Source organism: Cavia porcellus, unplaced genomic scaffold (genome assembly GCF_034190915.1).
Source record: "Cavia porcellus strain 051 isolate PalLab524CR breed Dunkin Hartley unplaced genomic scaffold, mCavPor4.1 scaffold_17, whole genome shotgun sequence".
In the NCBI taxonomy this organism is placed as follows: domain Eukaryota; kingdom Metazoa; phylum Chordata; class Mammalia; order Rodentia; family Caviidae; genus Cavia; species Cavia porcellus.
This window is the reverse complement of record NW_026947500.1, coordinates 8,413,830-8,485,918: the sequence shown is the minus strand read 5'-3', so window position 1 is coordinate 8,485,918 and position 72,089 is coordinate 8,413,830. Positions and strand designations below refer to the sequence as shown.

Below are 72,089 nucleotides of genomic sequence, written 5' to 3'. Positions count from 1 at the left end.
GTAACTGTGCTGCTCGGAACCTCTGGGAATGGTATTTCTTTCTTTCTCTCTCTCTTGTCTCTCTCATCATTCTAATTGCTCTAGCTGTAGAGCCTAGCTATAGGGTCACAATCTGCCTCCATCAAGATTTCCCATTACTTTTTAATAACATTTATCTTTTTCTTGCCTGTAACCCTTGTCCTTTCAGCATAATCATAAGCAGTAAGGTATATGCCTCTATGTTTTATATAGTAACACTATCAAGTTGTGAAGAAAATTACAGTGTAACAATAAAAGGGAGTGACATACTTGGGAAAGATTTGCATAGAAGAGCTTTGGGTAAGAAATAACAAGTAAACCTGTGCAGAGAATGAGAAGCCTGGCACCAAGGGAAAGTGGGAAGTTTTAAGAAAAGGACAACAAATTCAAAGTCATAGAGCCTTTAATTCAAGTTTCTACTAAATTGGATGATAAGCTTTGTGCCTTGCACAGTGTTGTCCTTGGAAACGCGCATAAACTTTATACACTAACTGACAAAGAATCAAAAGTGTTCTTCAAAGTAAGGAAGGATATAATAGGAAGATGGCCCAAAGTAAGTGACAGATGAGTTTATCACAATGACTACACCTGAGGTAAGAAGGAAAACCCTAGGGATATGTGGTCAGGTGTATGAGAGTTTGTATATAATGACTGGTGTTTTCTGAACAAAACCAAACCAACTAATCACAGTCTCCGAAGAGGTTCACTCAAGTCTCTCCAGGGCTTTTCTGCAGTTGCCTACACATCTCATCAGTGCGCAGCAGTGAGGGTTGGTAGCCTTTCTGAAAAGTTTTCTCTATACTGGATGACTGACATCCCAAAGATTTGAACAAACTGAAATACTATTGTTAATTATTTCATAATTATTAGCAGTTGCATAAGAACTGTGTTATTAAAACTACAATTTTTGAAAAATGACAAGTATCATGCCCTCAGAATATCCTACAGAAAACTATTGAACAACAAATTTAAAGGAAAATAAATAAGCAGTAGGCCATGCACTTTCAAAATGTTTCCTCTTATTCAAGCACTCTTGTTTAGAATGTGAGAGAAGGCAATCACCACAGTACATAGAAGGCACAATCTCCTCTTAAAGTTTGGTCTACAATTTAGTGGTGTAAGCAGCTTTAGTGGAAAAAACAGCTTTAGCACTGGCTATGTCCTTCTCAGCAATGATTTTCCTGGTGAAATTTCTGCATATCAACTTATAACAAATAAAATTTAGCAAATGGCTACTTTAACATTCATTTTTCTTCATGATTTTTGTACTCCTATTGTTTATAGCACTTATGTTCTTAATTATGTATCCATGTTGACCTTGAACAGAAATATGAAACTTCAAAAAAATGACAATTACTTTTACCTCTAACTCTTGCAGCTACTTTTCCTATGATGTAAAAGGAAAACTAACACTAAAAAGAAAGAAAGAAAAAGAAAGCAAGAACAAGTAAAAGAAAAAGAAAAAAGAAAACTGCCAGAAAACCTAATGCTTAAATATTCATATAGGAAATATTTGTTTCTTTAACCTTACACTTTTGCAATTTACTGTCAGGAAAAGTGACTGCCTCGTTTACTATCACTCAAAAACCAGTAGTTTGGATTGAAAAGCAATTCTACACAAAACTTTGGAGCAGAGTCTCTAAAACTATGAAAGAGTTAGAAGAAAAAACTGTTATGGTGAGACACAGGATGCCTAATCACTACTTTGTAAAGTTGGGACTCTCACAATGAGATTTTCAGTCTTAAATTATTCAGACAAATGAAAAATTAAAACTGTGCAAAAAGCCCAAAACAGTGAAGAAGCCCAAACCATGAAAAAGCTAAAATAAGGTAAAAGAAAGGGCAGATATAGATATGGGAAGGAAGAACACAAGAATGATAAAACTATGGTAAAGAAAACGTAACAAGAAAAGAAACTGACTTATTAAATCCCTACCATGCATCCAACTTAAAATATTTATAGCTAAAAATTACTATTATCTCTCTGTTTCTCTGTCTTTGTCTCTGTCTCTCTATCCCTGTCTCTCTGTCTGTGTCTCTGTCTCTCTCTCTGACTCTTTCTCCTGTTGACACAGGGGGAAAAGGGAAAATGCCCATTTTCAGCAAAGGAAAGCCAGATGGCCGGTCTAAATCTCAGAGGACAGTAGTATTGAAGCTTCACCAAACTAGCAAGACTAGACACACAATCATTATTAAACAAACAAGTAGTTAATATTAACAGTTTCACTTTCAATATATAGACAGTATGATTAATTTTGGTGGAACAATAGACAGCATGGTTAATTTTGGTGGAACAAAAATAAACATTATAAAGCAGAAAAAATCTTAAATTATCATAGACTATGTCAGTGAAATATGAACAGTTTTATACAAGGGTAATACCTAAATTATTATATTATCTAATATAAAATATATTTACTTGATGGTTGAATGATAAAACATAAAATTTACTGTATAAAATCTATAAGATATCATGTATGATAATCATTGTATAAATAATTCTTTGACAATTCAAATATGGAACTTTAATGTAATTTCAGGCAATTACATGAAATTTAAGAAAAACATCCTAATAATAAAAGCAAATGGATAGACAAAACTGCAAAACTATAAGGAAATATTAACATGATAGGTTAAGCAATCTTTACCTCTTCAGAGAATTTGGTAAGAATAAGTCTATTTAAAGAATAAATTTACTGCAAATCTTGCCCTACAGTTTCTGTGGTCATAAAGAAACTGTTTTAAATGAATATTTGATAAATGCATAAATGTATGAAGATGAAATGAATAAATGAATGGAAAAGAGACATAAATGCTAAATGATAGAAATTAAATGAATAATTCTCTTGAATAAATCAGTTTCACAGGAGCTTGCCAGCATTCTATACAGAATAATACCATCTCAAATAGTAATTTTGAATGGAACATGGTAAAGAATTTATCTACACAGAAGGATATAAATTTATGACTGTAATCAATATAACCTAAATACATTTCCTTCAGTATTCTGTCTTTTAAGTGCCTTAACCTATTATATTTAGATTTCTTTCACTGAAGTAGACTATTTAACATGTTTCTCAGCAATTCTTTACACTGAGACTGCTGTGTTCCTGGGAATAGGAGAAGTCTTTCTCCATGTGTTTCTTTTTCAGAACATTAAACATATTAGCCTAATTACCCTCCTCTTGCTGTCATTCTTATTCATCTGGAAAATCTCCAATTGTCCTTTCTCTGGTTATTTTTGGATTAGGTCATAAAAATCTATACTAAATTCCAATTAGGCTGGGTTGTAAAACCTTAGAATAAGCAATGTTCGGTATTTACTTTTCAAGTCCAATACTTTTTAAATCTTGATCTTTGGAAGGAAGAATTGTTTTAAAATCTCCAATATTTTAATCCAAGAAAGGAGATGACTGGAATGTATTCACAAGGCTTCTGATACTTTATACATGATTGCATTTCTATACATGTAAGTTTCTGGAGAAAAATCATTTCTTGATGAATAAACTTGTTAGATCTTGTTAGGATAAATAAGTAGACCTTATGTGTGTCTAGAAGGGTGATTATTAGAAGTATGTCAGACATTTTTATATCTCTGAAAATTTTGAATAACTAAAGTGATAAATACTCATATAAAAATTTTGAATCTTAACACAATGAGTTTGCCTTATGTAGCCCTTCACTTTGAATCATGCAAAGGTAAATATTAACTTAGTTCACTCTAAATTATTGCCAATTCTAAATTAGAGGGCATTAAACTCTTTAAGTTCTTAATTTTAGTTTAAAAAATAAATCTTACACAATTCTAATCATTAATCTAACAAACTAGAATTATGTGCTGTTTGAAACTATATCAAATCACCTTGTGGGAAACTTGGTCCCTGTGCCAGACATGTGATTGTTCACTACACAATTACAAAGGCATCTTACAACTTCATACGTTTTCTATAAGTGTTCCAAAGGAAAAGTATTCAGGGTTTTCTTGATTTGCTTTTTTAATTTTTATTTCTTTTGTTATTTTAATATTAAAATGAATACATTCAAAGTGTAGTTAGCATGTAGCAATTAAAGTGCTGAACAAGAATATTAATTCCCTTGAACAAACCTCCTTCAACCTAATAACTGGAGCATTTATAACACTTCTGCATTCATAAATGAATTTCTCATTTTTGTTTATCTCTACCTGCCTATTTTATATCATCCTTTTGAAGTTCTAAAAAGTAGTTTCATCATCTGTGTTTACCTTCCTGAAGGTTAATTTTTCCTTCTTGTTTTTGAGTTCAATGAAAGTAAGACAATACACATAATTTTCTAGGACTTTTTTAAACTCAAAATGATTTTTGAGTAGTATCACTTGGTTGCAGTTTATTTTCATTTTGGTATGTATTACATTTTCTAAGCATACCTTATTTATTTTTCTATGAAAAGAAATTTTTGTGGTCTTTTCTATTCTCACATTTGCCAGACATTTATTAAATTTCTTTTTACTTTTATTAGCATATGTTTGCAGTACATAATGATTATATTCATTGCATGGCGTTAGTACATGTACATAACATATTTCAATTCTTTCTTCCTCTTCCCTCCACCCCTTTTTATTTTTCTAGCATCATATTTATTTGTTTACTATATGAGACCTTAAAAAATAAATTATCATATGTACAGACAAAAAACCAGACTAAAAGGTCTAAGAACATATAACACATGAAAGATAATTGTACTAAGTCAAAGTACACTTGTATATATATTGTCCACAGTGAATTACAATATCTTTTTTCTGTTTTTATTTTGAAATATGGATATATATATATATATATATAGTTTTTCATATTAGAGAAACCATTTGGTATTTAAGATTATGTATATGACTTAATTTAACATTATGGATACACCCAAGGTACACCCATTTTCCTAAAAATGACTCAAATTTATTTTTCCTTGTAGCAGACTAGTATTAAATTGTGTATAAATACCATATTTTGTTTATCCATTTATATATTGATGGACATATAGGCTGTTTCCAACATATAGCTATTATGAATTGCACTGCTATAAACTTGCACTGTATGCATGCATCACTGTGATGTGGACTTTATTCACTATTTCACAGAAAACAAAAAAAGAGACAAAAAAATTTCTCTGTCTTCATGCAGCTTATTTTCTAAAGAATGTGAACAGCATATATGGCACACAAAAATAACTCTCATATACTATGCAGATGTTTTTAATTTGTGAGTTTAAATGAAATATTTTACTAATATTGATTAATTTGAATACAGGCAGACCAATTTTAACTCCAGTCAATTGGATATGAGCTGTTCAACATCCTCTCCAAGATGGGAAGATGGTGGCTTGATAGTTAGCAGGGTAAAGAGCCTCTCTGAGAAAAACAACTCAGATACTAGAATTTAACACCATGGAGAAGACCAGATGAAAGGAGAGGGATTCTCATGACCCAAGAAGAAACTGAGGAAAAAGAAAAAGAGAAAGAAAGAAAGAAAGAAAGAAAGAAAGGAAAAATGTGAACAAAAGGCTGGAACCAGACGTTCTCACTGGGGCTGGTCTTGTACTGAGCTGGACACCGTTGGAGTCGCATGATTCATGGTCACACTGAAGTCACAGCTGGCCACCGAAATCGGGAGTTGGTGGGTCCAGGGCTCTTGGTGGGAGGATGAGGCACAATGGAGAGCAGAACCAATGTGGAGAGTGGCATTAATCCATGATGAGTACTAGGAATTGGGTCCTGCAGAGGGGGTGACTGGTTGGATGACATATTGGAGTTGGGCAGGAAGGGTCTGAACCAGGAACCACAGTGGCATCAGTTAGCTGCCTCTGGCCCAAGAGGACTGGTGGGATTTGCTTAGGCTGAGTCACCCTCATGGTCAGGATCCAACAGCCAGGGATGAAACTGTCCCGAACCTGTGACATCTGCATGGCAGACTAACATGCTGAAGACACTCATTGGTTGACTGGCTCAGAGGAGAGTGGCTAGCCTGCATCATCCCTATGTGCACCTCAGATCAATAGTATACTGGAGAAGGCAGCAATGCCCTGGCCAGCATGCTTCAGAAAATCCATAAGCAATATGGAAAGGGCCTGAGACCTCCAACATATACGTGTCTGAAACAAACCAGAAACGTGACAAGAGAAAGAAATAAGAAAAAGCCTCTAGCCACTGACCCAGGGAAAATAAGGACAGGTAAATACTGAAGAGATTGAGAGCAGCAATCATGCAATATTAGCCATAGCACCAGTGGAAATAAAGAAATACCATCACGACCTCATAGAAAAACTGAAAACTGAAATTTTAATTCAAGTAAGGCAAGATATAAAAAGGTTAATAAAAGAAATGTTTAACACCACTCAAAAAGACATGGAGGGAAGAATGGAGGAACCCATAAAAAGAAGACGAAAGGTTTGATGAAGAATATAAACAAAATCTAGAATACATGAAACAGATCCAAAGAGATTACCAGGAAATTAAAAACTCCATTGAAAATTGGCAAAGTTCCTTGACAGAAACTGAAGTTAGACTTTCAAAACCTGAAGATAGATTTGCAGTGTGTGATCCTGAAAGAAAAGATCCCTTAAAAATAACAAGGAACCAGGAAGTAACAATTCAAAGGCTAGAAGACGACAAGAGGATTTATAACTTAAGAATAAAAAAACATGAGCAAAGAAGCAGGAGCAAACACAAATTAATTACAAAGGTTATTCACAGAAATAAATAAGGAAAACTTCCCAAGCATAGGAAAAGGAAATGATACCCAGTTAAATGAGGCATACAGAACTTCCAGCCAGCTACAACCAAAACAGATCTACACCCAGACATATAGTAATCAAGATACCAGAAATTCATCACAAGAACAGAATATTAAAAGCAGTCAGAGAAAAGAAAGAGATCACCCATAAAGGAAAACCCATCAAAATCATGACAGACTTCTTGATACAAACTATCAAATCAAGAAGAGCTTGGAGCAAAGTATTTCAAGCCCTAAAAGAAAATAACCTCCAACCCAGATTGATGTACCTGAAAAACTCTCTCTCAAAATTAATGGAGAAACAAGATGTTTCCATGAAAAAGAGGAATTGTGGCAGTTCATGACTACCAATCCACCCTACAAAAAAGACTGAAGGACATTCTAGAGAGAGAGAAAAAAAATACCAGGATTCCAGCAACAGTGGCAGAGAGGCCTCAATGAATGGGTCAAACAGTGGAATGAAGGAGAAAAGTGGACGATAGATAGCAGAAAAATAACATAGAAGAAATGAAGCAGAGAAGGTTGACTACAATCTCTAATATAGATGGCTTTGATACACTAACAAAAAGAAACATAGGCAGAGTAGATCAGGAGATAGGGTCCACTGAAATGCTCTGAATAGGAAATATACTCAACCTGAAAGAGGATTAATAAACAAAAGTCAAAGATGAGAAAATGATGTTTTATGTGACAAGGAACCAGAGAGAAATAGGGACAGCTCATCCAGCAGCTGCAGAAACATCTTGTTTCTCCATTAATTTTGAGAGAGAGTTTTTCAGGGTACATCAATCTGGGTTGGAGGTTATTTTCTTTCAGGGCTTGGAATACTTTGCCCCAAGCTCTTCTTGATTTGATAGTTTGTATCAAGACACTTGACACTTTTGTGCAGTGGAGAACTACTCAGCTATAAGGAAGGAAAACCTTGAGGCTTTAGTAGGTAGAGGAATATAGCTCAAGATCAAGCTCAGGGGGAAAAAGGTTCAGCACCACTTAGATAACGGGTTGCCTCCCTATTCTATAACCTAAGGAGTTAGTGGGACGCAAAATGTACAAAGCACCCTGAGAAAGGGAAAAGGGAGAAATTGTCTAAAAAAAGAAGGCAGAGGACATTGTTAATAGTGTATCAGGATTTAAAAGCCACAGTAGTTTTATTGCCCTGTTTAGTTTGATTTTATTCTGTTCCAGTCTGTCTACTCATACAAGATTTGAGGGCACAGACAGCTATCCCAAAAATAGCAGGCTATACTACGGTAACTATCTTTAATATCCTATTAACTTAAACCGAAGTCCTGTATTACTTACATTGTATTACTATGACTGATCTTATTTGAGTCTGGTTTGTCAGATTGCTGTTTTGTCTTGACTGATTTTATTCAAATTTGGTATGCTTTATAGTATCAAGTCTAAGAGTAGAGGCAACTACTCTGAAGATGACATGATGCAATAAGATACCCATTCCAGTTTGATTATTAACTGCTTTTGAAGTCCTACAATGTCTCCAATGTTGTGTTTTTATTAATATCGCTATGTAGTGCTACGTTCAATTATATTATGCCTGATGATATAGACAATTCTATTGAAAATAACAATAGACAGCATAATAACTACTGTAGATCACCTAGTATTGTGGTTTTGTATGTCTTTTCATTACATGTTTTTCTAAGAATTTGTTTTGTTGTCTTGTTTTGATCTGTTTCTTCCTGTAACACAGAAAGGATAGGTATACATGTAGAGATTCATGCATGTGTAGAACTTCTAAACAGTTTACCAGAATAGATTATATAATGTACTAAGCAAAGAACAGGTACTTTGAAGAAGAGGAGACACTAAGATACCCAGTGCTAATTCCGCAGTGTTATGATATAAAATCTAGCGATACTATTATTCTCTGTTCATTTCTATTTTCTTTTGTTTAATTTCAACATACATAAAGACATGGACAACTATTTTGAAGAGAATGAGAGACATTATGGCAGCCATTGTTGTCTCCCCTATTGTCTGGTCTTGAAGACCTAAAATGCCTTCATCATTCTGTTCTGATCAGTTAAGTACTATATTCTTCAGTATGTATTCACTGTTTGTGAAGATACAGATAACTATTTGGAAGAACACAAGAGACCATTGATAGACAGTGAAAATGTCCAGTGGTCTTGCTTTGAAATCTGTTTCTTAAATTGTTTTCTTATGATATGTTTTATTCTGTTTTGTTATGTTTAATTTTACCCTCTTTAAAATAAAAAAAAATGTTTCAAAAAATTCTATCCAAGAGTTATTATTGCTAGACTGTTCTTTATGTACTAGAAGAAAAATAAAATCTGCATGTAAGTTTTGAGTATCTCAAGGCAAATGACATGTTTCATTTTTATTTTTTGATTACAAGTTGGATTGACCTGCTTTTTATGCTTATTCATAATTCATAGGGGAGTTTTGACATGACATATACTGATGTCTTAAACTCCTTTTTCTATTGATTATGGTTTTTGCCAAGTTCATTTAGAACAGTGTTTTCTACATCTTATGGGTATTTATTGAAAATATATTCTTTATAGAGATTTTGAAAGCAATTTTTTACTTGTAAGTAGGCAAATTTTCCCATAGTTTAATAAGTTCTTTTTTTATATTAAAGCATCATTTCCAGTTTCAATGTTATGAAAATATTTTTAATCTGTCTTTATATGTTTCAAGCACCTTGATACTCTTATTCTATCTTGAGTATATTTTTTATATGGAGCAAAATAACCACTCAGTTTTATTTCTTTTCTTCATGTGGACAATGAATTATTACTGTTATCAACAGGAAAGTCTAATACCAGGCTTGTCAAAAATTTGGATTCTATTTTATCCTTCTTTATCATTTTTTTCATTTTTCCCTTCCTCCTCCTTAACCCCTTTTTCTTTTTGAACATTTTTTCCTATTGCAGAATATCTACTGGACATTTTAATCCTTATTTACATTTTCAGTTTCTAACCCCACGGAAGCAATATGATAATTACATATACCTGTGTCTGATTTATTTCACTTAAGAGCACGGTCTGAAGGTGGATCCATTTATCTAGAAATATTTCAACTTTATCTTTCTTTATGGCTGAATTTAAAGTCACATTGGTCAAAATATTTTTTAACATTATCGTATTCTAGATACAGTAAATTGTGACGTCTACTAGGGCATATATATCACTTCATTTAGCTCTTTTTTCAAGAGTGTCTTTGCTGTTCTTGGCCATGTGCTGTCTTCCCATTTGTGTTTTATGTATTTTAAGATATACATTATTAAATATATTTGAGTGTGCAGCCTAATGTTATAAGGTACACATATTATGCATACAATATATAGAGGAATAATTCACTATAATGTAAGCTAATTAACATGTCTTTCAGCTATCATGCATATTTTTGTGACAAGAATAGCTAAGGCTATTCTTTCAACCAAATTCCTTAATAAAATAGTTTTAAATATAGTTATCATAGTTGTACATTAGATCATTAGACTTTTTCACCTATTTGCTTTTTTGTACTATTTAACATATATTTAATATTTTCTTTTTTCTACTACATCTTCTGTGGTAAAAACTCTTTCAGACCCTATCTCTATACATCTTATTTTTATTACTTATAATTCTATGTATAAGTGGGATCATAAAGTACTTGTCTTTGTGGCTATCTTAGTTACTTTTCTCATGGCTGAGGCAAAAGCCTGACACCCAAAGTTAAAGAAAGAAAAGCTTATATGCCTTTTTACATAGAGGTTTCAGTCCACAGTGAGCTAGCTCCAAAGTAGTGTGGCATATGGAAAAGGGGCATCATAGAGGAAAAACAGTTCATTTGATGCAGAAGACAGTAAGGAAATTAAGGGACCTTATTAGCTTTTTCTGAGCTTTTTATACCCTACCTAGGCTAGTGGAACTTTGGCAGTGCTGAGCCAAGCAGTGGACTGATTTAGTAATCATACTCCCTCAAACCCATTATCACACACTCCTGATTCAGCCACCTCTGAAAAATCTCCACCTATGATTGCCTGGGGCTTTGGGAGGACATCTAGACACAAGCCTTAACATTCTATTCCTGGCTTTCAAAACACTTCTTACATTCCTTTACCCATAATGTATTTAGCCCATTTCCAAGAGTTGTCAGAGGCCTAACAGTTTTAGTAGTGTTAAAAAATCCAAGTTCCAACACTCTGAGATTTAAGGCAAACTCTTACCTGAAAGCTCCTATACAAATGAAAAGAAAGTTAAACACTTCCCACATTCAATGATATAAGATGGTCATTTATATTCCAAAAACTACAAACAGGGAAATATGAAGGAATGGGACTAAAGCAAGTCCAAAATCCACTAGGGAAAACATTAAGTCCTGTAGTTTCATCTGTAGCATCTGAAGCAATCTGTGGCAAATTCTGAACACCATAGGGCAGTACATGGTCAGGTACAGTCACAGAAAATTTCCACTTCTTGAATCAAATTCTGTCTTAGCCAATTTTTAACTTGTTTCTTTGCTGAGACAAAATAACAAATATACCTACCGTGCTTCCAGTGATTGTATATCCCATAGCTTCTGTTTTGGGCAGGCTCTGATCCATCCTTGTAGTTTTACTCAGATGATCTATATTTCTGGATTTTTTTTAAACTTGTAGGGTCCCCACTGCACCTTCAGTTTCACACTCAACACTTCACACACTGCTCTCTCAGAGACACATTGCCTTGCATCCCAGGCCTTCTTTTGAACTCCAGATAGTAGGTTTCCTGACCCCACAATTCTGGCATTCTGCATGCACCTAAAACCATACCAAATAAAGGATGCAAAGATCTGCTGCCAGCTTAAGCAGTAGTCAGGCTTCTTCCTTTCTTCACTGCCAGGAGTGGACCACTCAACATGAACCAAATTCCTAATCTATGCCATTCTGGAACATGGTGTTCTTGAGCTTTCTTCTGAAAACAAAGACTTTCACTTTGGCAATTTTGAGGTTGGAAGGGTGGAGTGCTAGTGCTTTTGTGATGCTCTCAGGCCACTTTTCCATTCTCCTTTTCCTTCTCAGAAGCAAGAACACTTTTGCTTCTTCTTTACTGGAGCTTCCTTTGTACCCAAACTCAAAATGTTTTAAATCATTTTGCCTGAATTTTTAATATAAATCTGACTAAAAGCTCTCAACAGTAATCATGCCACCACCTCAACATTAAACTGTATTTAGAATTTCTTCATCAATATTAATTAGTCTTCTACTCTCAATCTCAGTCTCAGGAAAAGGCTAGAGAAAAAAAGAAAAATGGAGACAAATTTTCTGCCAGAGCATAATATACATTGTCTGAAGTCCAGCAATCAATGCAGTCCTTCTTCCCAGGAGAAATCTCCTGATCTAGGCTTCACCAGCAGCATTCTGGTCTTCTGATCTCTGACCAGGACTCCCATAAAGTACAGCCTAAGGCTATCCAGGGCTACTTCTTCAGCTGATATTTCCAAGCTTTTCCAAAATCTTTCCATAAACCAATTCCAAAGGCTCCTGAACCACATGGCCAGCTACAGTCACTGCAGTACCTGTACTTCCTGTTCCAGATTTTTAGTGACTTTTTTCTTGTTTACCTGCTGAGGGAAAATAACAAACACTCAAGTTAAAGAAACCTTAAAGCTTCATAGAGGTTTCAGTCATAGTTGGCAAGTCCATAGTTGTCTAGGTCCAACACAAGGTGGCATATGGCAGAGGGGCATCACACAGTGTTGTACACACTTTAGATTCTACCACCTCTGAAAAAGCCCCATCGCTGATCACATAAGGCTTTGGGAGAACATCCACACACAAACCGTAAAACTGGGTTTCTCTTATTTCATGGGTTTTTTCTTTTGTTTTGTTTTTCACTTAGTGTAATAAGCTCCAAATTTTTCTATGCTCTGCTAAGTGGCACTGTGCTCTTCATTTAAACAGCTGAATAATATTCACACACATGTGTGCACATGCACATCCATGCACACATATAACATATCGGTTGATTCATTTTTCCATCAGTAGACACTTAGGTTGATTCTATCCCTTGGCTGTTGTAAACATTACTACATTGGACATGGGAATAATGGGAATATGGATATTCTTATGAGGTGGAAATTTCACCTGTGGTTGATATATTGGGAAGAGAAATGTTTGAGGCACATGTTAGCCCTATTCTAAAATTTTAAGGAATCTTAGTAATTAGCTCGGTAATAGCCACAGCAATCTACTTTCCCAACAACTGCGTTCAAGGGTTCCTTTTTCTCTATATGCTTAACAACAATTATTATCTCTTGTCTTTTTAATAGTAGCCATCCTAATAGATGTGATATCTCATGGTGGTTTAGATTTTGACTTATCTGATGATGGGTGATGTTGATCACTTGTTATATAACTATTAGTCATTTTTATTAATGTCTTGTTTGAATAAATATTGGTTCAGTTCCTTCAACAATTAATTCTTTACAATGTGGAATTATTAATATTTCTTAAAACATATACTACATTATGAATACTAAAATGCACTTACATTTTTTTGTGTGTCTCAGTGTAAGATGATCTCTTGATATGGTTGACTTCCACAAGGCTCAGTTAACAATTGAGGAAATAAATGCCTCTAGAATTAATAGTGTAAGTCTACATTTCTCCCTGTGTGTTAAATTTTATTTATTTTGATTGGCATTATTGAATTATAATTGATTACATTTGATAATACTTAAAATAAAGCATTTTGTTTATATATAAAATTGTTTTACTCATTTTCAATAATGTTCAATGTATTTTTAAAGTTAGACTAAAGGAAACTATTTAGTAAATTCTCAAAAATCTATATAATTTCACTCAAATTACAATGCACAAAAATTACAAATACTGATCTATTTCTTCATAGAACAGCATGATTTCAAAGTAAATATATTCTAGTTTTGTAATTTTGATTAGGCAAATGAAAAAATTGTAGCATCTTTGATAAAAAGAGTGAAAACAGATCTTAAGAGGATATGCCCTAAGACTTATTGACTTCTTAGCCATGAATCAACTTTGAACAGGAGCATTTTAGCTGTGGTTGAAATATATAAAGTGTTCCCCACATGATATATGTTAATTGAGTTAGAGTCTCACCTCCCATAACTTCATTATAGAATGATACGGTCATTAAATTTCAGGGTGACTATATGGATATTAGAATGATAGACAAGGCAACAGAAAAATGTGAAGCAGTGATAATCTTGGAAAATAAATGAGTTATTCTTGGAGGTGTGCCAATGACTTAGACAATAATCAAGGGATCCCCACTGCAAATATATCCTTCATTCCACTCTTGAATTATTCTTCAGATTTTTTGTATTCTGATAATCATCAACCCACACTTTCTGCACAGAACAAATCAACTTTACCCACATGGAAATTGTCTTGAACAGTAAAACTGGAAGAAAAAACAGGAACTCATTCTGGGCTACTGAACATCTGGATTTAGTTTACATCGTTAGAAAATGAATATTTTAAAGACAAGCACAATTTAGAATAAAACAACTTAGAATTACTGATATTTTCTCATAGTTTTATTTCATTTGTTTCTCCATCGTTTGGATTGATATGAACAGAAACATATGCGTAAATAGTAAAATATTTGACTGACATCATTTGTAAGTGTTAAAGACTTAGCTCTTACTCTAGGTTACGAGAATTCAGCATTTTTATGTGCATTTCATAAATCTTAATAATTGTTAGGAGATCTAAACAGAGCTCAAATACAATACCATGTCAATATTTCTGTCTCTCTGGGCACATTTGTAATAAGATATTTCACAAAAGAAGAAATCAGGGTAGAAAAGAGTAAAATCCTAATCTTTTCACATGAAAATTAACTAAAAGGTAAATAATACTACTACAGTCACTGATTTCTGTTAATGCTTTGAAAGTATTGACATAAGGTAAGCAGATCACTTGACCCAGCAGTTTAAGGCCAGTGTAGACAGCATACCAAAGCTTTCTCAAAAATAAAAAAACACAAAAGTCATGATAAATCCATAAAAAAATATACATTATGACCTATTCAACCTTTTGGTATTGATTTTTTAAAATTATAATTGATTTGAGGAACTTTCACAATACATTGTTGGTCACATATGAGCAGAGAACATGTTTTTCATGTTCAGCTCTATGGACTAGAGCTGAAAACAAAATCCGTTTCCATGGGAAATAAAGGTTTATTTGTAAATATGAGAAGGATAGTAAAAATCCTAAATGACGGTATAAATGCAACAAAAATAAAAATGGTTCAGAGCCACTTCATTTGTTTAAACTGAGAAACTGATGAATGTTGATGTGTCTGTTTGATATTTATGAAAACTAATCTAATAAGAAAAAGAGCATTGGTTCTTTTGACATCTTCAAATTTTATTGCTGCTATTTAATTTGACAGAGTCTTTGCTTATATATAATCAGTTCTACTTTCACATATGATTGAATATTCTGGTTATTATTTATATAATTTGATTTTTTACTCTGTCAACATTACCTGAATTACTTTTAAAATAACTATATTTTTAATATACTTACATTTTTCTCTAAGCAGATGCATTGAGAAAATTTTTAAATAAAATTAATTTCACATAACTAATGTAGCATGTAAAAGTCATCAATTGATATTGATTTCTTAGATGGAAAGTAACATGAAGATATCTCTTACACGGAAATTCAGCAGAGTTACCTCTCAACTGTCATCTGGTCAGCTTTTTAGAGAACAGTGTAGATGTTTAAAACTTAATAGATCCTATTTAAATATTTTTCTGTAATACTATTTCCAGAGAATGACATTGTTATTTCCTTTCTCTTAAGAGTGAGTTTGATTTACAAAATTAGCTTCAGTTAAGGCTAAAAACTTTTGTTCAACATTTGTTTATACTAGCAGATACCTGGCAGCACATTTGTGCAATATTTTTTGAGATTATCATTTTCTCTTCAAAAAATTCTATTTAAACAGTTTCTCTTAAAAGGTGCTTCGTATTTGAAAAGAGGAAAATATTTTAATGATGTTTTTGTTGAAGGGTAAGAAGCTTAAAATTTTATTAGTCTGATTCTTTACACATTCTGAAAGGCCCATAACTTTATGGGAAGAACTAGATTTCTCATGAATTAGACTTATATTAATATAATTATATAAATAAACAACCCTTTTTAATGATTACAATAGGGTTTCAACATTTCTGTAAAATCTCATAAACATCGTTCCATAAAGAAAATATAATTTGCTTAATGGAAGTTCACAAGATTTCAACTAAATATCTATGAATTTTTCAGCCGCTGCTCCAATATTTCTCATCTAGGTATAAGTCATAGTCAAACGCTTCTTCTTGGATGTTGAGTATCTTCTTCGTCAGCTGTAATTTTACAAGATTTTCAGTCTTGATTTCTCTTTTCAGAGCACTTAGTATAACATCATGTTTCAGTGGTCTGATCTGAGATGTGTTTGGTAGTTACCTGATAGCTTATAACTTATTCCACCTACAATCTTGGGAAGGATTATTAAGCTCTCTATACCTCAATTTATTTATTGTTAAATAACACATTTTACTGTGATCATTTGTAAGCCAGGTGCATAAAGCACCTAATATTCAACCCGGAGGAAGCCTGAAGAGCTCATTACCCTTACTATAGAATTTCAATGTTATTCTTTCCATATATCCTACATTGCTTTGCAGTGCTTTCCACTCCATTTGTATAGCACACAGCATTTCTCTGTTGGTGCATAACAGCTGTTATTTAATACCAAGTTAATTTTCCTCTTTCAAGTGTTTCTTCATTGTATCAATTACAATCCCCTTGTAGACAACTTGTCTCATTTGGATTAAGGTTTTTACTCTGTAACATTAGCTAAAACTCTTTGATAACCTATAATAATATTTTCACTACTAATAATAGCAATATATTTACTATAACAAAAGAAGCTAGCATTTAGTAAGATTTATTATTATCAGGGACTTTAGTGTAATGTTTTATAGCAATACTCTGTGATGGATATTGTTTTCACACGCAATTTTACCAGTGAGATTTGGTAACAGATTTGCCACATAACCATTGACAGGTGGCATAGTTATAGTGCTTGTGTAGATTTACCAGCCCAAGAGGACAAGTCACCATACTTCTGATTTTATTTTTATCTTCCTGGCAGTCTCAGAGCTACTCATTCTTAAATTATTGCTTAAACTCTTCACTCGTTTCCATCTTCCTTCCAGTTAGTGCCTCAAAGTATCTCAAGGGTGATTATTAGTAATCTGAAACCATTTCACTGAAGGGTCTCTAGAATTTTTTTCTTTTCAGTTAAAGGAACACAAATGCACTTGAGTATATCAATACCACATAGTATGTGTTATAGTCTATTTTGATTCAGAGTTGTTATTGTCTTATATTTTGCATAGTTGCTGTATTGGTGCTATATGTTTTCTCCAAAAAATTTTCAAAATAAAAGCACTGTGTCTGGCACTGCTGTTCTACACTTTAAGGACAGTTGATTTTCTAGAGATTCAGTGTCAGTGATTTATTTTATGTAATACAGATACACAAAAGAAATATGTTTAAATTATTAAGCATATGCCATATTACTTTGGAGATTAATAACATAATAAAAATGTTTAAGAGGTTCTATCTGGACTATCTAAAACTCTAGATTTCAAGTTAGAAAAGGAGACACCCCTATGTGTTTGGGAGGCATTTTCATTATAACCATCACGAGGCAAATTGTGCACACCTGGAGCAAGGTCTTTGGGAATGAAAATTGGAAGCCTGCCTGATTTACACTCTTTTCTTTCCTACCATTGATTCTCTATAATGCCTTGGTTTATAATAAAATGCAATAAAAATTAAATTAAGCAGTTCAAAATTAGTTGTTTGCATTTTTGTTGTGAAAGTATAACTAAAACTCAAGCAGAATAGAGAAAGAAAGTTGCATAATAGGAGAGGTTGAGCTTTGGTTCCCTATTTTATGTGTATTTATTTAGTGGATAAAACACTTTGTACATAATGCAAAGAAAAGTCTTCAGAATTTGTTATTTGACTTAGGATTTTCTCTTTAAATTCCTTTAAAGTTACTTATTTGAAGTGGTTGATTTTATTTATTTTAATATGCAGTCTACATAGTGTATATAACCAAAATTAGAATAAGCAAAACTTGTATTCCAATTAGGGAATTACACAGAGATGTGGGATTGTACATAATTTGTATAGGAGATTTATCTTTGAAATATAAATAATAATGAAAACCCACTATGATAAAGTGATTATATATTACTCACATTCACCATATATTTAGTAAATTACAGTAGCTGAGATAATGAATTCTAATTGATTGGCTAATGAACACATCCTCGGATGCTTTCACATTCAATTGATATCTCTACCAATAAATATTTACAGTTATCATAGTTAGCTTTTCATCACTATAGCAAGTGCCAGAGACAGTTAATATACAAAGAAAAAAGGGATATTTGGCCACAGTTTCAAAAATTCCAGTTCAAGTTCTAGCAGACCATAGCTTTGCACCACTGGTAAAGCATGTCAGAAGACACTCGTTGGGAGTGCACCCTAAAGCAAGTTGTTTGCCACATAAGCAAGAAGCAAAGAGAGAAAGGGAACAAAGAAGAGATCAGGGTTCCAAAGGCCCCTTTTGTAATGGGGCTGCAGTGACTGAAAGACCTCCCAGTAGGCCTCACATCCCAAATGTCCTTCCACCTCCTAATAGCACAGTCCCAGGAACCACTTCCCAGCACATGGACTGCTGTGGTGGTGCATTTAATGTCCAAACTACAGCAACTGTCCATTGCTACTTATGGCACTGGACTGACTTGAATTTGAATGCTGTCTTGGTAACTTACAAAAAATATGAATTCAGTGCTTAGTTCAGTTACATAAAGTTCCTGGTTCTTCCTGGGCAAAGATGGAGTCAGTTTTATCTGCATCTTCTATACTGTCTGGTGAATTACTCTACAATCAATAGATATTTGTTGAATTGAGCTAAACAAAAATACAAGATTAAAGAAAATGAAAGAATAATTCAGAAAAAAACTTTTCCCTGGGTCTATATTATCTAAAAGTGAAAATTCTGTTTTTATTGTCTCTTCTAGTCTGAGAAAACAATTAATGTTCCTAAACCCACCAATTTTGTTGTGTGTAAGACTCAGTATAAAATGAACATTTTCCTCTAGGAACTAACGTATTTTGGCAGTTATTCAATTCACTAGAGTGCTATTAAAACAGCACAACTGATTCAGCAGTTTCATTCAGGTGCAGCTTTGCCTAATACTGCAAACCTCCTACAATAATGCAGAAACATAAGTAAGAAACTCAGTGACTACACCAGTTACACAGTCATCAGGAATAGGCTCCATAGTGACTTCAAGTGATTTTCCTAATTATAATTTCTCCCTGTTTCATTACAGTTGAGCCTTAAATTATAACTGACTACCTTCCTTGAGTTTATGACAGACCTCATGCAGACCTTTAAGCATATATAAAGAAGAAAACAGATGTTAAATATCTTTCATACCTAAAATAAGAGTAAGGACAGAACACGATTTGCACCAAAATGTCACCTATATTTACAAAACAAAAGCCTGTTTAACCTTCACATCTTTTGGAAGTTTTAAAAATGTTTTTGCTCTTCCTCAGACTTTTTCTCTTCCCTGAGAGATTCAGGCACTGGTCTTAAGTAGGGGGTATAAATATAAGTAGTTAATTAGGTTAAGAAGAAATCATCTATTAACTAGAAGAGGGCATTATTGCAGAAACTAAGGGCTGGAGCTAAATTGTCTGCTATGATCTCCTAAGCTGTTAATAAGCAATAGAACTGGGGTAGACATTCCACAGAGCAGGGCCTCTCTCATAAAGTATCCACTTCTTGGGAAGGGGTCCTGGTCTCCTGGACAGCTCAGCCTGATTCTAGAAGGAAGCCTTCTGCACGCAACTACAAACTCACAGGGGCAGATACTGCCACTCACTTTTTCACTGCTGACCTTGAGGGCTTTGAAGAATTTCTAGCACATGGGGGTAAGTAGTAACACAGATTTAAAATTTTCAATAAGGAAGAAGGATAAAATAGGGAAGCCAGAGTTTTTTTTTTTTTTTTAAATCTGTACCAGGGATCGAACTCACGACTGCCTGCTTTCAAGGCAGGTGCTTATGCCACTGAGCTAAACCCCCAGCCCCTTGAAGCCAGAGTTTCTTACCAGTATCTACGAAATAGGCTGAGGTGACCAATTCCCTGGCATCATTTTGTCTTCTCCCCGAATGAATCATGGAGGATTCGTGACCCATGGCTCGGTACAACTATTCCATTGTTTTTTAGGTTCTACCTTTCATCAGCTCTGAGAGAGAATGTCCACTGGTATTAGAATCCCACACAGAGCAAGTGAGATTCGTAACATGAGGGTCCCTAAATGTCTCTTAGGGAAAGTGTCTTCCTAGCTCATGCCAACATTCAGGATATCTAATCTGACAAAATCCAAGTGTATGGAGATAGGAAGCCAAAAATCCACAAACAAACCTCCTAAAGTGATGGTGAGAAAGATGAATGACAGTCTCCTAAATTCCAAAATACATCCTTATAGGCAAAGTTTGCCATAAAAATACTTGAAAAAAATACTATTGATTCCCACTAGACTACAGAAGCTCTTCAGAGAAGTAAGAATTATGAATATTTTAAATCATCCAAATATAGTAAAATTATTTGAAACTGAAAATCACTCTATTTAATCATGGAATATACAGATTTGAAAATGAAATATGCGACTATTTGTTACAAATGGAAAAATGAATGAAAAAGAAGGAAAAGCTAAATTTGAACAGAATGTGTTTGCAGTATAATATTGGCATAAGAAAGGGACTGCTCACAGAGAACTCAAGACTAAAACCTATTGTTAGATGTGGATACTGACATTAAAACAGACACATTTTGTGGTGTTCCCTCATATGCAGAGTTCTTCAAGGTCAAAAAGCACCAGAGACAGGAAAACTCTCAAATGTATCCTAACACTAAATCTAAAGAAGCCTGACACTCTAGAGCAAATCATGAAGGATTGGTGATTGATGTAGGGTGTAAAGAAGATGAACCTTTCGCTAAAGAAGAGCTAAGCATATCAGATGAGAAAAGAATAGATATGATGGTAATGGAATACAAGAATAAATTCAAGAAGCTCTTCATGTAATGAAACCTGATAATATTACAGCTACATGTTTTTACTGGGGAAAAGTCTTACAAGCTGCATGTGAGTGACTCCGGTCCTGAAAGCAACCTTTCACTTGCCAAAGTGCAAAAAGCAGAGACCTGAGTGGAGAGCAGCTTTGCATCAAGACAGAAGCATAAATGGTACTGGGACGATTATAGACCGGCTATTCCTTGAGTTGCAGCCTATCCCAAGAGAGTCAGAACAGCACCACACATAGTGACCCCCAATAAGGTGGAATTCCTTCCCAGAAATCCTGCCACAGTACTGCAGATGAAATGGAGTTATTCTAGTCGGTCTCACACTTGGAAAAGCAAGGAATCCAAACTAGGCAGATATTCTTGAGCAAGAAGAGGCCATCTGTGTCCAGTACTAATGTAACATCTGGTGGAATGATGCAGGGAAACACTTATGTTTTCAGTGAGAGAACTCCTACAGACAGTGAGTGATTTTGAATAGCGAGTAGAGGAGCACTATGTCTGATCAGAGAGAGAGCTCCAGTTGCTTTAGCAGCTGCAACTATCACAGATGGAAACCACTTCCACGGCTTGCCACTCACAGTGCTTTCCACGGCTGAACCTGGGTGCAGCAAACTGAAACATACCATGGTCACTGTCTCAGCAGCCTTCACGAAGACAACCACTGTCCCGGACTCAAAGTTGAGGCTCCACTAATCATTTTATTAAATTAACTTCAAAACTCAAAAGGAATTCAAGGAAAATTTAGTTAAAGGATGAAATATATTGAATGCATTCAAGGAAAATTTAGTTGAAGGATGCAATATATTGAATTCAAATATAAATGATGATTATAATAAAGAAATATAAATGTGTGGTCATTTGTTACTTACTTCCGTGAAGAAAAAAGCTAATCTAACAGACCTCAGACTGCTATTCTTTGAAAACCATGATTAACTGTTCAGCCTCTGACTTGTATCTTGAAAAATGAGTTTGGGAGAGTTCCTAGCATTTGGGAGCTATCTGGAAATAATTCAATATGCCTGAACTATTTTTGCAAACAATAGGTTTTACTCTGATAAAACCTCCTCTCCTTCTGGAAACCTGGAATTTCTGTGAATTTCAATCTAAAGTGCACATATGAGTAAATCTGATTAAAAATAGCGGGCAGTTAGTCTCTAAGGAACTTCACGGATACTAGATACTATTTCACACACAATGGGACAGTCCCCTTGACAGTAGAGTCAGACATATCTTTTGGTCTCCACCAGAGGACTTTGATCTTAAGCTGATTTCATCTGGAATACACTTAAGGCACATTTACCTTCGGTTGCTTTTGTGTTGTTTCCTTGTCTTTTAATAAATACTAACTATAAGTGCAAATATGTACTGACTGATGAATCCTTCTAGCAAGTAATTGATGGTTGTGAAAGAGAGGAATGCTTATTCTTAGGCACATCCTCTAGCACTTAAATAATTTTGTACACACAAACTGAGCGTCCTATTTAGGAAAACCTCTAAATCACAATCATATAAGTTGCTAAAACATGCACTGTGTTGTACAGAATAAGATTTTATGTGTTACTATGATTTATGTAATTAAATCTAGTGTGCTGTATCTACTATTTTTCTCTTTCAAAATCCAGTTATTTATAATTGAGTTTTAACAATATGTAAATTAATTTCTAGAATCTTAAAGAGGTATATTTTGAGTAATAATGTTCAATATACTAGTGATTTATTTTAAGATACAGAGTTTTATATACTGAATAATGTTAGTTTCAAAAAAATTATACTTGGTAAGCCCATGCTATTTCCAATGAAACTGTTTCTTCTAGTTCTTAATGTGCTATAAATGAAGGGAGGCAAATGGAAAAAATTGTTTAATAGTATGAACAGGTACAAATTTCCTATGATGAATGTGCTCATTATGCATGTCATAAGTATGTCAATGAATTAATTTAAAATACTAAACATAGTTTGAATACCCCCAGTTTTTCTGCATCTCAAAATACACCGTCAAATTTACCAAACAATTGTTCACAATTTCATTTGCAAGGTGTTTATACTTTGACTCATTTAGAAACTTAATTTTTTTGAAAGTATAAATTAATAAAACATCAATATCTTTAATTCTTTTCCTTTTAATTTACCTTAAGAAAATTTAGAAAATATACAAAACTTTGCCAACAAAGATATTTTTCAATTAACAATATAAGTTTGAGTACAAATTCAACTATTAAAAGATCAAAATAACAGAGTATCAGTCAAGATAAAGCTTTCCTCACCACGGAAACATAAGTAGTCAAGAGATCTGATGGCCCCTTGGGACCAGGGATTCATGTACTATTTCATCTTGTACTATTATCATCAATATATTCCTCATATCCTCACCTGGTAATGTTTTTCCAACCAAAGCCAGGATGTCTGTCTTCCAACTAAAGGGATCCAAAGACCTAGCATGGCACAGCAGAGCACTGGGAACAGTGAGGCAAAAGAGGTTCCAGTTTGAAACATGATGACAAAAAAAAAAAGAAAAGGGAAACAGAAGCCAACTAAGAGGTGTGCCCTTGTGGCAAGTGATACTTAGTAAAAATATTTGAGTCACAATTCTTGAATCAAAGGTTTCTGACCTGTTTAGATCATTCTTCTTCTTCCACAATTAATTAATCCATGTAGAAAGAACCTCTGAGCATCTTATAAACAATTTGCATTTCTTATCTGTGAAAACAAAATCATAATTTTACCTATCCTCTTAAATTTACTATATTAAATAACAAATAGAAAGTGGCTAAATCATTTATGGTATATCTGGAAAGTTCAATGAATAGGAGTTTCTACTTCTCAAAGATAACAAAATAAATACAAATGATTCTCCCACACTAAAAGAGTAGGGAAAACCCAATTAAACAATAAAAAAAAAACAGCAGAAAAAAAGAAAAAGAAAAGGAAAACTAGGAGAAAAATACAATGACCTACTACTTAAAGAATGGATTGGAAAAAAACAATAAAATAGCAATATTGGAATTAACAATGACATGAAAAAACAAAATGATAAATAAAGTACAAGCCTGAAGACATCACCAAAACATTAGAGTCAATACAAATACAGAAAGAAGCAAACAATGACAAAATATGAAAGAGGCCAAAGGAATTTCAACACTTCCACAATTATGTTTCTGAAATAATAAAAATTCAAATTTATATTCAAAATACATAATGAATAAATGTTTTCACTGAAATGAAAACTTGAAACCTGAAATGAAATGGATTTGAGGAAAAAAAAGGTAAGCAAATAATATATAACAATCCAATATATAAAACATGTCTTAGTGAAATTCAACTGAACTTCTGCAATAAAGAACTCTGTGATTAACCCAGGAAGAAAATAGAAAAGAATAAGAAACACCTGATCCAACAAAAAATTGAAAAAGAGCCCACACAGTTATTGTACTAAAGTCTAAAAAGATTTAAGAAAAAATTCAATAAATTTACATGTATATGAGCTCCTTTAATTAACAGATATCAACCATTTTTAAGCAACCATTTTTAAGCATGCTATAATTTGGCAAAAACAACACTTAAAAATCCACCAAAGTAAATTTTAAAGAACAAAATCAACACAAAATCCTCCCTCACTGCCCTTATAGGAGGAAACACTTGGCCTGTATAGCCACAGAGTCAAAGAAAAGATCAACAGTCAGGACCATGATCATAAAGGAGACTGAGCAGGTAAGGAAGCCTCACTACAGAAACGGTAAAAGTAGGAAGACTTCATGAGTGCCAGGTGGCTGCAGGCGCAGCTGTTCATTTACTCTGAAGATGACTCCAACTGGAACAGCTGAAGACTTTTCCACATTTGCTTTCATCAATTTGTTTTGAAAGTACTTGTCTCTTTTGTCTTTCATTGTAAAGGTAATTTTTCTTGACAGTGGTATAAAGTGATCCCTCAGAGGACCTACAGTTACTCCTGAAATGAGGTTTAGGGAATCATAAGCTATTTAGTAACACTGCTCAATGACAAAGATTTTTTAGGAAAAGTCAAATACCAGTAAGTCACACCTCCCACCTAACAGAGTATAATCTTCTGGTATTCAGAGTAGCAGGGCTCATAGCAGATGTCCTTCAAAATTAAGAAATGTACATAATTCTTACAGATTTCTGTTAATTAAAAAAAAAACTAATGGTACAATAAAGATTTTGGAATATTTTAAATATTTAAGCATTCATTTACTATACACAAATGATGCAAAATACAATGAAATTTTTTTATCCTGTACACTACTAGGATTGTATTAAAATATAGTCAAATGCCTAAATGTGAGGTTCTGTGAACATTACCTTTGGACCAAATGGTCCTCCTATCTAAGAAAAATCCTTACAGCAGAAAGTAAAGAGAGAGGCAGGTTGCTGCATTAAACCTAGACTCTCAGAAATTTGCAATATTGGAAAATTGTAACCATGTAGATATCAATGCCAGGACAAAGTAACTAGAGAAAACTGCCAACAGTATGGTTATTATGGGTAGAGAATGGCCTAGAAATAGAAGTAAGAGCCTTGAAACTACCAGAGTTGGTTCTGGAACAGAAGTAATGCAGTTCATGAGGTTGAGGCTCCATCACACCTGAAAGGAGAGTCCATGTCACAGCAGGAAAGACATCAGCTGAGTGTTCTTTCTCAGTGGTCCCTGGTTAAACTGCTACTAGATCCAAAGAATAAATCCAAAACAAATCATTTACTTTTATATTGAATTAAATGTTACATTACATTTTCCAAGCATTATTCTTAAAAATCTAATTTTTATGTTTGTTTTCCAACTCCTCAAGTTTAAACTTGCAAGATACAGACTATGGGAGGATCTGAACTGGATAAAGCCTATCTCAAAAGCCTCAAGCTTACAGTCTAAATCCATTTTTGTTTGTTTACCTTGTAAACATTGTATTAATCAGGTTGGTTTCAAAATTTTCTTGTAAGTAACAGTAGAAAAGCATGATAAGCTACTTTCCCTCAAGTGACAACTGTGTTTTCTTTCTTGAAACACAAAACCAGCATGAGATCTTGGGGTAGCTCCCCACCAAGCTCTTGACTGAAACCAGGATCATCCAGAAATCTTCTCAGGAAAGATAAACAATCTAGTGAGTGTTAAATGACGAAGAAAATGGAAAGGTAAAACAAAAAGAAACACAACACACTAACATTTGGAAGAGTAAGACAGTGAGGCTGACTTTCGAAGTCAAATATTGCTTTAAAAACTTATCGGTCGAAAACATAAATAGAAGTCAGATCATAAAGTACCATAAATCCATTACTGATGATTCCTGTTGCTTCTATAAATTGAAAAGCAAAATGCTCTAATATGAGTTGCAAGCCTCATGCATTAACATTTTCTGAAGGAAAGAACTGTCTCAGTTACATTTGTTGCTGAGACAAAATACCTGACACCCAAAGTGAAAGAGGAAAAGATTTATTTAGCTCACAGTTTGTAGAGGTTTCAGTCCATAATCACCTGGCTCCACGGCGGAATGGTATATAGCAGAGATCAGTTCATGGTGCCCACAAGGCCACAAAAGCAGCAAGGGGGAGACAAGACCTTCTGTTCTTTACACTGTATGTAGGTTACCCTGTCTAGTGCAAGTGTAGCACTCATGTGTGAAATCCTAGCCAAAACTATGCCAAATCAATCAGTAGACTGATTACTTAATCACACACCCTTAATGCCAACATCATACAGTCTAGATTCAGCCACTTCTTAACTTTTTTTTTTTTTTTATTTAAAGAAAAGGAAACGAAAAGAAAAAAAAATACATGGAGATAAAAAAAAAAGGGTAGAAATAATACAAAATTACATACAAACAAAAGGTAAGAAATTGCCGGTTGATAAGTTACGAATTGTCATCTTCGAAATGGCTGTTCAGGTTATAGAATTAAAGTATTTAGAATGACATTCAAAAAAGTGACCCTACAAACCATTCTGCTCTATGATCGAACAAAAGCTCCGTAATATGATTATCAGTCCCACCTATTTGTTTTACATCTCAAAGAGGGTAAGGTTAACCATATCAAAACAGAACAGAACAAAAAAAAAAAAAAAACAATTTAAAAAAATACAGATTTCAAAGCAAGTCCACTGGAGATCTTCCTTATCTGTCTCTAGCTTCTTACAAATAGTTGTCCTTAACTTCACCCACTTTATATACTTATTGCATATTATAGAACTAATCAAATCATTACAGGATGATGATGTCTTTTTAGGTCCTCAAGTTCCAAATTAGGGAAGACAATAGCAACTACCATCACATCTCTCATTCTCTTTGTGATAGCCGTCCCCATCTCTGCATATGCTGAAGTTGAGCTGAAGAAACCAGTCCAATGTCATTCTAATCAGCAAACAATAGATTGCTAGAATTTATATTATAATGCTACAAAATAAGCCTCGGGTTTTTCAGGTCTCTTCCTCAGAGTATTTGTTCCTATCCTCTCTGTATTATAGGGAAAACCAAGTCATAACAAGACAGCGAAACAATTTCCTAGAAAAACATGTAATGGATAAGACATATAAAACTATAATATAAATGATCTTCCATAGCTACTATGTTTTCTCTTGTTATTTTCAATAGATTTGTCCACAACACTGGCTTATTATAGTTAAACATACTATCACCTATTTTTATAAAAACTAAACTTTGACTGCATTGTAGTATTTGAGAGCTGTTACTGATTCATACCAGTATGGATATCCTTTACATCTTGTCATGCTCAGAGTAGTTTCCTCTACTTTTAGGGTTGATTCTAACATGCATACCGATTTCAAATAGGATCATTCAAGGCCAACCAATAGTCTTATGATTCAGATACAATTAAGATCAGTCATAGTAAGACAATGTAAGTAATACAGGATTTCAGCCTAAGTCAATAGGAAAGTAAGGATAGTTACCATGGTATAACCTGCTATTTTTGGTTCTAGAGGTCTGTGTCCTCAAATCTGACATGAGTGGACAGACCAGAACAAATTTAATTCAATCTAAATATGGCACTAGGACTACTGTGTCTTTTAAATCGTTATACACCATTAGCAATGACCTCTGCTTTTTTTTTTTTAAATATAGTTTCAGAGCTGTCTCTAATAAAGACTAGCTTACCATCTCTGCCTCATGTCTGCTAATCCACTTTTCTGCTATAATTTGTCCACCTTATTCCCTCATTCCATTGTCTGCCCCGTTCACTGAGGCTTGCCACTGTTGCTGGAATCCTGATATCTCTTCCTCTCTTTCTCTGTAATGTCCTTCAGCGCTCTCTGTAGGGTTGGATTGGTGGCGACGAACTCCCACAGTTCCTCCTTGTCTTGAAAGTACCTTATTTCTTCATTAATTTTTAGAGAGAGTTTTGACGGATATATGAACTTCGGTTGCATATTTTTTTCCTTCAGGACTTGGAATATTTCTCCCCACTCCCTTCTTGACTTAAGAGTTTGTGTTGATAAGTCTGCTGTTATTTTGATAGATTTCCCGTTATAGGTAACCTGCATCTTTTCTCTGGCTGCTTTTAATATTCTGTAATTTTGGTGGATTTCTGGGATCTCGATTATTATATGCCTAGGCGTAGATCTGTTTTGGTTGTAGGTAGCTGGCGTTCTGTATGCTTCTTTTATCTGGATATCATTTCTTTTTGCTATACGTGGAAAATTTTGCTTTAATATATCTGTGAATATTTTTTGTATTTCATTTTTGGATATTCCTGCTTCCTCACTCACATTCTTTATTCTTAGGTTATGTATCTTTTTGTCATCTTCCAGTTTTAGAATTGCTTCTTTCTGGTTCCTTGTTATTTTTAAGAGGCTTTTTCTTTCACGTTCATAAGCCCTAAATCTCTCTTCAAGTTTCAGAAGGTTGTCTTTAGTTTCTGTCAAGGCATTTTGCCAATATTCAATGGAGTTTTTAGTGTCCTGATATTCTCTTTGGATCTGTTTCATGTATTCTAAGTTATGCTTAAATTCTTCTTCAGATGCGTCTCTTTCTTTTCTGATTTCCTCAGTTCTTCCGTCTGTGTTCTCTTGGGCGGGGCTTGTCATTTCTTTAATTAATCTCTTTATATCTTGCCTCACTTGGATCAGGAGTACATCTTTAAATTCCTCTATGAGATCATGTAGGTACTTTTTAATTTCGGCTGATGCTGTGTCGAGTAGAGGATGGTTACTGTGTTTGTTCTCTTCAGTGTTTAGTACTCTTGGGCTTATTTTCTCCTGTTGAACAGCTGGAGATTTTTTTTTATTTTTATCTCTTGTCATGTTTCTGGTTTCTTTCAGACTGTCCTGGAGTTCTCTGGCCCTCTCCGAATTGCTTAGGGCTTTTCAGAAGCGTGCTGGCTTGAGTTTTTGCTGTACTCCCCAATTTGCTGTTATCTGGGGTAGGCTGGGATGCAGGGGCGGTACAGTCTAGTCTCTAGCCTCTGTGTCAGTTAGTTCATAAATTAGGCTGTACTTTCTGGTTGTCACTGAGTTGTGACTATTTTGTATCCGCTTATTGGGCCCCAAGCAGAGGCTTGGTTTAGCCCCAGTAGCTCCTGCCAGTTCTCTTTGTATCAGAAGCAGCTGAGTAATATCACTATGGCACAGGATTCTGCCCAAGTCCCAGCCGTTCTCTTCCAAACCTCTCTGTAACAGGAGTACCAGAATAGCAGATCTGCCCAAAACTAAGATGGCTCCCACTAAGTTCTCTGTGTGGAGCTGAAGCCAGCAAGTAATCAGGCTCTGCCAGGACTCAAGATGTCTTCCACCAGCCCTCCCTACAAGGGGACCTGGTGATGTCACCAAGCTGCGGTTTCTGCCGCCAGGCTAATATGTCTGCACCAGACTCTGTGTTATTGATTTCCCCGTGGTGGTGGGCCAGCTGTCCTCTGGCCAAACCCAACAGCCGCGGGGTTCTCGGTACTCACCAGAGTCCGGTGCAAGTCCTCGTTCCGGGGCCACCGCACACCAAGCTGTCCACTTTTCCCGCACTCCGGGCTCAGCGCTGACCGGTCAGTTATCTGTGCACCGTTTAGATTTGAAACGCCAGAGCTTTGTACATCCGCTCTGGTGCAGCGGTGCAGAACTGGCTGCTACTTGGAGTCCCGGGCCGGGTCTCAGTTTCCCGCAGCCCCCAAAAGCAATTCAGCTTTTCGTGCTGGGTCCATGAGTCAGTTTGTTGATTTAAAGGCGCGGGATTTGCAGCCTCCCTTTATCGGCGTTGAAGGTCTCAGCACGACTTTAAATCCTCCAGCTGTACTGTCTTGGTTAATAAGAATCGCTATCGATTTGTCTGGACCTTTCCATGCTGTCTTTTTTTAGCTTCGAGTATGAATTCTCTGGAGAGACTCTTCACTCGATCCCCTAGCCCGCCGCCATTTTTTCCCAGCCTTCAGCCACTTCTGAAAAAGTCCCATGACCATATGAGGCTCCGCAGAGACATCTGGACCCAAAGCATAACAAGAACAATGAGTATCTTCATGCACATAACCCAGGCAAAGCTTATGCACAACATGACATAATTCGCCATGCTTCATTTCCACGTATGCCAGCTTTATCCCCAAATGTAAAATGTGAAGCCCTTCTGCAAACAGTATCTTCTGGAATCTGTCCCTGGATTCCTGGAAGCTCTGTATGACCCCAAAACTCTAAAATCTTCACTCTACTCTTCTGACACATGATGAGAGACCTAATATGAATGTGGATGCTTGTATCTTTTTTACATAGCTTTTTTCTCTGGGAAAAAATAATATACCCTTTAATTTTGCCATTATTTTTACCTCCTCTTTTTCCCAAGTCTGCTCTTCCCTCTTCACTCCTCTGGAGGATGAAGTATCTACTCAGCCAAAAAATCTGTAACAGAGTAAGAGGACCAAAGATGTAGCAGCAGCCCAAAGACCTAGAAATTCACTGGAGAGTGGCTGATGTGAAATACCTGGACAACTTGGAGACCAGCGTCCAATGGCTACTGCAAGGATTTGATGACTTCAAAAATGGGCATGCTTCATTCTTTTGCCTTTTTATTCCACCAGGCTATACACATATTGATTGGTGCCATTCACAGCTGTGGGTCTTTCTCCCTCAATTTGCTGACATGTATGTCAGTCCCATCGATTATCCACAGACAAGCCCAGGACTGCTTCACTAATCTGCTAAGCATTTCTCTACCCATTTGATTTGAAAAATTGTGATTAACAGCTACGGTTTAGAACCAAAGCTACTCCAGACTTTATAAAAAAAAAGCTTCACATTATGAATATAACACCAGCTTTGAAACTCAAGCTTTCATTTTTTTGGAAAATTTTATTGATATTCATTGCTTAAAAGGTAGGAAAATACATTTTATATTTTCAAGATTTTTTCATTAGATATCTTTTACAATGAGCCAAGCAGTAAAAGCAAAAATAACTTATGATTTCTGTGCATTAAAAGGATTTTGTCGCGCTTATCATCCTCAAGGAGAAAAGGAAAATTATTCTGTTTTCCATCTTTAGCACACATTTGACATTTGCCTGTATTGTATTTACAATACATTATATTTTTAAATTTGTGGGGTTTTTGAATAGCATAGGGTCTTTTTAAACTAGCATAAAACTTTTTTAGATTTAAGAATTTTCAGCTTAGGTAAATTAGAGGCATATTCAAAGAATTTTTCAAAAAGATCAGTATATGCATTTGAATACTAAAATATTAGCAGTTAGTTCATTTAACAAGATTCTTTAAACTCTCATGATTTATTTCTGTAGTCTGTAACTGAGATAAATAATGCAGATCTGGGATAAAATTGTATAGGATTTCTGTAATCATACCAAGTCTGTATCTGGTATAACTAATAGTAATTAAACTTTTAAAAATATCATTCTTTCTCTCAAGACACAAGTTTCGTTAATTACTTTTATTCTTCGATTTTTCTATTTCTCTCTTTTTAAAAAAGAATTTATGGATTCTTTCACAAGAAAGCTGCTTGATGGAACTATTTTTAAATGTCATTATGTTTCCTTTGCATCAGTAATAGAATCATTATTATTCTCATCAGTAAGATCCAGCTCATTTTCTGATAAGAACAAATATTCCTCACACTCAATTTTCAATAGTTGATTTTCTTACTTATGTTCTCAGTAGGCCTATCCTTTTCATTTGCTAGACATGAAAATTCATTTTATTCTATAAAAGAATTATCATTCACCTCATTAGTCTATCATGATTACCTTCATCACTGAAACTTAAGATTCTTGTTTGTCTGTTACTTTTGTTATTTTAATTAGTTGATAAGTTCCTAAGTGTTTGTGACATGTAGCAGAATACAAATGTACTGCCACTAATGTGTAAATACGCTTCAGCCCTAAGAGCTTCTAAACTGGAAAAGAATTGTAACTTTATTATTTTCTTTTGATTTTCTATTTAGTGGAAAATATTTTGTTATTGCGGTGGGATCAAAAGGTTTACAGTACAGTTAGAAATGCAATGTATTTATAAACTCACCAATCAATAGCAATTTGTTTTTATGAAAGGAAAAATGTATAGCAATGCAAAAGGTGACATATAGGAAAGTATTAGTTGAATAAAATGCCTCTACTAGGTAGATACACATAGACAAAAAAAAACCTATGACGCTATATGCATTTTAGATAAAAGCAAACAACTAATATGTTAGCATGAAATGCTATCCTACACCATGATTACTAATTTTTATCAAGATACTTTCATATCATAGTCATCAGTAATTTTTCTAATTATTTGCATAAAATCTTTCAATAATCTAATCAGACTTTACTATCCTACTAAACTTAGGTAACTAATCATTACATTACCAAATATGAAATTTGTAAATATAGTTATCTCCTGAAATCCTAATGTACAGCACAGTAAACACAGGTGATTAAGTAGAATTGTAATCGTCTAATGTCTGCATTCAAATAGTGCTAAGGGCTAGACGGTTAAAATAGAAAGGGACATTTAAGCATATTATAACACTTGTCCTCAGTTCTGAGCAGTTCAACCCACACTTTTGACTTCCAAGTGCTCTAAATATAACAAAATCGAGAAAAATACTTAACATTTTGAATTACACATTGAATTCATACGAGTCAAACAATTAAATTGTTAAAATACAATATACCTACTTACATTTCAAAAGTACAAAAGAGTCAAAGGGTAAAATTTTGATTCAACAGTTGAACCTAAGAAATTATCGGTTTTAGATGACTGTAAATTCAGATGAGGGTCTATTATTAACCACTGTACTATATTAGTTTCTAAACTATAATATTAAATCTTAGGGATCAAAATTCAAGAGGAATACTGACAGCTTGAAGACATTGCCAGTGAATGATAAATAATTTCAGGCAATTAATTTATTTATTTACCAAAGATTTTATGAATTACCTATCCTGTATCTGTATCAATGTTCTAATAAGCAAGATACATATAGTTTCCTGCATTTCTTAAGGAGCTGGTATAGATGTTAGATAATTAATTAAATTTACAGTGAAAGCTGTCAAAATCAATTGCAGTGTTTGATAACAACAGTGTATTACAGAAAATTCAAAACTAATTTCAAAGATGATCTAACATTACCTCCCATCTGCTCTAGAATCCTTCTGGAAATTTCTACTATCTTATTAACTGCCTGAAGAAGCTATTAAGCATGCTCTACTTTAGTCTTATGGTTTTTCAATGACTAATTTTGTAGTTTATATTTTAACTGTTTACATGCACAGCAGCTAGCTCTTGGACGCATCACATATAACAAAGGCATGTAAGGTGGAACTTAATTTCAGAGAGAACGAGACTGAGGCAGAAGAAAATGTATACTGGAGAGTAAGATTTAAATTGGAAGTAGTACCATGAAAACACAGACAAATGCCTCTTAAAGGTCCATACTGTTTTATAGAGTAAATCTTTTGTGGAAAGGAGTTCATTAGAATATAATTAGCATCGTATAGCAACCTTTCTGGAACTTGTTTAATTCATTGTAAGTTTGATGAATAATAGCATGTCAAAATCCAAATATGTAATCATTATATTTACATTTTTATTGTGGTTTTTTTCTGGTTTATTAAACTACCTTCGATCACATTTTGGAAATTTACTTTCTGGGTTGCACTGTGTAATATTTTCCCCAAACACTGTCTAAAATGAAATGAGACATAGTTATATGGTTTTATTTTAAACTACATACGATAATCCATAAATCCATCTAAACAGTATCACTCATGTAAATGTCATTTTACTCTTTGTTGACTGCGGTGAATGAGAGTCCCACTAAGAGCTCCAGGACAATATAAAGTTCATTTGAATTTTGATAGTTATATATTCATAATGATTTGAGGATTGTACCATGAAGTAATAGTACTATTCATTCATTTTTAATGCTATCTGTACGATTTTTGCCTGATGCTAATATAGCTACACTGGTCTTTATATGGTTAATTTTATTGTGCATTTTTTCTGTTCACATTTATTATTCATTTTTCTCTTTTTCTTTAAGCGCAGCTCTTATAATCAGTATGTAGCAATCTTTTTTTTTCTTAAAATGTTCATTTTTGTCAGCAATTTTAATCTCTTTAAATTATTTGTGATCTCTAGTTTAAAGTATATGGATTCATTCTTATCCTCGAGTTTGGAAGTTGTATCTGTTTAATATTTTCTTTGAGGTTTTTTTTTCTCCTTGTGTTCTTTCAGGCTGAAGTTTCATTCCTTTCACTGGTTTGGAAAATAAACTTTCATTTCTCTCTACTTCTGCCTTACTTTCCCCTTCTTGAAAGCATATTGACCTAATTCATCTTTACTGAGACAGCAGCGCTCCAGCATCTAACATTGGAGGAGACTTCATGTTTGGGTTTTATCTTCAGGTTTAGCACAGACATTTTTCTGCTGCCTCCACAATCTTGCATTTCCCTCTTAATTGAACTTCAGAGTGTACAGTTTTCTGAGGCCCAGGAATCCAAAACCATAAGTGAGGGAAGCTAACCTATTTGGCGTCCCACTTCCTCCGCGCTCCACTGCTGCAGAAGATTCTCGTCAGAGGAAGTAGTAAATTTTTGTTGCTGTTGTTGTTATTATTTTTGTTTTCACAATGCAAGATTGTTGTATATTTTCTATGGGGCAGTTGTTTAGGATTTCAGGTTTTCCATGATTTTAGAGAGAGCTGCCTTTTAGTGGAGTTTAAAAAGATAAAAGGGTATCAGTGGCACAGACTGTGGAATAGTACTCATGCTCCAGTGATTGGTACTGTGTTTTGAAATCTGATTCTTTAAAAGCATATGTGCCCTTTAAATCTCCAAGATTTGTATTATCATGTCTCATTCTGATTTCTCTTCTAGATCAGATTTCTTGTATATTTAATATGAAAAATACCTGATCTGAGTATTGCAAGCGGTCTTTAAAAATTTAATTAGCTTTCTTTAATGTATTTCATGCATTTATGGCATCAAAGAGGCACATTACTGCAAATTAGTTTTGATGATGGTCTTCTTTACTGCTATTATTTCTAGCAAAGGAAGAAAAGTCAATTTCAATTCAATTTGGTTTTTCTGTGTTGCAGAAAATGTGTTGTTCTTAAATTTAAGAAGTAATATGTAATATATCCATATTTCAAATGAAGACAGGTAGATGAGATGACTTTAAGACAATTAGAAGTGTGTTATTGCTACTTACCAATGAAAACATGTTTCCATTTAATTTTGCATCATTAAACAAAGAATATTAAAAGACAACACAGATGACAAACATTAAGATTTATAAAATATTGATCTAAACATTTATATATGATTGAAAATATGGTGAAAAAGTATTCAAATTACACCTATCAACATCAGATTGCATTTCTCAGTGTCCCCAACACTATCTGTGATTTCTCAGTTTGAGAGACAGACACAGTGGAGGGTTTATTTGTCAGACTGCTGGAAAGGGAAGTCACATAAGGGGACTTTAAAAAGATATTAGAATGACTGAATATGAGCTCCAGAGCCTTAGTTTCCAAAAATAGTACAGGGTCATGATAGTAAATATAGAAAATATTCTTGTCTTAGTGGCCTTATGCCTTGCATCTCTGGAGATATTTATGTTGGTTTTTCTCAAAATCCTGAACAATTTTAAATTTTAACCTTATGTCTATTTGGAGGGGGTATTTCTTAGGACAGTTAGAGACCAAGAAAAAAATTTTTTTTCTGTCTCCTTCAAGTTGCTTTATTAAGAAAAACATAAGAAAAAAAGGCTACAGAAAAGTCACTTTGGGACTAGGTCTTGGTGTCAACATTCATCAGATCTGAAACTGGTCTCACTCAATCATCTATAGCACTTGACCAACAGAAATATTTGCCTTGTGGATAGCTAAGGGGACAATGAGAAATGAGCAGAATGAAGCTTGGGAGAGTGCTGAGGAGTACGGAGGACTTATCACCATCACCCTTCACTTTGATCTGAAAAAATGAATCCTGAGACTGTTATAGTCATGAAGTGGAGAGCAGCATGGCCTGAAATTCTGAAGGCAATAAGACTCCTTCATTTTAAATTTTTCTTTAAAAATAACAGTTTAGTGTCAGAAGTGATAGTGCATGCCTGTAACTGTGGCTGTCCAGCTGAGGCTGCAGGATGATTTCATGGTAGAGGCCAGCATGACCTATACTATGAATTCTAGGCAGTAGCTACTGTCTCAAAAAAAAAAATTAAAAAGGCAATTTACATGACTTTTATATTCTCGAATAAATTTGCAAACATTTTTCTACTTTTAGTAACCATCAATAGAATGATTTTAGGAGGGTGTACTTTGTAGAATTTTACTTGTTTTGGCATAGCTATGACTATTATATACATTAAAATACATATTAAAATATCCTCCTTAAAATACATATGAATTTTAGTCAAATTCTATGCCTTAGAAGAGGTATTTATAGTGTTTACCTGCCCCTTCCGGAATATTTTGATTTTCTGCTTAATAAAGTTGGTGAATGAATGCACAAAACATTAGAGAAGAAAGAGAAAGACTGGGAAGTGGGACAGAAATAAGCTAGAAAACAGACAAAAATCATAGCCAGGACGGCTGTCAGGAGTAGCTCAAATATGCAAAAGAAAAGGAAATCATGACTTTAATCTAAAACTGTGAATATCATATTTTATTAAGTATCAGGTTATTTTGAAATTGGATACATTCCTTTTATTTTCACTTAGGGAAAATAAAAACTGTTGTTATTAAATGTCTTTTTATATACAGACAAAAATAGATGATATTAGTTTTAGTTTGTCTGGCCAAATTTGTTCGAATACCATAAAGCAAAATAGATTTATTTATTCTGAATGCTTAACAGTCATGGTTTTGTATGATATTCCCTAGGATTTTTATTTTAAAATAGCACATTTACATTATGAAAAAATGTTTCCCTATTATACACATTCCGTGGAAGCACACTGTCAGTGACTGAAACAGTGAACTTGAGTTTTCAGCTATGCATCCTGCCATGAAAACGCTTCTAGGAACAAACCCACCACTGGGGAGCTTTGCTCAATTCTGGATCTTGGCACTTTGGCAGCCATTGTTGAAACTCACATTGCTTATTTGAAAAATGAATAGATATATATGACATCTAACTAATTAAGAAGGAAACATCTTACTTTTTATTCTTCATACTTTGTCTAATGCATGGTTATGTATTCAATAGAAGAATTGGTTTTCTTATCACTCATAGTTTGTGTTGGATAACCATGCCTCTAATAAGATCTAGCAACCTGAAATTTTTTCTTGTCTCCCCAAATCCTCTCTATTGCATAAAAGCTCTAGTGTAATTCCACTTTTACAGCACCAGCATTTAACTCAGCTTCCATATGATGCCAGGTTTCATTGTCAAATCCTTAAGAAACGATGAAACACAGATCAGTAAGAAAATTAAGAGACAAAGTTCTACACATTCCCTTCCAACTTCAAAGCTGCCAGGCTTACTCATAAAATACTGAAGTTACAGATAACATTTTGTTATAAGTGAAAAAGGTCATGTAAGTGACTTGAGAAATGTGTTTTAAAAAATGCATTCGTGTTCTCCACTGAAATGCAGATGTTAAGTAGCAAGGATAGACGAGTGAATTAAAAATCACTTCTGAACCTCGAGGTAGGAATAGTTCAATAATTTTGGATGACTTCAGCTAGAAAAAACCTAGTTAAATGTTGATGTCAGGGAAGAAAATTTTTGTATTTTTTGATTCACTCTACTTTCAGAATGATGAGTATTCCTCAGGATTCAAAAGCAATCAGGAGATGTGGGTATGTAGCTCAGTAGCAGAGGGCTCGTACTGTGTGCCAGAGAGGCCCTCAGTCCAGTCCTTAGCAGCACACACACACAAATAGACAGCTATGAAATAAAATATAGAATAATAAATATAAAAATTATAATTCATTAACATATGCAGGTTAGATTTAAGCTACTCATCTTGTTTTAGTGGTTGAGCAACAGAAACTGTTGTCCCCAAATCCTGGAAGCCAGAAGTCTGAAATCAAACAAGCGTATTCTCTACCATGTTTAGGGGAAACCTTCTATAATGTTTTTTTGTCTTTTTCGTTTTTATCAGTACCAGGGATCGAACTCACAACTTCCTACTTGCAAGGCAGGCGCTTATGCCACTGAGCTAAATCCCCAGCCCCTATAATTTTTTTTTTTTTTTTTTTTTTTTTACCTGCAGATAGTTTGCTAGTTGTTTCTGGTATTCTTTGTCTAGCAGCTGCATCACTCCAACTTCTTCCATCACCACTTGCTTTTACATGGCATCTTCCTAGAATGGCCCCATCACATTGGATAGTAAACCCAATCTATTTCAGCATGAACTCATTTGAACCAACTTCATCAACAACTTCTCTATTTCTAAAGTGGGTCACATTGTGAGTTACTAAAATTAAGCCTTCTTTTTTGAGATAATATAATTCAATCTGTGACACCATATCTAGGCACTGTTTTAATAAATAAAACTTTACAGGGATGTGGCTTTTGTAATTACAGATGTTGAGATAAATAGTCCTGAGAGAGACCTGAGGACTCCTTACAATTGTAAATATTTTTTTTTCTGTAACCTTTTACACAAAAAGTTTGTTGCCTCTTGCATTACACTAAAATCAGTCTTTACATGTTAATATACAAATAAAACTTAAAAAGGAAAAATGAGACCAAAAAAGAGAAAAGAGATGAATCATGGATTGAAATACAACATTTTTGTTTCTTCGTCTAACAAGGGTTGGTGTTTGCTTTCCCACACTTTGAATTCTCCTTGGATGTATGACTTATTCTGACTAAGAAAGGTAGCAGGTGACATTGTAGAGATTCTAACTAGCAGGCATTGTGAGGTTTCTGCTTTGGTTATTCACAATGACTCACCTCTAGTCTCAACTGATAAGAGACCACGTGTAGGGGAGGCCCTGGAGATGTGAAGGGGCCTTAGTTAGTTCTTACAGATCTGGACAATATTCCTGATGCTTTCAGATATAAAGGTATTTGGGAGAGATTATTGAAAGCTTCACCCAACTGAACACCCACCTACCGCCCCCACAGACGTACAGGAAATAGTAAATCATTGTTTCTTGGAGCCACTAAGTTTGGTATTCATTTGTTACACCACAATAGATACCGGAGACAGAAATACCAAGATTATGTGAATCCACATTTTTAGAGAGTCATCGGAGTGTGAAATGTGTTAGCTAGCTTCTTGGTTGTTCTGAGATGAACGGAGATATCTTTATATATGGATCTCAGAGTTTTCTGTCCCTTAGAAATATGAATATCTCAATTTTCCCTCTCCATCAACTCCAAATCTGACTTTTCCTTCTCTTGAAGAGTCCATCAAATCCTTTAGCATGGTACTGAAAAATTGTACTACTTCTCACATGAAGTAGAATCTATGGATGTTTATTAAAATTAGCTTACATGTAATATGATATGCACAAAATAGAAAACTATTTTATTTCTATGGCAAATGATCTGTCATAACCCAATAATTAATTTTCTTTTTACCTCACCTTAGTAATCAAAACTAAAACAGAATGTAAGAGTCATGACCCTGTAAGCATTTCTGTATACAAATTTGAAAAATATCTCATTTACATAAGGTAAGAGCAGATGAAATATGTTTTACTTGATGTGGAATAAATCAGCTATGAATAATACTACATTTCAAAAAGTACTTTAAATGGTTGAAATAATAGTAATTTTTCAATACATTAAAGAACATCAGCTACCTATTATCTCCTAAGATAAAGATTTAACTATAAATATTTATATACATTACAACTTTTTTGTTATTCTCCTTTCCAAACTTCACGTGAATGATTTTTGTAGAAGAAATAAGTACAGATGAATTTATGTGGCTGTATGTGTGTGCTTTCTTGTCCTTCCTTTTTTTCTCACAAAGGATGTTTTTAAAGATGTTTGCTTGGTTAGTTTTATTGAATACACTATAGGGAACACTAACTACAAACATAAAATACTCGTTCTTAAATTAGACATCGAAGACTTTCCCTGCTTTTATTGCAGCTACAATATATCATGGCAAATACCTTATTTGAAACTACTAGGAAATATTGTGACCTAATGAAGACAAAAGATACAGAAGATGTGAAGCCTACTAAGACAGAAGTAAGTTATTGCTGTCCATGTTAAATGCATGAAAGTATCTTGTTTAAGTATTCACAGAGGGCAGAGGAGAGTAAAGTAAATAATGTTTATTTTATCCCACTCTTGATTGCACTTTTAGAGACAACACTTGCTGAGTCTCACAAATCATGAATGTTAATACTGAGAACCAAAAGAGAGTTGTAACTGCAACTTGCAAGTATCCATCTCCGCATCAAGCTTTACTATTCTTAACCATTTTCATGCCTAGCTTTGTGTTTTTCACTTCACTTGTGTATTCAATATTTTTTCACTCAACTGTAAATTTTCCCTATGATATAATAAGAAAAAGAGGAGGGGTTAAGGATGATCTTTTGTTGAAATAAGACTAATTCCATTCTAAATCATAGAAGTTTTCAATTTTCACTCTGTAAATGTTTTAGTGTTTTATTGCTATGCTTGGAGTCCATTTGCTAATATATTCTTCCTTTATAGTTCTGAGTTGGAACTTGTCCACTTCATGCTACTTTATGTGGAAGGCAAAGTGAACCAACAGCATTACTCAAGGTTCATCATGGAGACTTTTCTCTAATTCGCACTGGACCCTACATAATATATGGAGGAAGAAAAGGACAAAAGATGGCCCAGGTAAGTATTATTATTCTGATTTCTATTTATTCATTGCTTATCCTGCCCATTGGTCTAGTCATTTCCTTTCTTGAATCTGAAGGAGCAATTTCTTTGGAATTGCTCTGGGAAATCTGTCTTCCTATGTGATGATATGTTTGCAGTGGCGTCCTCCAATCTATAAACCAATTGTCAATTTTGCCCTTAATATTTATACTGTAAACCATTCCCATGACTTTTATCTCCAGCAATGTCTCAAAACATTTACAATGTTTGGATCTCCATACTACAGAGGATGAGAGAGAGATTTGCAAGTGCATGTGTATGTGTTTAAATTTATGCTGAGAGGATAATACATACGGTGGTTGCATATTGAAACAGTCTAATTCCTTTTATTTAATACTGGGTCTACCAAATGCATTACTGCATTTGGAAAAATTGTTTTGCTGTTAGGAAAAAAGTACTAGAAAGCAAAGTATCCTATTTTTGTGGATATTCTGTTTACCTTCTGGAAAAGTCTTGCTTTATGGAGAATATTCTCCAGAAGAATCTACAGTTCGTAAGTTTATAACACAGTTTCTTATGTACAATGTTTCCCAGATTTTGATTGTTAGGATGCCTTCCTGGAGTAGCTTACCATGAAAGCTGCATGCCAGACCATTTAATAGTCTCCCCAGATAGAGAAAGAGTTATTGCCATGCAAGAACTGAAATGTTCTCATTGGACTGTAGATCCCATAATATGAGATTCAGATCTTCCAATAAATGCCCCCAAAGTGCTAATGTTAGATGGAATAAGAGCTGTAAAAACAAACAAAACAAACAAAAATAGTCTTAAGTATTTCATGAGCAGTTTGTGCACAACATGTTTCATCTGAGAGCAGACTTCTTTAAAACTTCAGTACTGAATCTCATTTTTCAATAATAGAAACAAGAAGACTAACATAAAACTTTGCAATATGCCTAGAAGCATCTGACCTAAGCACAAAGCCTGCACACTTTTAAAATGAATTCTTAATTTTAATCACTTTATTCTACTTAAATTGCGTCCTAACTCACTTGTCTTAGCATCCTAACCTTTGTTACCTTCAGTTTCCTAATCTCTTTATAATGGGGTTTTAAAGTAAAGCTCATTTCATGTAATCATTGCAATGCCAGATATAATGCATATAAGCAGATCAATATGACATTGCATAGATAATCAGGAAGACATTATGAAGCATATGGCATGCAATGCTTAATTAATTTTTCAAATTTTTTGAAGTTGTAGATTCTGTGTTTAAAGCACTGGTTGAGTATTTGTGTAGTTTACAAATACTATCTCATTATTTCTTGCATTTAATACCTGTATTTTATAAATCTGAATTTGGTGCATGGAAAGAAGTAGACAGAAAAATACATGTTTTAGAGATGGCAGTAAAGTGACCTCCAATTTTTCTTATAACCACAGGTTTCATAAAAGTTTGACTTCAAATTCAAAATTGTTCTAAGTTGCCATACTCAATTCAACAAAGAAAAGGTTTGTGACAACAAAAATAATAAAATAGTATAAAATGTCCTAAACAAAAAGAATGTCCTCAAGTGGAGATTGTCTACAACACAGAAAGATTGCACCTATATGCTCACAAAAAGAAAGATATTAAAAATAAATTTAAAATGGTAGAGATTTAGAGAGATTTAATTTTAAAAAGAAGAGCTGTAAATACAATTTCAAGCATCCATCTTTGCTGCATACTCTACTATTCTCTTAAGAATTTTCATGCTGGGCTTTGTATATTTGTTTTTTACCTTATTTATATATCTGGTATTTTCTCATTCAATTGTAAACTTGCTCTATGAAATAATAAGATAGAAGAAAAGGGGAGGGATTAAGGATGATAGGTTTAATTTTATAGTTTCAGAAGTATTAAAAATTAAACTTTACTTTTGTTGTGAGGATTAAAAAACCATCGAAGCACAGTGAAAATTCAATAAATAGTAATCATCATCATTAGTAATAAATTAAAACTTCAGTTAACATATCGCCAAAGGAATCTTTCTTTAAAATTAAGGAAATATCCTTCTAGAATTACTCTTCTCTAAAATATACTTTATGCCCGTACTGTTCTTCAGATGTTCTGAATATGAACTAATCCAGATAAAGAAAAACACTGACCTTACCAAAAGTTTAATGTTTGACTTTCATTTCTAAATGTCACATACACATACACATACCCAAAAAAATATTTCCTTCAAGGAGACTCCTCAGAGGAAGCCCGAGAGATTTCCTGCTCAATTTTTTGCCAAACGAAACCTTCACTTCTTTCAAAATTCTTTTCAGATGTGCTCCCCAGGAGTGCAGTTGTGTGATCTTCACCCTGAGAATGGTAGAAGCCATGCTGACTGTATTGCACACACTAAGTGTAGATCTTCTGTTAATGTCATCAGAAACTTTGTGTGTTACACAGGTGCTGAATACACAGGAGAAATCTGCATCAGAGAAAAGCACATTTTAAAACTTTAAAATGGTGTCAATGCCTCTAATTTTTTGAGCATTAAGAATATCAAAATGAATGCAATCTGAAGGACATTTTGGTAAATGCGTTATGCTACAAATCAGTTAGGAAGCCCAATCATGTAAGAAAAAATTTTCAGGTTGAAAATAAGAAAAATATACTTGACCTAATTAAACTACCATTAGTATAATGTTGTACAGTTAGTTTGTTATTTGTCCTCCTCTTTTTCTCTCTGTTTAACAAGAATCTCACAGAGTAGCATACTCTGGATTCATTTTCCCAGCCCTGATTTACATACATCTTGTTTTAAGTAATTTTCCCCCTTTAGGACATCTAGCTTTCCTTCAATATAGGGTCCTGTGAGGCCAATACAAGGTACCGAATTTATACATTTTTAAACCACATAGCCAGAAAAGTTGCTCAAAGTTGTCATAGAAAGTTGTACTGAGAATTATTTTTAAGTTCTCCTTTTTATGACTGATTCTTCAATTGGTTATTTCCAAAATGTCAGCATTTTCCCTCAAGCCTTTTTCTTATTGGTTGTCAGTTTCTGAAAGGAATCTGGGAAGGGTACTTAATACCACAGTTACCTGCAAACTCCCCGAGGCCAGACAGGATCAGGCTTCAATGTCTTAAACTTTCAGCATGGAATGGCAGCTCTGCCGCCTGGGTCACATGCTAAAGACAGAAAAGAAACAAGCACTTGACGAATTCCATGGTACAGAGAAACGAAGCTGTCAAATACAAAGGTAACAGAAAATAGTATTTCACAGAAGTAGAAATCCCTGCCTGAAAAGGAGATGCATGGCCTTTGGCAGGTGACATGGTTTGGTGGTGAGATGTCTTCACCTGAAAATTGGCATCACCTACACATCAGGGAAAACAAGACTGGCTCTGCTTGGTCAGGAGACCTGCTTTGTGACCAACCAGGAAGGCTCTCACAAGAGGGAGCTCTAGGAGTTACATACATAAAGAACCTTCACTGCAAAAGTGATTTTAATTTTTCCAGAGATATATGCATGTTAGCCAGGTTTCTATATATTATATACTTTTCACACAAAGAAGATTTATCATCAGTAGAGTAGGAATCTGAGGAAAAAGCTTTAGGAATGCTAAATTAAGCTTAGACCAGACTGTCAGTTCTGTGAGGAGCAAGCTTCATTTACTTGATCTATAAGAATGATTAAGTATTAAAAGAGATGGGGCCTGGGGGATTATGGATGCCTGTTAGGTGATTAAATATTTTTGAAGAAATTGGGACTTAGATTCAAAGTACCTAAAATCATAATTTAAATTTCAGCTTTCTAAAATTGCTTGCTATTCAATTTATTGTCTTAATATTCAAGTATAGAATCACATGTTGTTTATTGTTTTTATAATTATATTGTATCTAATTTTAAATCATGTCACATAAGTAATATAGATAAGAATATAATTATATGTAAGCAGAGTCCATATAAGTTCTATTATAATATAACATGCTTTGCTTTTAAGATTCATTCGTATCTAGCTATTTTTGTATACACATAAGAATATTGCATTATATGAATGAATATTATACATAACACAGAGAGAGGCATGTTACATAATAAAAGTGAGTTCTTGGGCTCTTTGAAATCCAGTTATCAGAATACATTTGTGTACGTGCTGTGGACCTGCCAAAATGAATCATCAAAGAAATGTCCTTTGCATAAAGGATCATGGTTTGAAAAACATGTCCCTGGTCCATCTCTAAATGTGACTGGATGTAGGTTTGGTTCCAGAACTTATCACCCTCAAGGCACTTTCAGTGGGGTGATAAAGTCCTACAGTTTCCACAGTCACATCTTTGTGAGGCTAAGTTTTCTTCATAGATGTAAATCAAAACAGTATATCACAAAATGTCGAATGTAGAAGCGGATATGAAGATGCAAACAATAAATAAGACTTACAAAACGGGAGATGATGCCATTCTTCTTACTAAAAACATTATTTTGGAAAATAGCAGACATAAGCTAGTATGCAATGGAATCCTACTTTTAATAAAAAGTCCTTTGAAGTCCCCCAGTTTTAATATCTAATATAGTAGCTATTAGTATCATATATATAGCCTGTATAAACAAAATACCTTTGAGACCATCTATAACTTTTAAGGGTCTAAAAATATGCCTGAGAGATAGTGGGGTTTATCAACATTTTATAATCTAGAGGCAGAGATCACGTCAGCAGTGTCCCGTGCATAGTAACGAGGTTGCTTAGTCTTGCTTTTACAATGTTTGAGAGCACTAACAGTACAGGATCACAACACAGAAGTGCATACAGAAGAGTACACGAAAGCTTGGAGACGACAGAAATGCTATGAATAAACCAACAGAATGAATACAAAAATATGTATTTGAGGGGAGGAGACTCACAAGAGCAGAACAGACAAGGCCATGGCTTCAGTGAGCAATGACATTCATTTCTGACAAAGAGACCATTAGGAGTCATCGGAGATGAGCTGCTGTATTTCCTGGAGGACAGCACTTTTCAGTGAAGCCTGATTAAAACTACTGAGACACACACAGTCTTTTTATTTTCTTAGGTGTCTAACACAAGCAAGACTCAAAGCAAATCATAAAAAGTCACTCCCTTTTTATACCCTGCTCTTTTTGTTTTAACCCTACTTTATAGAAATAAACGCTTCTCTGTCACTGCATATACACTCAGGCATTGCATTAAATTTTCTCATCATTCTTAAATCAATGAAATGTCTTAGTCACTTTAAACTGTAAACAAAGTCTCAGTAAACAAAGTCTCAGAGTTTGAAGAAGAAAATATGTAGTTTCGTGTAACAATCATGACATCTACTAAGTTAAATAGTTTCCTCCTCAATTTTCCCCAGGTGAGGTCCCGCTTGGAGCTCCTTTTGCAGTAGAACAAGGGCTTGAACACTTAACCATCGCTTCTCTTTCCATAGCTTGTATTCCCGATCCATTCATTGTTGCAGCAAGGGAACCAAGGTTATGCCGTTTTATTCTCATTGGGTCTTAAAAATATTTAATTCTGACTCTTACATGGGAACATGCAGATTTGCTGGAGAATTTCCTAATGGTAACTCTGTTTCTGTAGACAGAACATCCTAAAATTGGCTACCTACTAATACCTCGCAGGGGTCTACCACAAAACCCACAGGCTTCTCTTAGAACTGAAAAATGACCCAACTGGAATTTTTACTAGAGATCCCAAGTTTCTTCCTCTAACTTCAATGGCTTCCGAGCTGCCCTCCACGTACAGTTCCAGATGAAGATGCAGCTGTCTAGGAAGCTTTCAGATATGGCCTTTATGCTTGAAAGTCAGAGGGAGGCTGAAACAACAATAGGACTTTCCAAAGATATCCTTTTTTTCCTTTTAATTTTTCTGTACTCCTGCTAATAGTAGGATTCAAGGTCATGTGATCAGTTTCTGGTTATCAATTTCAAAAAAATTATAAATATCTCCTTTGGGTTATAGTTTCTGTTATAGATTGATACTTTATTCCAAACTTTTCAATCAAAAGGCCCTGTAAAACATTTTGATAATAAAATTCTTTTAATTGAAGAAAGCTGCTTTCCATTGAAACATGAAAGCTTTTAATCTTAAATGCCTTATGGCATTAAATATAAGAAATATGTTTGACATTATAACCAGTTTACACATAAATAAAAATATATGTGGATATACTCACACATGCATCAAAATTTCTCAAAATCTAATGCTTTTTTCTTAGCATACCTTAACTCATTACGATTTTGTGATTACCAGATCTGTTTCTTAATATAAATCTCCTTTCTGAGATATTGTTTTGACTTCAAACCACAAGGGAATAAAATAAATCAAGAAGAAAAAGTCCGTTTTGGACCAAATTGCAGTAGAGATTTAATAGGTAGAAAATATATTTGAAGGAATTGATCTTTTCTTTTAGAGTTTTGAGAAACCTTGCAGTCCAGATGCCAACCTGAAACAGCATTTAAAAGCAGACATACTCAGAGGCACGCTCTTGAAGCTCACTAAAATGATATATCTCATTTTCTGGTTGTTGTCTGACTGAGATCCTTGAGGGACTGCTCTTGGCACTCAGGGGTCTCCCTCAGGTCTTTTTTTCCCTCAAAGCATGTCAGTTTGCCTCATCTTTGATACTGTAAGAATATTCTCTGTGCCTTTCATGTCTTTTTAAAGGTTTTTTTCTGAGTTGGATCCACTCATGGCAAGTTTTCTTTTATTTAATTCATAGCCAACTGATTAGCAACTTAATTCTGGGGGTGACAGCCCATTATATTCACAGCTCTGTCCACACTAATCAGAAACAGATTGTACAGGGTGCCTTCACATTGTCCCCAATTCTAGTACCGACTGACTATATCACTGAACATTGTTAATCAAAGAAATAACTCATGAAATAATAAAACATAAGTGATACTCTTTAAAATCAATTCTAATATTTCATTTTGGTTTGTGTCTATAGTAAAGACACTAAGCACAAAAAAGTTAGAGCAAATTGTAAAATAATCATTGGTGAACAAAAATTAATATTTATACATTATTTATAGCTTATGCATTACACTGAATGAGAAGCAGCATACAGGCATCAGCCAATCTGTAAGACTTCATTTACCCTTTCACACTGCTTTGAATTTACATTTTGATTAACCCTTCAACTTTTAAATTTGTATTTTAATTATATATATATATATACACACACACACACATATGCATGCCTAGACTACATTATTGCTGACTACATTATTACATCCTTATGTTTCCTTCCATTGCTGAGTGAAGTATCTAGAATATGTGAGTTACTAATGGATTACTGAATAATAGAATCAGTTAATTAATGAGCTGATATTCAGAATACTTCAAGCCTTGAAAAAGTAAGATATGTTTAGGTCATGATTTGTGGAAACATTTATTTTAGTTAGATTGTTTTTTGTTTTGTTTAAGATAGTCCTCAGTACATCGTCCAGGAAAACTTGAACTCACCATGTATCACAGAGTGGGTTCAAACTTGAAGTCCTCCTGCTTTGGCCTTCCAGAGAGTTGTAATCACAGGTTTATAACCACACAACTGGCATCAGCAGCACTTAGAAGAGAAGGAATACTTTTCCACAGAAGATAGTGATAACGATACAGATGTACATCTGTAAAGATAGATGTGCGTTATTTTTATAAATTAGTGCATTGATTGTGATGAACTTTCACACTTATTACCCAAATTCCTCTTGAGAGGTTGTATATTTCCCATATTGGATATATTTTTTATTTTAAAATAGATTTTTGACTGCATTTTTTCATCCTTTTAATTTTTAATGCATAACAGTCTATGTGAAATATGGATTATTAGTAACTACCTTAACTTAAAAGCCATAAATTATCCTTAAAAGAGTAAAATGATTTTATTCTATTTATCTTTACAGATCCCTATGCTTATCTATATTACTTATGTTCTAATGAAGTTAATACATCCATTCTTTGTTAAATTTATCTTGAAATACTTGTACATAGAACTTTCCTTTTTGTTTGCTCGAATTGAATTGCTTCTCATTTGCATCTGACATTACAAACACAATCACATTTTGATATTTTAACCCTTTATGATGTGATTCGTGTCACATCTTTCCTCCACTCTCCCAGTCTTAGCAGTGAGAAATGTGATATTTTTCTTTATCTCTTAAAGCTCTTTGTTTTCAGCTTTCTTATGGCATTTACTCTTTGCTTAAATGAACCATCATTCCCTATGTATTTTAAAATAGTTCCTTGTACATTTCTATTGAATAGAAACTTTTATTAAATTTAGAGATTCTGTCTTTAAGAACCTTCATATTTTTCAGGGGCAGAAAACAGATGCAACAAAGTATTTCTTCACTGTCTAACAAAAATCATTTACTGTTTCTTTATATGTGCCTGGTAATTTGCTTGTCTCTCCATTCAACAACACAGATATTATTATACTTTATTATAGGCAGAATCAAAAAGCCATGGATAGTAACAGGAAAAGGATTTGTATGTAGACTTGTCAAATTTGAAACTCATCTGTCACTTTACAGAGTGAAGAAACACCTTAAGAAAATGTAAATGAACATTAAGACTTTACTCCCTGAAATAAAACTTTTGATCCTGGCAGGTCTAACCCTCTGATTAAACAGACACAGTCATCAAGTAATGATAATGTTACTTAATAAAACACTCAGTGATAACTCTAGCAGTCCCAGGTATTTATCAAAATTTTAATGAATACTTCAATTTCAGATTATAGGACATTCATTAATATGAGTGACTATCCCTTTTCATTTGAATAGATCTGTAAATATCTCAAAAAGAAAAATATACTGAATTCTTTCAGTCACTGACAGACACAAGGATAATCTATAAAATGATTTATCAAAACATTGAAAGACTTTCTCTACCATGTCAGAATTTCAGAAGACAGTCACTATTAGTTTAACCTTTTTAGCAGTGTGAATGATATTTTGATGGTATTTCTTATTATTTGAGGAACCAGAGAATACCTAAATCTCTTTTACATAAACTCAGTTCCTAGCCACAGAGTTTGCCAAAATACTATTCAGATAATGCAAAATTGTGAAGTTACCATTTTACAAAAAAAAAAAAAAAAAGATTCTTGATACCTCTAATTCTTAAGTAAATCCAGAAAGGAGAATTTGTATTGTCAAGAAGTCTAAATGAGACCTTGTTCCTCTATTCCTGAAATAAGAATTTAAGATTATAACACTCTGAGTAAATCCTGAAGAAACAAGAGGCAAGTCTAAGAATTCATGAGCTCCTGAATCAAGGAGGCAGAGAGAATGGTAAATATCACTGATCCTTTACATGTCTAGTGAACTTGCTTCCAGGAAATAGGACTGAACTCTGGTTCTGTCATTGAAAAAGCTACTTTTCTATGAACAAATAAACTAGAAATTAGATTTTATATCCTGATATTTATGCTTGGAATGGTTTGCCTGAAATTTTCCTTACTGTAATCAGAGCATTCTTGCATCAGTTAGACAAATTGATGATAGAAAGGCGGATATCTAAAAGCTGTTTGCTGATCCATTACCCAATTTAGTCTAGCAGATACTTGTAATCTGGGCCTCTCTTTCACACAAATGTTTTATCACATGGGAGGCTAGATAGCCTATAGACCTGTCAGACGACTTCTCACAGCTCCCGTGTAGCAGACTATGATGGGGTTAGGGTTAGGGTTAGGGTGCAGTTCAAGAGCCCAGGAAGCGTCCCACAAGTCAGGGGCACACAGTGTCCTAAGGTGATGCTTTTGAGAAAAATCTTGCCTGTACTCATTTCCTTTGGCTTCTGTGCATTCTTAAGCTGTTTTTCTATACTTCTCACTAATTCTTTTACATTCCATAGTCTAAATGTATGTACTTTTGGCTTTGATAATCGGAGACATTTTCTATTATTTATAGCCAAGGATGCTGATGACTACCTGAAAAACAATGAACTTGCCTACTTGTATCTGAAACTAAACAAAATTGAGCTGATATTGAGGAATATGGTTTTGGCAGACCATGACTTTCAGTAATGAATTTTCTAATTGAAATCACCAAATGTGTTTCCAAGGAATGAAGAGTCCTTTGAAAACAGGCATATAAAATTGACTTTCTCTGCTCTTAAATAGGAAGATAGAAATGAGAAATATTAAAGCAATGAAATTCACTGGATATTTTTAAAGACAGCTTGAAAGATGAGAATGGCAAGATCAGACACTAAATTCTCAGCTGACATTGCAAAGTTTTCTCCTTTTACCCCACCCCACCCCCACACTTTGTGAAAAGGCTGCCCCAGATACAGCAACCAAAATTTTCTGTGATTATACTACCACTATATTACATTTGTAAGCTTCAAAGAGCCAAGAATGAAACTCAATATTTGAATATATAGTCTTCCAAATTAAGTCACCGTTTTAATTGAGCTAATTACCTTCTAGGAAAGTTAAGGACTTCGACTAGAATAGGCATAAGTCCAATGATTGGTATTAGGACAATATGGAGAGATTCAGAGGACTTTGTGTATTCTGAGCACTATACACTATGGAACTTCTCTCACCTGATGTGGTCTTTCTCTCTAACCTAAAACCTACTTGTTTAAAAAAGAAAATAGTTTTCTTTATTCTCTATCTCTTCTATTCCATTAAAGTTTTTAATATCTATCAACTTAATTTGTAGTTATAATGGGTCATACAGAATTTGTGAAATATAGTCACTAAAACCTTTGGAAATATAGATATGACTTGTGAGCTAAAACATGAAATCAGTGGTGATACATATTAAGTTAAACTGATGTATTTATTGGTATTATAGTGGTATTATTGGCATTATAGAGGTATGAAATCTTAAGAGTATCTATCACTTGTGATCTGTACTTTTACTGTGTTCTCCAAGGTGACTCAAAAAAAAATACAACAAAGTACATACCAGAACTTTTGAAAAGTTCTTTAATAGCTTCTTTTTGTTTTATTTTTGTGAATTTTAGTAATCACTATGTACTACTATTACAAAGTGCAGTTGATCTGAGCTCCCTGAAAAGTGTCTGAGATGAAAAAACCAACTGTGATAATTGATGGTCTTTAGCTGGTATAGTGTTCCTTGAAATTACAATATTTAGAGAACACACCAATGTGTTATTCAGGGTAGATAAATTTGTGTCAATATACAAGTATACCAAATATGCACATCACTCCAAGATATACCCCCCAAATATGTACAAAAGCATAAATGTATGAAACCTTAATGCTTTACATTTGCCCAGGTTCAAGAGAGTTCAGTTTAGGGGTTAAAGAGAGGGAATGGAGGCTTCATAAAATTATTTAGTGATCCAGGTTAAATAGCACCTTTGACATCTTCTAAACATTATTATCATGGGTGATCTTGGTTATTCAGAGGGACGAAAATATATGAAGAAATTCTTGTGAGAGAATTTTTTTGGGCCATACTTGGAAGTAGCAAATACCACTTAAGATTCCTGTAGCTAGAATTCAGTGACATGACCACATGCACATTCAGGGAAAGATGGAGCTATCTCCTTGTCATGGCCCAAGGAAGGAGAGGAAATGCATTTTGGTAAAGACCTAACAGACTTTTTAAAGAAATTTAATGAGAGAAGCCTGAGTTGAATTACTGTGCTAGACTGTTGCTGGAATTAATTCCAACTCCTGTGTCTGAGTGATTTCTGAAACCAATCGCTTATTCTTTGAAGAGACCAGAACACTTTAGCATATATTCTCAAATCACATCAAATAAATACTTTGTTCATTTCTGTGTTAGCCTCCCTTCAAATACTATATGTATTTAGAAAAAAACCCTTTGTTTGAAAACAGAAAAGAGGTAAAATTTTTGGAAATTATAGATCTCAATAAATTTCAACACGGTTGTCCTATATAGATTCACACTGTGATTCCCCAGGAGATAGAGGATGATGCAGTTAAGGGATGAATGGAGTTTAGTTCAATGGGGATTTATTTTAGTATTTCTGCAAAGTATCTACTCAAAATATACATCTTTAGGGATTTAGACTAATTTCACTTTTGCTCTCTGAATACGTGATAAGGTGAATAATTTCATAGAATTGATGGCATAGAAATATTTGGTAGAATATATGTAGCACAATTGTCTTACCAAAAATAATAAATCAAAAGCAATTTCACATTTAAATGGTTTATATTACCTTATGTTAACTATAGTGATTAATACAATCAGTAATAGATTGAGGATAACAAAGTAACTATTCTTATGGCAGTATTTGTGTTTGCTCTGAGCAGCAAAGTGAGATCTGCCATAAAAAGTAACCCCATGCTTAGTTATTTAAACAGAAAATAATCTCATTGCAGCTCATATTCCAGGATTTCTTTGCTAACTGATACAACTCCCGATAAATATTTCTCAGCTTTTAATTTTAAATTCAGTTTTCTCCATCCTGTTAAGCAAAACATACTATATTTTTATTTTGAAAAGAATAAAAGCAAATGAGAAAAAATGGGGTCATTCAAAACAAAAGAATGGACATAGTACATAATTTAAAACCATAAACAAGGTGATCTACAATGATTACCATGATGTCTCTTGTTATCTTCAAAAGAATTGCCCATATCATCAGGTACAATAAAATTTAACATAGCAGTATGGAAAAAAATCAATAAAAATAAAACATTGGAGACATTGTAGAACTTCAAAAGCGGGTAATAGTCAAACCAGAATGGGTATCATACTAGTCTTACTGTCTTCAGAAATTTGCCTATAATCTCAGACTTGATACTATCAAACAATAGATTCTAATAAAATCAGTCAAGACAAGACAGCAACCAAACAAGATAGATTCAAATAAAATCAGTCAAACAAGACAGTGAAAGCAATACAGGGCATCAGATTAAGTTAACAGAAATTAAAAATGGTTACCATGGTATATCCTGCTATCTTTGAAATAGCTGTCTATGCCCTAAAACCTAGTACAAGTAGACAAACTGGAACAGAATATAACCGAACTAAACAGAGTGATGAATGCAATATGAGTTTCAAGTCATGATATAAGATTAACAATGTCCCCTGCCTTCCCTATTTAGATAATGTCCCTTTCATTTTCCCAGGGTACGTTATACATATGTATCCCACTAACTCCCTCAGTTTTTAGATTAGGGATGCAACCCACTATTTACCTAAGTAGTTTTAAACCTTTTTATCCCTGTGCTTGGTCTCAATTTATATCCATTTACCTACAAGAGCCTTAAGATTTTCTTTCCTTATACCTGAGTACTTCTTCATTGTATAAAAGTGTTACGTCTTTACAACCAATCTGTAGCTGATGGGCGAGCTACCCCCACTTTTTTCTGGTTATTGGTCATATACAGAATTATTCTCTCATCTTTGATTTTCAATCCATAAACATTATTTCAGGTTAAATATATTTCTTATATAAAGCATTTTAATGGACCCTATCTCCTGATCAACTGTGCCTGTTTCATTTTCATTTTTATTAGTTTCATTTTATTAGTGTATCGAGGCCAACCATGCTAGCAATTATGACCAACCTTCTCTGCCTCATCTCTGCTATACTATTTTTCTGCCCATGGTTGGCTACTTTTCCCTTTCAACCCACAGTCTGCCTCATTCAGTGAGCCCCTCTGTCATTGTTCTTGAAATTATGGTCTTTTATTCTCTTTCTCTAGAATGTCCTTCACTATTTTTTGGAGGGATGTATTGGTGGTCATGAACTCCTCCAGTTCCTCTTTGACATGGAAGTATCTTGTTTCTCCACTGATTTTGAGAGATAACTTTGCAGGGTACATCAAACTGGGTTGGAGGTTATTTTCTTTAAGCTTGGAAAACTTTGCTTCGAGCTCTTCTTGATTTGATGGTTGTGCCGAGAAGTCTGTTGTGATCCTGATGGGTTTTCCTTTATAGGTGATCTGTTTCTTTTCTCTGACTGCTTTCAATATTCTGTTCTTGCATTGAGTTTCTGGGATTTTGATTATGTGTCTGGTTGTAGATCTATTTTGGTTATAACTGGCTGGAGTTCTGTATGCCTCATACATCTGGATAACATTTCCTTTTCCTATGCTTGGGAAGTTTTATTTAATTATTTCTATACTTGTATTTCATTTGTGTTTACCCTGCTTCTTATTTACATTTTTTATTCTTAAGTTATAGATCCTCTTGTCATCTAGCCTTTGTATTTTTACTTCTTGGTCCCTTGTCATTTTTAAGAGATGTTTCCTTTCATGATCACATGTTGCAAACCTGTCTTCAAAGTTTGATACTCTGTATGTAGTTTCTTTGAAGCAATTTTACCAGCTTTCAATGGAGTTTTTAATTTCCTGGTAATCTCTTTTGAAACTGTTTCATATATTCTAGATTTTTTCAATATTCTTCATCTAAGGTTTCTCTATTTTCCATGCTCCTCTATTCTTCCATCTATGTCTTCTTAAAAGGTACTTAGCATTTCTTTTATTATTTTTCTTATATCTTCTTTTACTTGTATTAGAATTCCTATTTTTAGTTCTTTTATAATGTCATAAAGATAATTATGTCAGATGTTGCTTTTTCAGACACCACAGATGTACAACCCCCAATTTCTTCTGTGTTTACCTCTCCTGGGCCAGTACTGTTTGGGTTGGGGACTGAATATATCCTTTTGTTTCTTACTCTTGTCATGTTTCTGATTTCTTCCAGACAAGTAGATAATGTGGGTCTCTGGCACTTCCTCTATTGGCTATGGTCACTCTGAAGCATGCTGGCTAGGGATTGTTGCCCTCCCAGTCTGCTGATGACCACTCAAGTACAAGCAAGATACAAGTCTTCACCAAGTTAGTGTGTGCCACATGGATGGGACCGGTTAAGTATAGTCTCAGGAAGACCTCTCTTTTGCTATTGGATCACACACAGAGGTAGGATTAAATCTGAGCAATTCTCACCAATCTGCTCTGCACTAGGTGTGCTTGACTGAAACTACTGCAGTTCTGTTTCTGGATTTATCTTGCCTGAATCCAAAATGTCACATGGCCAGTTGTCCATTCCTATGGAAGAACTGATTTCTGTGCATGCACTGCAAGCTGGTAGGGATCTCCAAGCTGGATTTCCAAGCAGAGTGCTCCTCTCTGATCCACCCCTCCCCTCTGCGACCACTTCTTCCCACCAAGGTCCTCAGTCTTCCCAACCTCCAACTTCACTGTGACCTCACCTCTCTAGATTCCAGCAGCATTTTGTACATAATGGGACCGGCTCCAGTGAGAGTGAGTCTGGCTACAGCCTTCCATCTATGATTTTCTTTTATTTTTTCTTTTTTCCTTTCCCTTTAGTTTCTTCCTGGTTGAAAGGACCCATCTCCTGCTCTCTGGTCTCCAGGATGTTTTATTCTGGCATCTTAACTATTTCAGAGAGACTTCCTATTTTGCTGCTTACTAATCTGCCATTTTCTGGAACCCCCAAAACATACCATTTTTATAGCAGAGTAAACTCTACTACAATTTCACCACTTTTACCCATATTCTTTCTTTCTTTTTTGTTTTTTAGGAAAAAAGCAAAACAGAAAAAAGGGTAGAAATAATACAGCATTTCAAAAAAGTAAGAAATCACTAGTTGATAAATTACATATTGTTATCTTAGAAATAGTTACTCAAATCACAAAATCAATAAAAAGTAGACAATAAAACAATGATAATACAAGCCATTCTGTTTGATGAACTAACAAAAATTTAGTAATATGGTTATCTATCTTGCACACTTAAACATACATGCAGTTTATATCTTTATAGCACTTTCTCTTCCATTATTACAAGATCTATTATACATTTTGGATCTTATTACTCTTTCAGTTTTTATTATTATTTTTTATACTGGGGAGACAATATAATATTTAGAAATGTGAGTCTGATTTATTTCATATATGAGGATATTCTCAAGCCTTAATCCTCAAGATCAACTTTTCTTATAGCTGAGTAGTATTCCATTGTATAAAAATACCGTATCTTTTTCATCCATTCTTTGGTTGATGGGTATTTTGGTTGTTTCCAAGATTTAGCTATTACAAATTGTGCTGCTATAAACATGGGTGCACATATATCACTGTGACATAACTTTTTCAATTTTTCTGTGAAAATACCCAGGAGAGGAATAGCTGGATTCAATGGACCTTCCAATCTTAGTTTTTTTGAGGAATCTCCATATTGATTTTCACAGTAGTTGCGCCAGTTTACGTTTCTACTAACAGTGGAGAAGTGTTCCTTTTTCTCCACACCCTCATCAACATTTGTTATAGGTAGATTTCTTCGTGGTAGCCATTCTATTCTGGGTCAAGATGAAATCTCAATGCTGTTTTAACTTTCATTTCTCAAATGACCACTGATGGCAAACATTTCTTCATGTACTTATTTGCCATTCTTATATCTTCATCTGAGAAATGTGTGTTCATCTCAGATGCCAATTTTTGGAGAGGGTCTTTGAATTTGGGTGGGTCTGATGCTTTTTTAGTTCTTTTTATGTTTTGGATATAACTTCTTTGTCTGACGGGTTGTTGGCCAAAATTCTTTCTCATTCTATGGATCTTAATTTCACTTTCTTGGTGATTTCTTTTGAAGTGCAAAAACTTTTTAATAAGATGAGATTCCAGTTGATGATTATTTCAAGTACTTCCCATGTGGTTTGTGTTTTGTTCATGAGTTCTTTGTGTAACTCCATGTCTCCAAGATTTCTGCCTACCTTATTTTCCACTAGATTTCATGTTTCTGTTTTAATATTTAGATCTTTGATCCATTTAGACTTTAGTTTTGTGCATTGTGATAGACATGGGTCTAGTTTCAGTCTTAGGCAATTTTTCCAACACTATATTATTAAGAGGATGACCTTTCAGTGAACATGTTTAGTCATTTATCAAATGTAAGGTGACTGAATGTCTTTGCAGTTGTGTTTGTATCTTCTAATCTGTTCCATTGATCCTCAGGTCTATTTCTTTGCCAGTACTATGCTGATTTTATCATTGTAGCTTTATAGTATAATTTCAAGTCAGGAATTGAGATGCCTCCTACCTTGCCTTTTGCCCAGAATTGTCTTTGCTATTCTAGGTTTCTTCTGTTTCCAAATGAATTTTAGTAACGTTTTCTCTATATCTGTAAAGTATATTAATAGAATTTTGATTGGGATTGCATTAAATCTGTACAACAGTTTTGGGAGTATGGCCATTTTCACAATATTGGTTATTCCTAGCCAAGAACAAGGAATATCCTTTCATTTTATAATATCATCTTCAATCTCCTTTTTTAGCATAGCATAATTTTCAGCTTATAGTTCTTTCACATTCCATGTTAGAGTGATTCCTAAATATTTCATTTTAAAGATGTTAGTGTAAAAGGCAATATTTCTGTAATTTCTCTGTCAGTGATTTTTTTTTTGTTTGTTTTCAGGAATGCTATTAATTTTGGAGTGTTAACTTTGTATTCAGCTACATTGCTGAATTTATTACCTTCAGTAGTCTTTTAAGGGAGTTTTTGAAGTCTTCTATGTAGAGTAGTATCATGTCATCTACAAGTAGAATTTAAATCTTTCCTTTCTTATCTCTTTTCCTTTTATTTCTCTCTCTTGTCTGATTGCTGTAGCTAATATTTCCAGAACTACATTGAATAGCAATGTTGATAGTGGACATCCTTGTCTTGTTTCTGATTTTAGAGTGAAGGTTTTTAGTGTTTGTCCATTTAGTATAATATTGGATGTTGGTTTGTCCTAGAGAGCCTTTATCAGATTGAGGTAGTCACCATCTATTCCAAGTTTCTCTAGTGTTTTTTTTTAATCATGAAGAGATGTTAAACTTTATCAAAAGTTTTTTCTGCATCTATTGAGATGATCATATGATTTTTGTTTTTGACTATATTGATTTGGTGTATTGCATTTATTGATTTGTGAATGTTAAAACATCCCTGCATTCTGGGACAAATCCCACTTGGCCATGATGTATAATCTTTTTGATGATTTGCTGCATTCTATTTGCTAGTATTTTATTGAGAATATTTGCATCAATATTCATTAGTGAGAATGGTTTATAGTTCTTTTGGTTGGGTTTTTTCCTGGTTTGGGAATTAGAGTAATACTTACCTCCAGGAATGATTTAGGGAGGATTGCTTCCCTTTCAATGTCATTGAAGAGTTTGAGGAGTATTGGCATTCTAATGTCTTTAAATTTCTTGTGGAATTCAGCTGTGAATCCATCAAGACCTGGGCTTTTTATGTTGGTAAGTGTTTAATTACATTTTCAATTTCAATAGCTGATATTGTGTTATTCAAAATTGTTATATTTTCTTGATTGAGATTTGGTAATTCATATGTTTCTAGAAATCTGTCCATTTCCTCTGTTTTTCACTCAATGCTAGTATAGATTTTCAAAGTGTATATTCATGATCTTTTGAATTTCCATTGGATCTGTAGTAATTTCTCTCTTTTCAGTTCTTATTGCATGAATCTGAGTTTTTTTTTTCATTTTTCTTGATAAGGTTGGCTAAAGGCTTATCAATTTGCTTATTTTCTCAAAAAACCAGCTCTTTGATTCATTAATTCTTTGTATTTTTTAGTATCAATTGCATTAATTTCTGCTTTTAACCTTGTAATTTTCTCTCTTCTATGAGCTTAGGGTTTGACTTACTCTTCTTTTTCTACAAGCTTGAGGTATAATATTGGGTTGTTTATGTGTGCTCATTCTGTTTTATTGATATTACAATGTATTGCTATATATTTCCCTCTGAGGGCCACTTTCATTGTGTCCAATATGTTTTAGTATGTTGTATCTGCATTTTCATTAAATTGTAGGTATTGTTTAATTTCTTCTTTAATTTCACCTGTAACTCACTAGTTTTCGGAAGGTTCTTACTTAATTTCCATGCATTTATGCAAGTTTTGCAATTTCTTTTGCCATTAATTTCCAATTTAAGTGCACTGTGGTCTGATAATATATATGGGATCCCTTTACGTTTACTTAAGGATATTTTATGGGCTAATATATGATCCATTTTGTAGAATGTCCCATGCATAGCTGAGAAGAATGTGTATTCTGATATGGTTGAGTGTAATATTTTGTAAACTTTTACTAAGTCCATTTGCTCACAGGTTTAATACCATTCTGTTATTTCTTTGCTGACTTTTTGTCTAGTTGATCTATCATTTTGTGACAATGGGATATTAAGGCCCCTTTTACAATTGTCTTGCTGCTTATTTGGTTTTTCATATTTATTAGTATTTGTCTTATATAGTTGGGTGCTTCTCTATTTGGTGCTTATATATTTATGATTGTTAGCTCTTCTTTTTGAATTATTCCCTTGACAAGTATGTGATGTCTTTCTTTATCTCTTTTGATCATTTTTGGTTTGAAGTTCACATTGTCTGCAAATAGAATAGCTACCCCTGATTTTTTTGAGTTCCTGTCACATAGAATATTATTTTCCATCCTTTGACTTTAATCTATAAGTTTCCTTTTGAGTCAGATGTGTTTCTTTTATACAGCTGTTATGGATTAAAAACTGGTGGTCAACTTAATGACAACTGAATTAAATCAGCATGGTGCTGAGTGAAAGTTGCCAGCATAAATAGAGATGTGGAGGAGAAGCAAGACATTGTGGGTATCTCTAAGTGTTGCTATTTTGAGCCATTGGTTTTCCTGGAGGAGCTCACCATGTCTAGCTTCCCCAGTGTGAGTTCAACTATAGTCATTGGATGAGCGTGGGGCATTGTTAGTGAGAGTGGCTATGGTTCACTTTGTGCAAGATCTGGTCCTCACTTAGAATATTGCTTCCTGGCTTCAGAGGGGAAGATATGTGCTGCTTGATCTTCAGGACAAACTCATCATGCTTGCTTTCTGGCATGTAGTTGACTGTTTTTATTGTTGGAGGAGCTCAGGACCACCACGTCACAGAGGATGGCTATAGTGATTTTAAGGACTGTCCTGGTCTTTATTATGAGTATGACTTCTCAGCTCCAGTGTAGAACACTCAACCTACCAGCACAGCTCCTTGACCTTGCTGTCATAGACTTTCTAGCTACCACCACTGATTGGGTCTTCCCATCATGGATCCATAACATAGCCTGGTGTGAGACCTTCTTGTGGTCTCTAGACCTCCAGTTGGACTTATGGGAGGCATTGGCATGGACTGTAGGTTTTCATCTGGTCTCTAGACCTCCAGTTGGACTTATGGGAGGCATTGGCATGGACTCTAGGTTTTCATCTGGACTCATGCAGGACATTGCTATGGGATCCAGGCCCTTGGATGAATATTCTGTGTCTTTAGTGTTGTGGAAAGATTTCCTGCACTTTCTTGTGTTAAACTATGGGTGACTATCATAAAATAACATTATAAATTCTGTGTCCTGATTTTAACTGTTCTCCTTACAACCCCTGAGTACAGCAACTGCATATTGTTGGATCCTGTTTCTTGATCCATTCTGTCAATATATTTCTTTTAATAGGTGAATTAAAGCCATTTACATTGGTGGATATAACAGATATGTACTGTCTCAACTTTGTCATGCTATTTTCCTGCTGTTGGTTTTCTGCTTTTCTCTATTATTTAATTGCTTGCTCTGTCTGGTGGTTTCTTCTGTTGTTGTTTGGGAAATTTGAGTCATTTTCATCTCTGTCTAGTATGTCTTTCAATATTCTTTCCAGGGTTGACTTGGTGGACATGAATTTCTTCAATTATTCTTCGTCATGGAAGTATCTTATTTCTCCATTAAATTTCAAAGAAATTTTTGCAGGGTTCATCAATCTGGGTTGAAAGTTGTTTTCTCTCAGGGCTTTAAACCCCCCACTCCAAGTTTATCTTAACTTGAGGGTTTGTGCTGAAAATTCTGCCATGATTCTAATGGGCTTACTTTGATAGGTGAGTTGTGTCTTTTCTCTAACAGCTTTTAGTATTCTGATTTTATGCTGTATGTCTAGGATCTTAAACATTATATGTCTGGGTGTAGATTTATGTTGGTTGTGCCTGGCATTCTATATGCTTCACTTATCTGCATATGAAATTCCTTCCCATGTTTGTGAAATTTTCTGCTATTACTTCTGTAAATACTTTATTCGTGTCATTTGTGTTGATTCCTGCACCTTCATTGATGCCTATAAGTCTGATATTGCTTCTCTTGACATCATCTGGAATTTACTGAATTGTCATTTCATGCTGCTTTGTTATTTTAAAAAGTTCTATCTTTTCATGATCCCTAGCTGTAATCCTGTCCTCAAGGTCCAAAATTCTATCCTCAGATTCATATAAATGGTTTTTTCATATTTCAAAGAATTTTTATTTCTTGGATATCTCTTTGAATTTGTTTCATGCATTCTAGTTGTTTTCTCTATTGTTCATTCAAGATTTCAATCAGTTTCCCAAGCTCAGGAACTTTTTTTTTTAACTACCTCTCCTCTAGCTATGCTGAACAACTCCTTTATTAAGGTCATCATTTCTGTTTTTTTGTGAGAAACTATTTCTTTGATTTCATCTGTAGCTTCTTGGATTTGTTTCTTTATTTAACTTGCTATCCTTTCCAAGATTTCAGATGTATGACTTTTTTTGGCTGCAATACTATTTATTTTTTAAAATTTTATTTTAAAGAGGGTAAAACTAAACAGAACAAAGCAAAACAAAGCAGATCAGAGGAAAACAATGTAGGTGACACAGATTTCAAAGCAAGACAACAGAAGATTAACACTGGCTGCTGTAATGTCTCTTGTTTTCTAAATAGTTGTCAATATCTTCACACACAATGAATTCATATAAAAATTATATTAAACTGATCAGAACAGAGTGATGAAGGCATTATAGGCCTTCAAAATCAGACAATAGGAAAATCAACAGTGGCTGCCATAATGTCTCTTGTTCTCTTCAAAATAGTTTCCATACCTTCATGTATGTTGAAATTAAACAATACAAAACAGACTAAAATGAATCTGAACAAAGAATAATAACATTACATTTCACAGCATGATGATAGAGCTTCAGAAATGGATACCATTCTCTTTTTATTCAATGTAGCTGTTCATTTCATCATGTATTATATAATTGATTCTCATAAACTGTTTAAGAGACGTTCTATGAATGTATAAGTCTCTACACGTATACCTATCCTTTCTGTATTAGAGGGAAAAATGAAACAAAACAAAACAAAACAAATTACTAGAAAAACATGAAACAAAAAACACAAATAAATAACAATAGCAAAGAGCCAAAAACATGACAATATAGGCCTTCAAAACAAGGTGGTAGTAGCATAACTAGTGTTGTTATTTTACATACTGATCTTGAAGAGTTCTTCAGATCACCATACATTAACATTCACAATTTTTCCAATCCTTTTAAAGTCCTCTATTTCAGTGTCTCCTGTACTTGCTCCTGAAGGAATAGATGTTTGAATTGCATTTTGCTTTTTCTTTTGGTCATTTTCACCTTTCTAACTAATATTTGGTCTTTCAGTCCCACCAGTTTCAACTGTTGGTAATGTGTATCTTAGGGTCCTAGTGTGTGGTTGATGTTTGTCCAATTGCTGGGTACCACACTGAAAAAGAGGGCCAGTCACCTTAAATTCTCCTGCAGGGCCTGTGGGATGAGGCCTATATTCTTCCTGGGCTGACTAGCTCAGGAGTATTGATGGAAGTCAGCCCTTTTTTACCACTGTTACGTCTTCGTGTTCTAGGCCACAAGATCTCCCTGTTTATAGTATTTGTCTTAGCTAGGACCTTGCTGTGTCACTGGATGTCTCATAAGCCCTTTTAACATTCTCCAGGTTGGGAGAGGTCTTATTGGAACACTCTTCAATCCACCTGTATGGAAGAAGGACTCAATCACACTCTAGTCAAGCTTGCCAAGGTTATATACCTGGAGAAAACTTCACTACTGCTCCTGTTTACTCACTGAAGACCTCTATTTTAGGGGCAAACATACCACATTGATGGAAGCCTGCTGAGGTCTTCTGTTTGGATGAGGGCCACTGAGCATCAACCCAGCAAGGTTAATCCACTGGACTCTGAGATGGAGGTCCAGGGACTGAAGGTTAGAAGGCAGGCCTCCAATATTATTTCAAATCCTCAAGTCTGGATAAAACTTAATCATCTAATAATGTTACAATATAACATACTGTTACCTACATTGATATGATCATTCTAATGGAACAGGAAAGCATGCCATTAAAGCAGTACCCTGCATGACTTGATATGACCTATATACAGCATACAAAACAATGAAAAGATATGAATCTAAAACAAGTGATGGGAGACACACAGAGCTGTTGGGAAGAATCAGTTCATGCACTCAGAATTAACATTAATTCAAGTACTTTGCATTCAGTTTACTTTTTTCTTTCTGCTTTGTAAGAGATGATGTTGTAATATTGTAATTATAAAGCTCCAGCTTTGAATGAGTGATGGCAATTTGGACCTAACTAGTATTGCTATATCTTGAAAAAATATATATAAATTAGCCTTAATTTTTTTTTCTCCTTGTTAATCTAAGCATAGATATTCCCAGGGATATTGTTATACTTTTTGGTGTGATTCTGAATGAGAATGAATAATGTAGATACATGTGGTGATTTATTTTTTAAACAGCATTTTTAATTTTTTAATTCATTTATTTATTTTTTTGCCCATCTTATAGGAAGGTATGGTGAAAGTTAAATATCTTTAGTTCACCAGCAGTGGCTGACGGTTTAGCCAACATCTAAGCACTTCAAAGGATTTTTCTTTACGAAAAAACAAAACAAAACAAAACAAAACATAGAGATAGATAATGCCTTTAACTTTCAAAACAGGCTCAGGGTGTATGAATATTTGGATCTAGTTGCAATGCCAAGCGGAAACACTGAATGACACCTAGAATTTGGAGGCAGATTTATTTAATATTGGACAGGCACTGATTAGTCCCTCAGAATGTCAGACTTCAAAGACTCAGGGAGGGATGTTTTTATAAGATTGCAAAGAAGGGGTAGTGTACAGAGGTAGAGTCCTTGGCTGTCTTTCATTGGTTCTTACAATATGCCTCACAGTGACCAGTCATTTCTAGGAAATAAAAGCAACTGGAGCTGATACTGAAACTATTACCTAGAAAACGGAAGTATACTGGCTGGAGTGTGTGTGTGGGGGGGGGGATTTCTGCTACATTTCTCCCCTCTCAGTTTTCTCAGGAAATCTTTTCTGGGCATGTTGCATGTGATCTGCGACAAGGCCCTACTAGAAGTAGTAACTTTAGGTTTGTCAGGATCCCAGGATGGATCTTAACCAATGCCCCCAAGTTTACCTTATTACAGTTTTTCCCTAAGCTGTTGTTAGGAAGAGATATAATTTAGACCTATCTGTTCCATAACATTACTCTAGCAAGTAGTAAGGTAATCTGATGTAGGAGAGTAACAAATGTGTTTTGGACCCTTATCAAATCTTTGTCAAGTGTCTAATTGGTTGTTCTGTTCTCTTGGGGCAACTACCCAGAGTTAAAGGCAAAAACCACGGCTAGCAGGGGACATGGAGGTAAGGACTAGTAAGCCTGAAAAGACATAAAAATCTAGGGGAATATATATTTTGTCAGGATTCAGCCTTGCATGGACTGGTCAGTGTTGAGTGACCAAAGCAGAGTTTTGAGTGTATTGTCTCTTCAGAGTGTCTATCTGGTCCAAGTAAATTCTCCAGTGGACTGAAGCCTGGATTTCTGAAACTTGTAAATGTAGTTAATATGCACTTGTGTTATATGTGTATGGAAGAGTGCCTTTAGCTCCAAAATTTTTTGGAGCTACCCACAAGCTGTTTCTGTAGGACTGTTTAATTTCTCAGCTTTTTAGAACTTGTGAGGTGTACACTGCATATAGTTTTTATTTAGTTATCTTTGCTCCAAATGCAGGCCTATTGTTGCTACCAAAGATCCAGGGTAAGCCCATCATCACAGCAGGACTCCACAAACTTTTGTTGCCCTCTCAGCTCCTAATTGTATAGAAGCCAGAAGCTCCAAGAAATTTGTGGTTTCTCCCTTACTGGTTAATGTTGTTGTTATATTAACGTAAATCTGGCTGGATCAAAGGCATGTTAATTTTTTAACCAGTGGCTGCGATAGTGTCGAAAAAATTATGTGCTTTTCCAGCAGAGAGCTTGAATATCATTAATCAGAAGTGCATTGATCTTCTCCTTGAGGGTAAACAAGTTTTGAACCTCTAGGAGGCTGAGTCCAGGTCAGTTGTCTTTTGAGTACAGAACTCAGATCTTTCCATGTAAATATGAAGAGGAGCTGGCTGACAGCAGCCAATTGAAGGCAGAACGCATTCTTTAGGTTCAGGCAGGTGTGCCAGATGGGGGCAACCACAGTGGCATCGGAAGCTCAGGGATTGTGAACAGGCTTTACACTCAGGAGAAGTTTATTTCAGCAGTTTGATAGTCTATGAACATTTTGCAACTCCGAAGCCTGTGAATGTATGGCTGAATTTCTAGCTGAGTCTCTGCTATCAGCCTCTGAATTGCCCAAACCTCTGTACAAATACTTGAATCTCATCACTAAGGGCTTCCTCCCCTTTTTGCCTACATGCTTTAATAGCCACTTTCTTCTGATCAAGAAAGCTGAAAAGTTCATCTTGGCCTGAGACCTAAATGCCCAAGTGCCACATGCTGTTCCATACCTCCTGAATAACTGTGGGATACGCACTCCACCAGATGCTGAGTAAATCCCCTTCTTGACTGGAAAGTTGTACAATTTTTTTCTAAAGCCATGCGCCTGTGTCTGGAAGTAAAGTGTGCAAGTATATGCTGTATTTACAACCAATGGCAACATTGAGAAAACTTTTTCCTTATCCAGAACTGGGTTCTGTTGGCTTTGGATTTAAATAGTGTTGGTAGCTGGTTGCTAGGAAAGTGTTTAGTTCCTTTTCCTATCCAGTATCTATGTGTATTTCCTTTCCCTTGAGCATCAGCTGGACTTGATGTGCTGCTTTTGATGAATAGAGCACAGCAAAGAAATAGGATATGATCCACTGGATTAAGTTACAAATGGAATCTGGTTTTCACCTAGATTACCTCTCTTGGAGTTCTATATGCTTCCAATAGCAGTCAGATATCATGTTGTGAGCTGCTCTGTAGATAGGTCTACATGAGAAGAAAGTGAGCCTCTTGGTCTAGAAGCACATGAGGAACTAAATTCTACCAACAATCACGTAAGTTTAATGGAAAGTGGTTTCCTCCTCACTAGATTCTTCAAATGAGATCATAACTTCACAAACACTCTGATGGAAGCCTTGTAGGACACTCTGAGTCACAAGACCCAGCTAAGTTTCTTCTGCTTTCTTATGAACTATGGATAATGTATTAGTCCATGTTTACAAGAGTTTTCAGTTCTGGGGCAAGGCTTTCTCAAGGAATATCAGCTAAAACACTTCCCTCCCATTTTCCTTTATATACTTTCCAACAGCAATCCTCAGTAAAATGGGTCTTTTGTACCCAGAACCACAATGACCTGATTAAGCTGTATGTTCCTATTCAAGTTGATAGTAATTAACTTTCACAATTCAGGTCTTGTCAGCTTGATAACCAGATATATTTTTCTTTAAATCATAGTCTCCATCAGGAGATTTATAAAAAATTAACATGCCTTTGATCCAGCCAGATTTACGTTAATATAACAACTATATATATGATTACATTGCATTGATTTCCACACAAGAAACAAATATTCAAGGGCTCTCAAAATTCAAAATTCAAATCACAATACCTTGACTAGATAACCTGATTCCAAACAGGCATTAAAAACTACAAATGTACAAGCTTCACAACAACTCCTTTCTTTTGCTTTAGTCCAGATCTTAAAAACGCACTTAATACTATACAATAATTAAAATACCAAAAAGCAAACAAGAAAAGTGATACCCACAAGTAAAAAAAAACATACATTTACAAAGTGCAATATAGTGTACCCACATTAGAAAAACTTTGGTTTCTCAAGTTTTAAAAGTCCTTTGGTTTTCATTTATGCACATGATTTAGAAATACTGAAGAAAATAACATCAAATGCTTCACCATCGTATTATTACATTGCAATCACATTAGGAGAGAGCTACTGCAATTACCATCCTTTCGTTCCCTTAACTTCAACAACAGAGCATGGCAACACCAGAAGATACCCGAATGTACAGTTGCTCTGTCATGTCACCATTTCCATTGTCTTGTTCCTTCTCAAAAACCATGCTCTTTGCTTCATCCTTGCAATCTGTAGCTCCACAAGAGCTCCAGTGTGGTCAAACTTAAAACTGCAAGTTACCCTGCTGGACTCTCTGCTCCTGATTCCCAACATAGTTATGGCCAAAAGTCCTCAGCATTGACCACAACACCACCTCAACAGTAGATGCCTTGAAATGTCTTCTGTCACCCAGGCACAATTTCCAGACATAAGCAAAATGCAAGCAAAACTTATGTCACTGCATATACTGCCTGGGATCCAACAGCACCTTTCCAGACTCTTCCTATGAGCAAATCCAAAGGCCTTTCAGTCACATAACCAGAAAACTTAACAGCAATTACCCTATTCATGGTACCAATTTTATCATAGTCAGTGCTTACAAGAGCTTTCAGGGCTGGGCAACACTCCAAGGATGGTCAGTCTTTCCTTTTGTTAATCTTCCCTAAAGTGACTCTTCCTCTTCCAGAACCAATTAAACTTGGCATTCTCACTCAAGTTTTCAATCTGTTAACCAACACAGATAATGAATGTTGTGAAATGCTAAAATGTAAGTTATTTTTTTAAAAATTTGCAATAAATAATACAATATTCAGGAGTTATGTCTTTTCCCAAGAATATAGCAATGGTTTTTGATGCCATTTTGAGTTTTACAAGCTCTTGGACAGACTAAACGAAAATTAGAATTTGTCTGGTATGAGATAAATATGGAAATGGTAATTAGAAAAAAAATTATAAATATCATTTTTATAATTAATTGTATTATGTGTAGTTTACAAATATCCTTAAAAATGAAATTATAGCATTCAACCACATATTTTTATTAAAATATCTGTGGCTATTATTTTGTATAAGTAGTATCACTTTGGTTTTCTCTGCCTCTCTACTGCTATATATATAAATGGTGGTTGGTGATTTATTTTGTAGGCCTGCCTCCTCTGCCCAGGTTACAGAATCTTGAGATAGGAATCATACTAGGTATAAGTAAAGAATGGAAATTGTATATAAGCAAACACTCTTATCTACCTTGAAGAAGAGTAGAGGTATACACAAGGCACAGTTGTGTTATGTTAGATTGCAAAATTCTTTCTGAACTATAATATGAAAAGAAAGACAATGTAAAGTTTGAACAACTGAGGAAGTGGATTATAGTGAGCATTTGTTTTAGCTGTCAATGTTCAAATGTCCTTTTTATTCCTTTTTGGTCCCAAGCAAACTTACTTAACGGCAGGGCCTGTGTTTCTACTGTGGTGTCTGCATTGAGCTATGCAACCTACACTCCATGAATTAGATGTTCCACCATCGGACTTAGATGAGACAGGAGACTCAGAAGACAATTAAAACCATTAGTGAGCCTTCATTACACAGTCGACAGTCTTGGAGTTTAACCAGTATTCTTGGAAGGTATTTCTTCTGTGACTTTCTGTGTATCTTTGCTTTATTTTGTGTTGTTTCTGACTTTAGTTCCCAAATATTTTGATCAGCTGCGTGAATTCTTCAGTATTTTTTGGATAAATTCTATCTATGTAAGTTAGCCAGAGACAATTTCTGTTTGGTATAAACTTAAACTCTTGATAAAAGATTAAAAAAAGAAAAGATGCTTCTTCATCAATTAAGGTGAGAAGATTGCTTGGGAAGTTGTGTCAGAAGTACAAATACACTATTGAAGTGCATCATCAAATAATATCATAAAAACTAAAAGATAATACGTGGGTGAGACAAAGAATTTGAGACTTTACTTAATAAATTTTGTAAAGAAGTAAAATGGAAACATAATTCATTTTTACTTAGATCAAAACAGTTATCAATACATGCATTTATATTTTGTCAGATACAATGTTAGGTATTTATTGACATAACATGCTAATAGTCTTATGAACTTTATGCTAACATTAGTTTAGTGTGAAAAAATGAGTTTTTTAGCTTTTTAATAAAATTATGAGACAAAATTTTGAGTTTACTTAACAATTTAATATTTTTTCTTGTAAAATGACAGAAATTTCAGAAGCAAGATATTTTGCCACAGTGATGAATGTAGAAGATATTTTATACTGACAATCCTAAAAAATGGTCTTACTCTATCTTTTACAATTTTTCAACAACTCTCTTCAAAGATGAACTGGTTGTTTATCTTCAGTTAAACTAGGCCGAGTTACATTGGAATCACTCATGTTTAAGATCAACTATTCTATTTTGTCATCTGAAATAGGTTTGTTTACCCTTATATCTGGCTAAATCTTGGTTGTTTATCTTGTTTTGAATCATCAACTATGACAAAATGACACTGCATCTGTTCCAAATGTAGATCACAGGTCGTACATAAATCGTTTCTCTCTTACACACTTATGATCACCAACTGGCCTAGCCTGCTATGAGGATGAACAAATCCATCTCAGATGAGAAAACAGAATAATCTTAAATATGAGAAATTCCAAACTAACTGAGCCTAGCTCAGTTCAAATCAACACATCAGGAAACTCACAGGTATATGGAAAAATAATAAATGTGGTTGTTTTCAATTAATCAGTTTTAGAGTGGTTTCATACACAGTAATAGCTATCTACTACAGCAGCAATATTTAGTATCCATAAAAGCATTTTTAAAGCACAAATATATGCTTATTGGATTATCCAAACACGTTTATAGCCCTTGTAATTTTAATGGTATGAGTTCAATATCTTGAGTTTTGGCATTTTGTATAAAATTTCTAGATAGACATAAAACTAATTTAAGTAGCTTAACTAGTTTATATAATTAGCATATTGTCATGTTTCTAAGAATTAAGCTTTAATGTCAGAGTGTGAGGTCCTTTGGTTAGGATTAAAGGAAAAAGAATAGAAGCCATCTATCTAACACCAGAAATGCCACTAATTGTAATTATTGAGTGCTTAGTCTATGCCAAACTCTATGATAAGTACTTAGTCTCCATTCTCATTTTTAACCTTGGGTGATACCCAATCTGTACTTTCTACAGAAAATCTATATATCCTTAGGATGTAGTCTAATTAAGAATAAACCCACAGAGCATGGCTTTATCACACTTCATTAGTCAGTCTGAGGACTGCCAATACCCAGAGCTATTCTCGGATTTAGCAGTAACAACTGCAGCAACACAGTGTAAGTAAAAATTGAGAGATCATTTAGTAGTGGAATCATCAAAATGAAACTTACACAGTGGCATGTGCATGGGTGATACAGCACAGAAAGGCCAGGGGATCACTGGGAAGATTTCAAATGCCCAAAAACTGATAACAGCACACTATTGAAGTGAAAGCCTTTCTCCTAAATCTGAGGAAGCTGAACTATGGCTTAATAAACTCTTAAACTAAGACAATTGTCAAGGAAGAAAGCAGTTGTTCCAAAGCACATGGAACAGAGATATTTTTCCCTCTTTCCCTTGTTACTTACCTTCGCCAGTATCATTTGGGAACGTGTTTAAAAATGCAAACTACTGAGCTCATTCTCTGTTTCATATTTAGTAGGTCTGAGATGGGAAGTTTGTATTTTTAATAAAAATAGTTTGTATTTTTAATAAGCTTCTTATTTATGTTTAACAAGCAAACTTGAGAAACACTGTTTAGGTGTTTTATCAGAAACCGTCAAATTTTCTTGTAGCAGGTTCCAAGGAATGATGTGACAACAGCAGGTTACCAAGGCTGAAGTAACACAACCACAGGCAAAACTGAACACAGTAGGAGCAGAGCATTGCAAGAAATGAAAGGTGAGCATCTATAGGGCCAAGCAGCACTGAAAAACAACTGGCCTCTTCTTTATTGTGTACT

General features: G+C 34.4%; 1 long non-coding RNA gene across 1 annotated transcript; it reads right to left on the bottom strand.

Moving 5' to 3' along the window:
- Positions 1 to 43,122: 43,122 nt before the first annotated feature.
- LOC134471170 (uncharacterized) lies at positions 43,123 to 48,772 on the bottom strand. The gene is made up of 3 exons (XR_010040479.1): positions 48,622 to 48,772; positions 44,232 to 44,319; positions 43,123 to 43,615 (listed from the first exon to the last, which is right to left on the bottom strand). It is a non-coding gene; the product is annotated as an uncharacterized LOC134471170 (long non-coding RNA).
- Between the last annotated feature and the right edge of the window lie 23,317 nt (positions 48,773 to 72,089).